Genomic DNA, 72,089 nt, shown 5'->3' with positions numbered 1-72,089 from the left:
AAGATGTGGCAGAGGTAAAGTAATTGTGTGAATAACGCTAGGCAGTACGGCTTCTTTGGATGCCTTTACCACATTGTGAAATTCTCTGTGAATGCTTCTCAAGATCACATATGATACAGTCAAATCCTCAACTAAATATTTTAAACTACTTGTATGATTTCACCTTATACAGTTTAACTTTATTAATGCAACTGGTATTTATTGAGTCCTTACTGTGTTCCAGGTTTGGGTTGAGATAACCTGAGGGAACAAAACAGACAGAATGCCTATCCTCATTGGGATAGGCTGAGAAATGCCCACCAAAGAAGTTGACATAGTCCCAGGAAGCTGTGAATATGTTAATTTCTGTGGCAAAGGGATTTTGCTGGTAGGATTAGGTTAAGGACCTTGAGACAAGAGGTTAGCCTGGATTATCCCTGTGAGCCCTAAATGTGATTACAAGTGTCTTTACAAGAGGGAGGCAGAGAGAGATTTTCCTTCAGGAGAGGGGAAGGTGGAGATTGGAGTGATGTGCTATGAAGGTATAGGAAGGGCCCACAAGCCACGAAATGAGGGTGGCTTCTAAAAGTTGAAAAAGAGAAAGAGATGGATCCTCTTATCAGAGCCTCCCTCCTGATACCTTGGTGTTAGCCCAGTGAAACTGGCTTTGGACTTCTGAGCTCCAGAACCATAAGAGAACACATTTACGTTGTTTAAGCCACCGAGTCTGAAGTAGTTTGTTATTGCAGCCATGGGGTACTAAGGCATTCACAGAGGTGTCATCCTAGAGGGGGAGAGAGCAAATAATAGTTACAATAAAGAAAGAAATCATATTATGTTAGAAGTTAATAAGTACTATGGAAAAGAGGGAAAATAGTGCATGGTAAGAGGGATGGAGAGGGTCTGATCCATGCAGGGGTGCTGTTGAGGCATGGGGGGAACCGTTTACAGTATAACTAGGAATAGAACTCATTGAGAAGGGGAGATTTCAACAAAGACATGAAGTTGGTAAAGGAGTTGGCTAAGCGGATATCTGTGGGAAAATTATTCTAGTCGGAGAGAACAACAGTACACATGCCCTAAGGTAGGAAAAAAAAGCCAGGGTGATTAAGATGACGAGGTAGAGAAGGATGATCAGAGAGGTAGTTGCAAGCTGAGCGTGGAAGCCACCGTAAAGTCTACTGTTAGGAAAATGAAACCATTTTGCAGATTTGCTAGAAGGTATTTTCTAGAAGATAATAAATATCTGGTCAGTTAAGTTAAATAGGCTTCAATTGAAAAAAATTATTGATAGGGTAAACTAGGGGATAACCCTAGACCCAGAGACATCTTCTAAATTAGTTTCAAAACACCAGTTTGGAAGAGTGAAATCAATTAACTGATGATGTGTGTGAGACAATAGTTTTCCATTGCTTTTGAGTGTAAATACATGAGGACTGTACTTAAACTGAATTTCAGTGGATATCACTGCCTGTTTTTGTTTTATAAAGTTTTGATTGATTATTTTAAGGTCAAACTTCACAATACTGATGAAATAATTTCTTCTTAATTTTTTTCTTCTTCTAGCATATGGTTTTGGATTACAGTGTGCAGTTTTGGTATAGTCTATATCTGGATTTAATGTACCTGAAACTGACAGATTCCACATGTGAGGCAGGGGTAACTATCAATACATTTTAGTTGGATGGGTCAGCCTCAGGCCCTCATGGCCGAACAGCCTGGACTGACCAATTTGAGCAGATATCTTGGTAAATTGAAGGCACAATGACACAGTGATTGCCAACCTAATCCTGGCCCAGTGGTTCATTTCATATTCCAAGTACCTTCAGGCTTTCCGAGGCAGCCTGGTTTACCCAAAGTATTTTCCATACCACACCCTGATGTGGTTAAGTTCTAAAATCACCTGTAGATGTGGTGTGGTTATGAGCTCAACTCCTCTTTCTTCTTCACATGTTATATTTGGGTGATGTCTACCATGCCAATTCTATCAAAGGCCTCTTGCCCACTTAAGTTTTAGCTGTATAACTTGATGGCAAACTTACTCCAGGAAGTCTGGAATCATTGTATCCAGAATTTTGTTCAAGCTAAACCCATAAACATTTGTTGAATAAATTAGTAAACCAGTGGTAGAATTAGCAGGGAGTGCCTGTCTTTGTTAGAATCTTCTCTAGCAGATTCCTGGGCTTGTTCTGATGGAGCAGTCAGTGGACTCAGACCACAAGCAAAGGGGAACTGGAGTGGACTTTGCCCATGGGGTACGTGGGAAGAGTCCTAGGCACTTGCATGTCCGGTGGGCTGACTTACACTCATTCCACTTCATTCACCCACTCTTTACAAACAGGCTTTTCCTTTGGTTTTTTATTCTGTCCTCTAGTTCCTTGTGTGACTGGTTCTCTGTATGGAATGCTATCTAACTGCTGGTGCCCTGACCACCCACATGATGTATGGGAGGGTCGTTTTCATGTAGAGACCAAGCAGTAGGATTAGGATTTTGTATCGGGGTTCTCCAGAGAAACAGAGCCACTAAGTTGTGTGTGTATATGTATATACACTGAACACCTGATTAGAACAAAAAGGCAGGCATCCCCAAGTGAGAGGGAATTCTCCAGTGGTCTGCCTTTAGACTGGAACTGGAGCATGGTCCTTCTGGGTCTCTGCCTGTGGGCTGAACACTCATGTAGTATATTACATATATATGTATATAATATATACTTTATATATAATTTATATATATATAATATGTGTAATATATATATGTAGTGTATATATGCACACACACATGCATACACAAGCACACACACACACACCTTATTGATTCTGTTTTTCTGGAGAACTAATACAGAATCCTAAAGAGCATTCTAGCCTAGTCATTTCTCTTTTCTGTTCCATTGCCTGCTGTTCTCCAGTGTGTAGATGAGACGTCTGAAGATCAGAGGAGTCCAGCGACTTGTCCAAGATGATCAGCTAATTAGTGACTGAGTTGGTATGTTGAGCTATCGGTGGGGTAGGGAGAGAGGGGGCATCAAAGATGACTAATATATTGACCTGCTGGATACCTGGGATTGTCTAAAGGAACAGAGGTGTCAGGAGAGTGTTCACATTTTGAGACAAAGTTTGACCCTCATTCAATTGTGTTTAAACCATCAGCTGTGGCAGAGACACAGAAGGTAGTCAATGTGCAAGAGAGGTGTTCTGGAAAGGGAGACATCTCTGTCTGATGATTGTCCTGTTGAGAATAGAGATTTATTCTCAGTTATGATGATGTGAAAGAACAAACTCTCAGCATGTGTGAAAAGAGCCAAGTTTCTATTTGTCAAGGCTGCGGCATTCTAACAGCAGCATTGTTCCCTCTGATTAGTGAAAAATGCCTCTGGCTGACACTTTCACAAGATGAGAGCCTCTTACAGTCAGAGAAGTCACACTCTGAAAGCCAAATTTTTTTTGAATTAAAAAAAAGTCATGACCATACAGAGCTTTCAACTTTCAATTTGATTAAAAAAATTTTCACGATAGAAGAAGAAACAATGTCAACCACATTAGAATAAGTTCTAACTGGCCTTTTTGAAAATGAGATGTGTTGCCTCAGCTCTGCCTGGGTAGGAAACATGTTGTGGAGAACGTGGCTAATAAGTTGCACAATTCAGTCTGAGAACGACTTTTCCTCTCAATTTTTTTTTCTGCCTTGTGTGTTGGATAACTTGAGAGTATTTTTTGTTTTAAATTTATTCAGCCTATAATTTTGATCTCCACTTCACATTGTCTAGAGAGATATGGTTACTGAGACAAGGGAAAACACAAATGTATGTGGTGATTCAATACACTCTAATGATCATCAACAAAGGAAATGTGCTAAGTTTTAGGGAAGATACAAAAATATAGATGTCACAGCCTCTCTGTCAGTTTAGCAGGTAGAAAGCTTTTAGTGCCGTAAGGGAAAAGTTGTTACAGGAATTTATTCATTCACTTACCAAATGTTTATTGATTGTATGTTATAGCCTAGAGGTTCCCAGATAACTAGGATCCAGTGTTCAATGTGTGTAAGCTGAGAAAGAAATGCAAAAAGCAGAAAAAAGGGCAAAGGTACTAAAATATAAAGCTTTTCCTTCCTTTGTGGTCTGTCTCTGGCCTTGTCTTGGTGTTGTTTATTTGCTAGTTGATGTTCTAAGAAAATAGATACTAAAATAATACATTACTAGCATGAATTTTATTGTTCTCTATATGGTGCAATACCAATTCAAATGCAAATATCACATTTCACTTTGGGGTGGAGTCACCGAAATTACACAATTTGTATTTTGTGGCTTGTCCTTCAAGGGTGCCTCTAGCTGGTCAGAGACAAACTCAAGACTGAATGAGGAAGGTTGGAAGGAAGAAGAGAAAATCCGGCAGCCTGGAGCTGGCTGAGGGAGCCCTCGGGGCATAGGGGCCAGTGCAAAACCCTCACAGATACCCAAGGGTCCCGTTCTGTGATTTGAGGTGTGTATGCATTTGCTGGGGCCTGATGGCTACTGGGTTCCTCCTCCCCTCAAACAAGGGACCCATGTGCAGTGTCCCGGTAGAGGACTTGGGCCAAGGGAGTCTAGCCAGGTGGCTCTCTGTTTCCACGGGCCCATTGCCCCAACCCACGGTAGATGGGAGACCCCTCAAGATCTTAAACCTCTGTGCCAGGATGTGCTCAGTACCTGGTTGAGGGGGTGAGAGGCTTGTCCTGTCCTGGCCCAGACAAGTCTCACCCGGAGTGGGAATGGCAGCAGCCATGTTTGGCCCAGAGATACCAGAGTGTGTGCCTGATCTCCACCCTACCAAAGCTCGTGGCCAGGCCCCTTCTCAGGTAAAGGGAGGCAGCAGTCACCTGCTGGGGGTGTCAGAGGAGACTGGCTGAGGTCTGGGACAGGGGAATGGGTGGCCAAGAACCCATCCCAGGTAGGCCCATCCCAGGGAGGTGGGATTGTGCAGGAGTTGGAGGTCTAAGCCCTTGGTGCAGGCTCCATTGTCCCACTGCACTTCACTTAAATACACCAGTTCAAAGATAAAATGATTAAGAAATTTCAAGGTGGCACTGGCTGCCTGCCCAAGAAGGCAGTCCTACTCTGGAGTTCGCTTGTGGCTCTTGTTTCCACAGCTGAGATGGCTCCATCTTTCAAGAAAAGCAGTTTCCCTTTTGTGCTGAGCTGGAGGAGCAGTGAACCTATCACTATTTTCTTCTTCAAGCTCTCTTTACTTAAATTGCAGTTCAAGGGACTCATTTTTAATGTTTTTTTAAGGGGAGGTTTTCTTGACTTTAGCAAGGATGGTCTCATCATCTTTCATGGTGGTTTCAGATTTGCTCTGGATTTGGGTGCGGGTGTTTTGAAACGTCACTGAAGCGACATTCACGTGAAAACCCGGGACAAACACTGAATGCAGATGAGGAATCAAGATGACCCCTGATAACTGCTTAGCCACAAAAGGACATTCCGTGACAGCTGCCAATACTGGGAAAACCCTGCGTGTCCAACCACAGCGTGCGGGGGTGTCTTGACTGCTTATCATTTTCAGGGAGGCGGTTGGGCCAGGGGTTAGGGTCAAGGAGTTGAACAGACCTGGTACTGAGTTCCTCCTCTACCGTTAAGCAATTTAACCCCTTAATCTTTCTGTGCCTCAGTTGCCTCTGTGCAAAACGAAGATCATGATTTTGCCTCTTTTAATAGAGTTCTAGGGTAAGTTAATTGAATACATATGTAAAGTGTTTAGCATTGAGACATAGCCAATTCTCAACAGATGTAAATTCTATATCTTTTCATATGCAAGCATGCAAAAAATAGTGAAGGAGACAAAGTTTCTTTGCATAACACTGTCTTCCTTTTTGGCCCCTGTGGGGTCCCCAGTGCCTTCAGGCATTTCTGTGATGCTGCATCTGGTCCATTCTCTCCCCTGATGCAAACTCTTGCTTGCCACTTTCACTTTTGTCAAACACTGTATGTCTTGTGTCTCACCTGCTCAGGGCCACTTAAAAATGATAGTTTACTGGGTGGATTAAATTTGCTTCTTAGTTGGATCCTAGCTATCTATATGAAATATTGAAGTCAAATAAATCAGGAAGAAAAGTATCAAAAGGGCAAATGGGAGCCAGGAAAAGGATGAAGGTGAAATGGAAAGAAAAGTAAAAAATCGGTCATTAACAAGAACTAGCATACTAATCTAGATTTTAAGTTTCTTGAAGGCAGAAGCTGGGGCTACATGATCCCTGCATCTGAAAAGTCCTTAGCATAACACCTTGCTCACTTTGAGTCTAATAAACTTGTAGAATAAATAGTGAATGGTGATAGGCATCCAGGGCTCCAGAGGGACTAGCCAGGGACAGGGTCCAGGCTGATGGGGAGGTGTGGGAATAGACAGGAGTTTTAAGAGGATCTGCATGGCCCCCTGTCCCTGAACGAAGCAGAAATTGCTGAGCACCTCATGGTTTGGGTTGCATCTCACTTTCATCATAGCTGTGTGATCTTGGACAAAGAATTTATGTTTTTTGGGCTTCGGTTTCTTCCTTTCTCCTCTGTGTAGTGAGGATAAAATGACCATCTGATGGTGTTGATGTGTGCATTTAAAGAGCCTGTCACAGTGCTGGGCACAGGGCAGGAAGTCAATAAATATTATCTTGCTATTCTGCTTCCTTCCAACCTTTCCCATCTTTTCACCTCATAGGCTTTCCATTCTGCCTGTCTTGAAGAGTTAACAAAAACATCAGTGCTAAAAAAGTGGCATTGTGGGTCTTGGATCTTGTGAAAGGACGTAGATGGATTATTGAAAAACTTCTTGCACCAAAAGAAAAACAATACAGGCATTTGTCCTTCTTGTGGTAGGCTTAGCAGCAACAAACCCTGTGCATAAAGGACAGCACTTTATGTTTTATTAAACCCAGAGGCAATACGAAGAGTTGGTAAGAGTATGGGTTTTGTGGTCAGATAGACTTGGTTTTGTCACATGTACTTGCCACTCTAATCAGGGAAGTTACTTCTTTGTGCTTGGGTTTCCACTTCTGTAGTATGTCTACTTCATTCATTCATTCATTCACTCATTCATGAGCACTTCCACAGCATGTGCAAGGTGCTGGAAATACAATGGCAATGATAGACATGCAGTTAGCATGATGTACAGAAACCACAATAACTTTTGAGCACTGAAGCCTGAATAGGGATCAGGCAACGTGTGAGGGGTTGGAGGAAGATTGCTAAAGATAGAGGTGGCAGAAGGCCAAGGGACAGGTTGTAGGAGTTGAGGATGTCAGTGTTGCTGAGGCAAAGAGTTCGAGCAGTGAGGAATGAGAGTTAAACCTCGGGGCAGAAGTAGGGGCATAGATTAGGAAGAGCCTTGAAAACCACCCTTAAAGAATTCAGAGTTTATCCTAAGGATGACAATAGCACTTCCCAAATAGTACTTCCGAGGGGGACCAGAGTCCAGTGGGAACCACTGAGCATGGTAGGTCTGTCAATGAATAATAATTTCCCTATGCATATATGGAAACTCGGTCCGTGAGAGATATATGTTTCAGATTAGTGGGGAAGGGAGGATGTACAAATTTGATAGGGCTGCCATAACAAAGTACCACAAACTGGGTGACTTAAACAACTGAAATGTATTGTCTCACAGCTCTGGAGGCTAGAAGTCCAAAATCAAGGTGTTGGCAGCATTGGTTCGTTCTGAGGGTTATGAGGGCTATGATTCTCTTCCAGGCCTCTTTCCATGGCATGTAATTGGGTCATCTTCATGTTCACATGGTGTTCTCCTTGTGTGTCTGTCTCCAAATTTCCCCTTTTTATAAGGACACCAATCAGATTGAATTAGGGCCCACTCTGATGGCCTCATTTTAACTTGATTACCTCTGTAAAGATCTTATCTCCAAATAAGGTCACTTTCTGAGGTGCTGGGGGTTAGGACTTCAATATTTGCATTTTGGGGGACGCAATTCAACCCATAATAGTGGGATCCTTTAATAATGGCATCACAAATGTTGGTTATCCATATGGAGAAAAACCCTGGATTCCTACTTCACAAATACTCAAAAATAATTATCTGAAGGATTAAAGACTCAAATGTGGAAGACAAAAATGTTAGAACATTTAGAAAATATATAGTAGAATATCTTTATAATCCAGGTTCTGGAAGGCGTTTTAAAATGTGACACAAAAAATGTTAGAGTACAGCGTAAAATGTGAGATTAAAAATATTTAAATTTTACACCATTAAATTAAGCACTGCTTGTAAAAAAAATGATAGCAAAGAAATGATAGTAAAGAAAATGAAAAGGCAAGCTGTGATTTGGAAAAAGATGTTTTCTCTACAACTGATAGAGGATTAGTATCTGGAACACATAAAAAATTAATAAGAAGATAAATAACCCAGTAATAATTTGGACAAAAGAGACAAACATATTTCACAGAAGAAGAAACAGGAATGCAAAGAGACATATAATTTAGTTTCCCAATGTGATATCACTTTACAACCATCTGGTTGGTAATAATTAAACAGATAGACAATTGCAAGTGTTATCACAAATGTAAAGGAAATCTCTTAGGCACAGCCTTATCTTGGCAAGTTAGACATTTTCATATGCTATGACCCAGTAATTTCACTCTAGGTATATATCCTAGAGAAACTCCTACACAAAGTGATAAATACAAGATTATTCATAGTAGATTATTTCCTAAGAACAAAAAACTGGAAATACTCCCAATGGTTATTAATAGGATGATATTCTAAAAATTTGGATATCCAAACATTGACTATAGAATTTTGTAAATGAATAACTATTACTGTATACAATATGTGTGAATCTTATAAATCTTGCATTAAAGAAACAAGTTACAGAAGGTTAAGTTACAAAACAAGGAAAATTAAATTACATATTGGTTCATCTGGTTATTTATGTGATAAAACAATAAAAGGCAAGGGAATGATGACAGTTCCAGATAGGGGTTATCTCTGGGGGATGGATACAGAGGAATGAAATGGAGGCAGAAATATGCAGATAGATGTAACGATATTAGTAATGTTCTAGTCTAGCCCTTGTTATGGATGGAATTACTCCCCGCCCTCCCCTCAAGTATGTTGAAGTCCCAGCCTCGGGTATCTCAGAGTGTGACTGTATTAGGAAATAGAGTTGTTGCAGATGAAATCAACTAAGATCAGGTCGTACTGGAGTAGGGTGGATCCCGAATCCAATATGACTGGGCTCCTTATAAGAAGATGGCCATGTGAGGACAAAGAGAGAGAATGGCACGTGAAGATGAACGGCAGAGATTGGAGTGAGGCATCTACAAGCCAAGCAACAATAAAGATTGCCAGAAATTCATCAGAAGCTAAGCCAGGGTTATGGAGCAGATTCTCCCTCACAGCCCTCAGAAGGAATTAACCAACACCTTGATTTTGGACTCTAACCTCCAAACTATAAGACAATACATTTCTGTTGTTTAAGCCACTCAGTTTGTGGTGCTTTGTAACAGCAGTCCTAGGAAATTAATGCCGTCCTTAAACTAGATAGTAGGTGCATGGGTGTTTATTTTATAATTCACAACTTACAAATGCATTATGTATGTTACTTTTCGTGTTTCAAAGAGTTACATAATAAAAATAAAAAGACAAAAGAAGTTGTTATTAGTTTCATTACTACCAAACTGGGCGTAGTTTCTAGTATTAATGTCAATGGCAAGTTCCAGAAAAGTTTTCCTAGACAGTTTTATTAAAACTATAAAAATCAACTTCCAACACTTCCTTTGATTTTTATGAAGTTTTAATTTCAGCCTCAGTGTCACTGAGTCCCAGTTTCTCTGACTTTAATTATAATGTGCACACTCTTCTGAGCAAAGTGATCTGCATCTAATCCTGAATGAAGATGATTGCCAGGTACACACCTGTCATGGTATGTTATCTCCTTGCAGACAGGCTGACATCAGCTTTGCCTCCATTAAAGGGAAGCCACCAAATCACATCAGGGTTTTGGACACATGCTCCACAAAAGTAAGTACCCTCCCCGAGCCTAGAAGCCATACCAGAGCAGGGGCTTGGATTCTTTGTCCACACAGCTGTACCTCTGCCTCTTAGAAACAGTGCCTGACACAAAGTAGGTGCTCAAGAAATTTGTTGAATGAATGTATAAATTAAGAGTTTTATGTGCGCCCACTTAGCAGTAGCAATACCAACTACCACTTTTCAGAAGTGTATCAGCCATCCCCTCCCCCCACACACAATTTTTGATCTGTTTGTTTCTCATCTGCTGATTGGCCAGCTAGTCTTCCTTATATAAGCAGTCAGAGGCTGCCATTGGGAATTTGGAATAGGGGATCAGATTTGGGTGTGATAAGGCCAGACATATATTTTTTTCTTTTAAGAGTAGTTAGTTAGCTGTTTAATCTTCCATATAAATTAGTAGCCTTCTCTACTGATACTAATATATTCTTTCTGTCTTGAGAAGAGATGTAGATGCTTTAGAATCTTTTATTGAGACTCAGGTGAAATGTGTCGATTAAGGAATGGATTCTAAAAAAGGAACTCCAAGAATACATGTGAAGTGGATGCTTTTTTTTGGCGGGCCTCTCATTGTTGTGGCCTCTTCCGTTGCGGAGCACAGGCTCCGGACGCGCAGGCTCAGCGGCCATGGCTCACGGGCCCAGCCGCTCTGCGGCATGTGGGATCTTCTCGGACCGGGGCACGAACCCATGTCCCCTGCATCGCCAGGCGGACTCTCAACCACTGTGCCACCAGGGAAGCCCTGTTGGAAGATTTTTAATCACAGTCTCCACTTCAGTGCTTGTGATTGGTCTACTTACATTTTCTATTTCTATTTCTGTTTTCTATTTCTTCCTGTTTCTGTATTGGAAAGTTTTTTTTAATAGGATTTATCTAGTACTTTGAAAACTAAATTAATAATGTTTTAAATATATTACATAATAAATATTATGACTTGAAATTGCATTAACGAGGATTTTCTCTTTTTTTACCCAGTAGATTGAGCAGCTGTTGTTAGTGAGATGTGTCAGTGAGAGATGGGGACTGTTCAAGATTTTGAAGTGTGATACTGGAAATGTCGGTTATAACATTGATGAATTCAGACAGCGTTGGATAAGTGACCAGGCATAGTCCTGGGTGAGGATGGAGAGATGAATGAGACTTCTGCAGGAATTCAATTCAGTGGGAGAGACATAAGTAAATAGGTAATTGCATCTAATGTGATTAAGTGCTGTTAATCACTAAAGGAAAGAATAGTTCTCTGTGTCATGCACATTTTCCATGTGGTTTATTACATAGTTGTTTTTTGGACACTGGTCATCCAGATGTAATATTTCTCTACTAACCAGAATATTTGGTTAACCAAATTTTTCAATTCCCTGACCATACCTGAGTAACAGTTTATTTTACAAGTTATGATCATATCATTAAAAAAAACTCTCAATATTTACCACAGGGGAAAGCTGTGCAGTCATTCTTTTCTATAGTTAATGGCTAATTTATTTTATCTCACTGTAGCACTTTATGATCCTTTCCAATTTCTAGGAATTTAGAGGCCCTTTCTGATTTTAGAATGGAGAAAAGAGAGTTTATTTCCATGTGGCATTGGTTTTTCACAAAAGCTGTGGCAATATTTTACTGATAAAAGAGCAAAGGTCAGTAATAGATTTCCATAAGTGATTAGCTATAAAAATGAGATAGTTAATAGGTACAGATCAAAACAATATTAGCAAAAAGTGGTTACAGCATTAAAATGGCTCAAATTATAATTCCTAATGAAGTAGTGGATTTTTCTTTACTTGATCATAAAAATAATCTCCACAAAATTTAAGAGTCACATCTCTTTGGGTAAACATACCACTAGAAATTCTCTCACCATTGGGCTTTTTTGATCATTAAAATGTTACTAATGCTTTATCTGCATGTGTCCTGTGAGAATACTGCTTATCCCTTTCCCTTCTCACATTCTTTAGAAAGCTAGGAACAGTCCAGTCCTCTAAGTGACAGTGAATCCTAAGGCAGTGACTTTCCATTGACAATACGTGGCCCGAATACCTGTTTTTAACTTCCTGGGGATGTCGGTCCCTAAGCCCAAATACACCATCTCTTTCCTTCTACCTGGTTTCTTTATCCTTTTTGAGCTGGATTTGGGATGAACTGTCTGCAATCTGCAATCTGACAGTTCAAGACGCTGTCACGACGGCTTTCTGCAGGCTTTCCTCAGCTCTCCTGGTTCCTATTTTACAGCCGTAGAGATGGCGCCTTTAGCTGGAGAATGAGTTTAAAACAAAACTTTTCCTTAAGTGGTCGGGCAGCTGAGGGGGCCGCTCTGATGCTGAGGAGGGGGACGTAGCATCCGAGCGCGGTTCTCAAGTCCCTCCGGGTCCGGCTCTGGACTCCAAGCAAAAGGGGCGGAGAGGAAGGGGCGGAGGTCAACCGCGCCCTCCACCCCGCCCAGGCGGTTAGCGCCGCTAGGTGCTAAAGGATCGGAGGAGCCCAGCGCACCGGCAGGTTCCGCGCTGGGAGAGCGCGCAGAAGCACGCGCGGCGAGACAGAGTCGGAGCCCGGGCCGGAGCTGGAGCGAGAGCGCGGCGCAGAGCCCCAGGAACCGGCGGAAGCGACGGAGCGAAGCCGGGCGCGGGATGGCCCACGGACCCGCGCGCTCTTCTGCTCCACCTAGAGCCCTGCCCGCGGCCCGGGATGCCAAGGTAAACACCCCTTCAGCGGCTGGATTCCCACGCGTTGGCCACCCGACTGAGGTTTAGCCACCCCACCTCGGATGCCCGGCGGCAGCAGCAGCCGGCGGCACCGGAGGGCACCTTAGCCTGAGCTGGCCAACAAGTTTGGACCAGATGCCCCAAGCTGGGGAGACCCGCAGAGCAATGTCTGATCCGTCTGGAGCCTGAGGTGCGCGCCTGGGGACCGGGTAGAACGGATCTCAGAGGAGGGAAACGGGTAAAGGAAAAGATCCCCTTCCCTCTCCTTGCTTCCCCGCCCGCGGCACTTCGACTCCGGCATCCTGGCCAGCGCAGGCCTTTGGCGCCCCCCGGGGTGGGAGGGAAATCGGCCTCTGGCGTTTGAGCAATCGCAGAAAGTTTCAGGCAGCTAAGAGGTTTGGGAAGGATGTTGCAAGCAGAGGCCTGGGGGCGGTGGGGTAGTAGTGATCGAAAGTCGAGCTGTGAGTAAGACCGGAGGAGGCGGCCGCCCTCCGGGCAGTCCCGGGCGGCCCCACTTGAGCAGGTCCCAGGAAAGGCTGGCTCCGGAATTCCTAGCCTCCCAGAAAGCTGCTGGGGAAACGCCGGTGGAAATAGCTCGGGGCGGGATGGCAGTGGTGGCGGGTATAGAGGGTCTGTGACTCAGGCCTCAACTCACTAGAGAAAGAGCGACAAATAAATAATTCGCCTGGGATGTAGCTACCCTGAAGCTATAACTTAGATCAATAGCATCTAGGCAGATGCGCCCACAGTGAGGGCGGCCCGCCTTCTATGCTCTCATCAGCCAACATTTCTGCACAGGTGGTAGCTGGACCGGAAAATCTTCCTAGACACTCAACACTGAGCCTTCCAGGGGTCACTGATGTGTGTGGTTTGCTGTTATTTGACCTAAATCAAATAGTTTTAGAACTTATTCAGAGAAGCCCCATGCAGCATCAGTGAGCTGTGGCTCCACTTTGCACCCTCCCAAAGTTTGGAGAAGATGATTTTGTCTGCCTGAGAGTCATAGGTCTCAAAGAAATAATCTGCACTTTGGGGACAAAGCTCATCAGAGAAAAAAGCAGAAACTTTAGAAAGTCACCTAGTTATTAAAATAGACTATTATACTTTAAAAGCTCAACTGGGTTTAAATCTAGCCTTGTTAAGCGACTTCGTAAACCTTAGGAGTTTTAAGGTGTCAGTGAATTGTCAGGAGGCAGTTTAGGAGGTGCCCAGTGGCAGAGTAGCCATAGAGGTTAACCAAGGGGTCTCAATTCTGGTAGCTTCTTTACCCTGAAAATGAAATGTGGAACTGCAGGCAGATGTGTGCTGTTTTCAGTATGATGCAACCTTGCTCATGACAGGCCAGATAAATCTGATTCCCACCACAGGGTGCTGGGGTGCTTTGGCCTTCAATGTCAGATGAACAGTTATCCAGGGCTCATAATTTCTCTGTCTTTATGCTACAGATCTCTGGACCGCAAGCCTGCACTGTTTTGAGAGGAAGATGACTTGAGTGGCCAGCTCTTATCTCCACAACAATGTCCACGAACAATTCCAAACAGCCAGTGTCCCCTGCAGCTGGGCTCCTTTCAAATACAACTTGCCAAATGGAAGAAGAGCTTTCAATATCTTTTTCGATAACCTTCATGACAGTGGGAATCTTATCAAACAGCCTTGCTATTGCTATTCTCATGAAGGCATACCAGAGATTTAGACAGAAGTACAAGTCATCGTTTTTGCTTTTAGCTAGTGCTCTGGTAATCACAGATTTCTTTGGGCACCTCATCAATGGAGCTATAGCAGTCTTTGTATATGCTTCTGATAAAGACTGGATCCATTTTGACAAATCAAACGTCCTTTGCAGTATTTTTGGTATCTGCATGGTATTCTCTGGTCTGTGCCCACTTTTTCTAGGCAGTGTGATGGCCATTGAGCGATGTATTGGAGTCACCCAACCAATATTTCACTCTACGAAAATTACATCCAAACATGTTAAAATGATGTTGAGTGGAGTGTGCTTTTTTGCTGTTTTTGTAGCTTTGCTGCCCATCCTTGGGCATCGTGACTATAAAATTCAAGCGTCGAAGACCTGGTGTTTCTACAAAACAGATCACATCAAAGACTGGGAAGATAGGTTTTATCTTTTACTTTTTTCATTTCTGGGGCTCCTAGCCCTTGGTATTTCATTTTTTTGCAATGCCATCACAGGAATTTCACTTTTAAGAGTTAAATTTAAAAGTCAGCAGCACAGACAAGGCAGGTCTCATCATTTTGAAATGGTCATCCAGCTCCTGGGTATAATGTGTGTCTCCTGCGTTTGCTGGAGTCCGTTTCTGGTAAGGACCTATGGTTTTGACAATTTTTGCTTTGTTCAGTTAATCGATATTCAGTACAAGGTTTCTTGTCTTTTCAAAGTTGGTAGTCTTGATGGGCAATGCTGTTTCATCTTTTAAATGCTGGAACTTACTTCTACTCAGAACTTCCTTTAGTTCTCAGCTCTGGCTTATAATTAAGCTATTTATGGCATAGATGGTTATTTCCCCACAAGCCCAGAATTAAAAGAAATATCTCCCTAAACAATTCTAACCATAGTGTTACCTGTTGCAGTGTGGTATAAAGTAATTTTCACAAAAGTAACATAGTTTTAATATACTGAATATGATTAGTTTCTAAAATGTGAAAAAAAAGGCTATAAAACAATATTAGAATGGACTCCAGTAAGTCTTGATAGAAAACCACACGGACTTGTAATTTATAGACTAGCTGCTTCTCAGCACACAATGACCAGGTCTCAGCTTGCAAAGGGAGGTGATGGGTTGAGACAGTTGGATAGTGTAGGTGAACTAGATGGGTAGATAAGGTAAAGAATCACTAGTTCACTAACCCAGGATGATAGTAATGCAGGGAGGGGTATGATTGGCAGGAGAGCCAGGGATTCTTCTCTTATCATTTCATTCCTTCCTCTTTTTCAATTTAGCCAGCAGCTATATTTAACATCTTGGTATTTTTATTTGGAAATGATGGCTAAGTTTAAAGAATTAGCAACAAACATAAATCATTTATATGACTTTCTAGGTAGGAGACAAAATACTTATGATTGATAAGTATGACCATAACTGTCTCCAACAGTTTACTTTATGATGGAAAAAGTGATAACATACAACGAAAGAGAAAACATCCTTCTGTATGTAGCTCCTGATGGCAGTAAAGATTATTTTGATCCCTTTTTTTGTACCAGTGGGGAAACAGATTGGTATCCAAAGATAGTAATACAGGTGATACCCAGGTAGAGGTAAAGCAAAAGAGTGAGACAAAGGTAGACATAACACAAAGGTCATGGTCATACCTTGCATCGTGTTATGCAGGTGCTTGTTAATAATGCAGTTCTTCTAGGCCCCCTTAGGTCCATTGTCCAAGAACTGTTGCCAGTAGGGTTTTAATAAACAATCCTGATGGTCCTGGTGAACAGAAAAGTCTTTGAGAGCTGTTGCTGCAGACAGATCCTATGGTAGTTGATTTTATTCTGCAAAAAGATTTCTACTTTTAAAATATTTCTTGGGCTTCCCTGGTGGTGCAGTGGTTGGGAGTCCGCCTGCCGATGCAGGGGACGCGGGTTCGTGCCCCGATCCGGGAGGATCCCACATGCCGCGGAGCGGCTAGGCCCGTGAGCCATGGCCGCTGAGCCTGCGCGTCCGGAGCCTGTGCTCCGCAATGGGAGAGGCCACAGCAGTGAGGGGCCCGCGTACCGCAAAAAAAAAAAAAAAAAAAAAATTCTTTGTTTCTATCTCTGTTATTTCCTCACAATTTGAATTTGGCTTCTGAAATTTTTGTATCATTTAAATATTTTTTTCGTGATATTCCAGAACTGTCCTAGGGGCCCAACCGAGGAGAGGATAGGCTACATCTGTCAATGGCAAGTCAACGTTTTGAGGCTGGCTTATTGTCAATTTAGGAGGCCTTGGGTGACCCCAGTTAGGGGTCTCATCTGAGCTCATAGTTCAGTTGTTTGAATCTGAATAGCAGAGACGAGTTCTATCAACACATCGAGTCATTTCAGTGTTCATTCTTAGAGAGTTTAATTTATGCTACTTGACAAAGGAAATTCCCTTAGAGTAATGCTCCTCTTCTTCTTAAACTTTTAAATAAAGTAGCTTTTTAAAATAAACAGTGAGTCTGAGCAAAAACGGAATTAATTTGAGGGTTGGAAAGGGAATAATAAGAAAGGGAGAAAAGAGGTAGCTGAAAATCTTTAAAGAAAATGTAAAAATGAAGGTCCTAGCTCTGGAGAAAACCCGAAAACCATGAAATAGTGAACTTATTGAGAGACAGATAATCTGGATAACTGGGCTAATCACTGGTGTTTTGGTTTTTGCTTGTTCTGAGTCACCTTTAAAATTCTACTTAGTTCTGGCTTTTGACTTTGAGAAATAGGAGTTATAGGTTAACTACTGTAAGGGAATGGAAAGTAACAAAATTTCATCCTCACCATGGATATTTTGAATTTATGTTTTTCTCTAATTTCTTTTCCTGAATTTTTGGTTTTCTTTACTGTTAAAATAGATATTACAATTTAATTCATATTTTGAACATATTTCCTAGTGGAATATAATTTTATTTTTGTGAAACATTTTCTGAGGTCTGCGTTCTATTTAACTGTGAATTATTGCTACACATATGACACCAATGTATCAATACTTCTAAAATGCTTTTTAGTGTGGAAAATTATTTCTGCATTAGATGTATAGTAGGTCTACCACAGATACCCCTTGCTGGATTGATGTTTTAAGTTGTTTCAAGCATTATTTTCAGTTTCTCTTGTGGAGTCTTGGGTCTTCATGGCAAGTTCTGTCTGAAGGATTTATAACTTGTGGCCTGGACATAAGTGCCTTGCACATTACATTAAGACCACCAGACAGCTCTAAATGGAACCTGAGTGAAAAACCCAGGCTTGGGAATGCCAAAATAACACCTAACACTGATTCCTCTGTTGAACCATTTCTCCTTTACTACGTAAGTGCCCAGGTGGAACTGCATAGGTATTAATGACTGAGCCATTATTCTCCACCCTATGTTTTAAAAGCTTCTTAGTTTAAAAAATATCTCTGAAACCAAGCTTCTAAATTCCCATAGATGCACTATAGTTGTGACATCTTCCATGTCAATGGCCTACTTTACACCATGTGCCTTCTCTCTATGATTGATGAGGATGAAATGTTGGATTTGTCATTTGAATGAACATCTGAAGACACTCTTTGACCTGTGTTCACTGTCATTTTCAAGCCTCAAACTGGAATGGGGTACAGGTGCACACACTAAAAGGAGGAAGTGAGGAATGCGGATGATGGTGTCTGGGTTTGGCAGGATTTACTGCATCAAAACATCAATAGTGGCATAATTTCTAAAACTTTTAAAATTTGTAGCTGATGAAAAGGGGGATACTTTATTAAGTTTGATGATTGACTTTAATACAAAGGTAAGATGATCATGATGTTTGTTAGAAATCTCTCTTTTAATAGACTTAATTTTTCTTGAGTAGTTTTAGGTTTACAGAAAAATGAGTGGAAAACACAGAGTTCACATATAGCTTCTCATGTCTCCACCCCTCCACCCCACAGTCATCCTTCTTATTAACATCTTGCACTGATGTAGTACATTCGTTACAATCGATGAGCCAATACTTGTACATTATTATTGACTAAAGTCTGTAGTTTACATTAGGGTTCTCCTTATGTTGTACAGTGTGTGGGTTTTGACAAACGTATATTGACATGTGTCCACCATTGTAGTATCATATAGAATAGTTTCACCACCCTAAAAATCCCCTATGGCTTTTTTTTTAAATTTAATGTTTGTTCTTTTTTTCCCACAAAGGGGAAAATGTGTGTGTGTGTGTGTGTGTGTGTGTGTGTGTGTGTATTTTCAGGAACTGAAGTTTAGAAATGTAGTACAATTGTAATATTAGTTTAAAATATAACTTGTTAATGACTTAAAAAATTTTCAATATCTGAATTTTATAGTTTTAAACATGGTTAACTCATATAAATTCATTTAATTACAATCCCAACTGAAAAATCCAGGAAAATACAATAGATACTTATTAGCTTACATTTCCATTTAGCAACAAGTTAATACAAAAATCTTTGAGAGTCAAATGGCAATTACAAAATTGTCTTGCATGCATTCTAGGTAAATCACTTTTTCCAAATAAATCTTGAAGATTTTTTCTGATGTTTCTAGAGTGACGGGGAAAAAGAAGACATTTAACAGCACTTCTAAGTAACATTTCCTTAATAGTCTTTGCTTCTGTCTTTCTACAGGTACTGATTCTTTTTAATGTTCCATTTCTAGAATATGTAGTCCTAAAAGGAATTTATTATTATTGCTATGCTTATTTCACTAGTTTGGCAGAGCATTAAATACTTGTTGACTGCTTGACTGTAACTTAAGTAGTATGAATGTCAAGAGATTGGAAATGATTGACCAGAATGTGGATTCTGAGTTCTGTAGGTGAGCGTTAATTAAGCAAATATTGAAACCAAATGGTAATTTTTAATCTGTTCCTTAAGTCAGCAACTGTCGAGTTATGACACAATTAAACTTCAGGGATCTTTTCTGGAAGGCTGTTTGGTTTGTTTACCTTCTCTTCAAGGGTAGAGTTTCATTTTGAATTGGGAAAATAAATATAAAGTATATGAAGAGAAAATGATATCTTATGTAGGTGAGTTTACCCAAGAAATGTGTTTTCTTGTGTAGGTAGAGTTTGAATTTGATTTTTCTAAGGTTGTTACTCTTCTGCTAGTATTTCTAGTCATATAGTTAAACATTTGGTCACTAAGATGTTTGTCAGATATAAATCAAAAAATGAATGGTTAATTGAATTCTACTGAATTACTAAAGGTATTGGCATCATAATGACCAGGTCTTACAGGGCTAGTGGCAAATGATGGAACAACACAACAGAATAGAACATTTTGACTACTAGTGAAGATTGCTTTCTTTGAGAGGCTGGCTCTCATTATCATATGTAAGACCTGTGTAATGGAAATCTGTGTATGTGTCTTGTGCACCTGCCTCTACACTGAAAGGATGGTGAACAGATGTATAGTTACATGCTTCAAGTGAAAAGAAAAATACGGAAAATGTATAAATATGTATATACATAATGTGTACATGTTTGAATTATTTCCCAACCTAAAAAAATAACTAATCCATCATTGGATCTAATTGTACCAAATAAAAAGGGCTTTGAATGGGTTTCATTCTAAAATTAAAAACAAAATGGACCCTCACTCTCATATAGTTTTATGTCAGATCTTTTTGGTTATTCTTGCATTGCTGCTGATCTTAGAGGCGATTTGTCGGAAATTGTTTTAGCTGGTTTCCTTTGTGAAGTGGGAGTGCTCCCCGGTTTGGAATGTGGAAGCAGCAATCATGATGTCTGGAGAAAGGACTGGTAAGACTTAGGTTCTACTTTTAGGAAATTCGTAAACAACTCAGACTCATACAGCTTAAAATTCATATCCAGACGAAAAGGTATGTTTTAGAGATACATTAAATATAGTTTCTATGATGGGAATTCAGGCTGCTCTTGTGTTTGGGTGGACGTGGAGTACGTGGTGTGAGGTCAGTGACAGGAGCTGGCAGAGGAGCAGTTCTGAGAGATTTGGGAACATATTCCTGTCCCTGAAGCCTTGGTGTTCTCTTGCCTGGAGTACTCTCCTCCTGACATCCATGTGGCTCTCCCCCGACTCCTCTCTTAAATATCATGTTGTCTAGGTAGTCTATCTTAAAAAGTACCCTTTCTCTTCTCTCCTCCATTGCTCTGCCTTATTTACTCTCATAGCACTTAGCAGCATCGGATAACATGGGGTACATTTCTCTGTTTATTTGGTTGTTTTTTGGCTTCTGCCTCTAGCATGTAAGCTCCTTGAAGGAAGGGACCTCGATTATTGCTGCGTCCTCAGTTCTGAGGCCAGTGCCTGGCACAGAGTTGAGCTCAGTAAGTATTTGCTAAATGAATCTCACATAAAGGAGGGCTCAGTGGGTAATGGCTCTCATTTCCACTTTGGACCCAGTCTGCTGATGAGGTCAGGACTTAATTGGTCGGCCTCGGGAATACTTCCAATACTTTGAATTGGAATTTGGATTGGAGAAGTCCAAGAGGGGAACGTGTGTTCAGAGGTTCCCCAGGAGTATTAGTTGGAAATGGTGTCCTGGAGGATCCTGAACATTCTACAAATTGCATCTGGTGCTAGAATTTAGGAATTTTGTCAGCATCATGGATAAACTAGGAATGATATTATTTTGTTATGATGTTTACATGCCCGTTTCCTCTGTCAGTCTCAATGGTCCTTGGTAGCTAGGAGCTATATTACTGGTTTGTGCTTTAGTTTCTACAAGTAGTAGGTCATAAACTGATGTTTATTGAATGAATGAACTAAGGAACCAAGTATTAAATACAAAGTATTGAAGGCAAAGGAAACAATTAGGTGATATAACTTATTCATAGTTATTTTTGCACCATTATTATCTTTAGCACCACCTTTTTCTCTACATGCACACATTTTTTCTCCCAAAATGTATGTATTTTTTATTGGTGTTTTATCTTTGAGGGGGTCACTTCAGGAGACAGAAGGAAAAACTTTCTTTGAGTAAAGACCTGCAGATACTGGTTGTACATTGTCATAAATAAAATCTCCAGAGTAATTGTTGAAATTTCTCTATAAAATGGGCTTGCTTACCTCAAGCCTTTGCCAGCTGATTGAGTGACTACATGGCTCAATTTGTATTGCTAATCAGACTAAAAGATTGAGTAGGTCTTTTATTCATGGAGGATTAATTCTCAGAGAACTCCAACAGACCTGCTTAGTAGACATGGTGCCCCACCCAGATCCCCTTTGGGGTGAGTTTTGCCCCTGGAGAAAGTACCCTCAGCCAAGGGAGCTGCCTTGCCCGTGGTTGTGCCCCCCTCTCTTTGGTCATTCTGTGTACAGTGACAGGTGGGTGTGGGGATCCAAAGCACTTACCCCCTTGCCTCATTTGGGACATTTCTGAAGGGTCATATGTGCTTCAGAGCTTGTAGCTCCATTCCAGCTCTGCTTCTCCCTGTGCCAAGTCCTGCTTTCCTCATCACCTCACTGTGCTCAGAAAAATGCCTGCATGTAGATCTCTGTCTCAAAGTCTGCTTCCTGCAGAATCTGGTTTAGGACCATTTTCTAGAAGTCCATTTGTTCACACATTATCTAAATATAAAGTATATTACACATAGGTTTACAGTGTGATTTGGTAAATATATTGAGTTATGCATAGGCCTTTGGAATTGAACTCATTTGAGTATATGATCTCTCTTCATGGAAAAGTATGGTGCAAAATTGGACCAAAAGTCAATCAATTAAAAAAAGACACTGCTAGGTTGAGAATTTACACAATAGTCTGTTGATTTAGTTGTGCACGGTTGTCTGGAATACTTAGGTATTTTAAGTTTATTTACTCTTGGCAAAATATGGCTTCCTGTTTTTAAGGAGAGAGACATAAAAACGCCCAAAGATGTCAGACATTGAGACGGCACTTACAAAACATTACTTGAATGATTCAAGTGTAAATGAATCAGAAACATGTGGATTAAGTTTATACCCTCATGGATCTAAAACTCTTCTGGCTTAATGTGTTTTGGGGTTTTAAATTAAGCCCCCAAACATTTCAAGAACAATTCAAGATGTTGATTTGCCCCAAATCTCTCTGGGTTGCCAGTTTTAACTTTATTTGCTTAGTCTCATCCTTACAGGAGGTATATAAAATGCATTTGCATTTATGTTTGCTTCGGAAATCATTTACAGCCACACCAGATTTTAACTGTTATTTCAATGCCATTTATCTGTATTTAGAGAGGATTTCATTCAATAGGAGAATTTTGTCTTTTGATATTTGCAAATATTACCTTTCAAAGCTTGTGTAAATTTGTCATTCTGTCAGTCCTCCGTCCTGGGCGTCAGGATGGTAATGCCACAGAGGAGTGGGTACAGTTGTGGCTTTATACAGACAGGGAGATGGTTTTTCTCACTCCTTCTAAGCTATTGAATCCCCAAATTAAATTCAGATTGTGAAATGCCAAAACAGAGTATGGCTGCGGTGTGATGGCAAAGGAGACAGAGACAACTGGATTGTGTAAAAGATTCCCTTTAGCTTTTAGTGCACAGTCCCAAGTCAAGCATATCTTTTAGAATGCTCTAGTTATTTAAGCACAGGCAGTGGGGGGGGGGGGCAGGGTCCCAGCCCCACCATCTCTTAGCTGTGACCTGGAGTTACTCGAAGCCAATTTTGTACATCCGTGAACTGATTATAAAACTGGATCTTACTTAAAAGTACCACTGGAAAATATGATTTGTCCTCCTTACAATCTCATAACATAGTGATTGGCATACAGTAAATGCTCAACACAATCCCCAGATCCTCAAGCATCTATTGCTGTTATTGCCACCTGCCATCTCAATTAGAAATAGTCATCTGTGTTTAGTCCAGATGTTTTCCATTTCTCCTGTCTTGAGAAGGTTTGGTCATGCTGGGATCAGAAAAGGTTCCTGAACAATGTCCCTCGAAGGTTCAGATTATTGTGCCTCATTTCACTGTCTCACCAGAAGTAAAGATGTTTCGTGCTAATCTTTCACATCTTATTTGAATTCAAATAATCTAATAATGTAGTATTATAATTATAATAATGTATTAGATATTAACTTATACATTATTGAACCAAGCTAAAATTAGCAAAAAACTATTGAGACTGTTATGTATAAAGTACTACTATTGGGGCTGTGCCCATTCCAGGAGTTAAAAGATAAAGCTTTTTCCTCGAAGAGCTGACAACTTAGTTGGAGTAAAAGATATACTCGAGGAGCTAAAATATTAGCTCAGTGTCATGTAGTAGTTAAGAGCCTGGGTTCACGTCCTGTTTCTTCTGGTTCCTGTGTGTCCCTAACCACTCTGTGCTTCAATTTCCTCACATGTAAAATAGGTAGAGTAATAGTATCGCTTCATTGGGTTGTTGTGAGGACTAAATAAATGAATAGTTGTAAGTTAAAATAGTGCCTGACATAGTACCATATGCTTCAGTTATTATACTATTATCGTTATGTTGCTATTACTGGCAAATATTAATGCTGTCGACCAATAAAAGCCAACAAAACATCATCTGTCAACAGGCTGATCAAAGGCACTTTTTAATTAGTTATTAAATGAATAAGGGTGCTACAGTAGGAAGCCGTTACTTCCAATTTGGTGGTCCACAAGGAATTATTTGTCTACTTATTTGACAAACGTTTATTGAGCACCTGCCAGGTGCCAGGCAGTGTTCTAGATGCAGAATAACAATCTCTGTGATTTAATTGGTCACTATATCTATGGCCTTAATTAACAGTATTTATAGAAAAGGAAAAAGGAAGACATATATAGAAAATTGAAATATGAAGATATTTGATTATAATTTATGTTAGAATAAAATAGCAGGTACATGTCAATCCCAAACTCCCCAACTATCCCTCTGCTATGTTTAAAATGGATAACCAAATAAATGCTTTTGCTTGCCAAAAATACAATAAAATAGCTATGGCAAAAAAAAAAGAAAAAAAAAGAGTAGCAGGCATACTGTTATGAATGTAGTGGATGAGATTATTTTTGATAACTTATAAATATCTATAGCACATCATTTAAAATGAAATATTACTGGAAAAAATTGTGATCCAAAGTCAAGTAATGTAAATTGTAAGGTAAAACAAGGAGAAAAGAGATAATAATGTATATAATTTCTAGAGATATAAAAATGTAAGAATAACAAACTCTTTAGTATTTGCGACAGGCTTGAACAAGATTAGAATACAGCAGGTTGTAATAAATTAATATTAAAAGCTAGATTTTTTAAGTAATGAAATATGAGTAGTAGAAAAATTAAATCAGATAATAAAAATTTCATAATTCAAAGTAGTATTTTATACTATCTTTTGACAAGGGAATTGACTCAGGATATAGAAGAGAAATAAATGTTGGTGAAATGAAGCATCACAAAACCCAATAATTCCTTCCAAGAATTTAGGTTAAGAAAGTGTTAGCAAGGACTGAAGATAAAGAAAAACAAGTTGCTATGAACATTAATAATATAAATTAAGAAAATTAAAAAATCATTTATTCTTTAATCTACTTGTTAATTTACTCACTGATATATTCTTTGAGCAGGTTTTTACTGAACAAAAGGCTGGGTGTCTCTCCAGGTGGAGTGTAAAGCATAGAAACAGAGACACGACCTGGGAAAATTTTCCTGAGCCAAATCCTAGGAATCATATTTTCTAGCTCCTTCAATTTACCCACAACCTTTGTGCTCGCTCCTCCAATCCCTCTTATCTGCGTCCTCCTTTTCCTTTTCTTTCTTCTTTTAGTATGACATAAATAAAACTATTTGTATTTTTCTGACCTTGCCTGGGAGCAGGGTAGAGGGTTAATTGCTTTAGTAATAGTGGAGGAACCTCTGGGCCCAAAGGTGTATTAGTATTAAATAATAAATAATAACATTGCTGTAGCAGCAGCAGCAACAGTCATTGTTGTTATTACTTTGATTACATCTTCCCCTATTTTGCTTCTCGCATTTTTGTTCACGGCAGAGGACCAGAAAACAAGGAAAATAAAAACCACACAACAGACAGAGAGACAGAATGCAGGATGGGGAGCGAAGCAGGGATGAAGCAGTGAAGGCAGCAGAAAGCTGGCATATATAGATGTGAGGGTGGAGAGGCGCTGTCATGTTATAGGAACTCTGTTGGAAAGGAAAGACCTCGCTTTATTTCCACGGGCATCTTACCCTTATTAAGGAATATTAAATTTCATGTGTTATATTCCCTCAAGCTACTTGCAATGTTTTCTTTAACTGTAAAATTTTATTGTAAGAAAGTACAGCAAGCTACAAATTAAAATTTTAAAAAATCTTCCAAATCTGACTACCCAGAGATAAACACTATTAACATACTGGGTGCATCCTTTTACTCATCTGATACAGAATACACTTTGATTAACGGAGTGAAATTTTTTTCTTATATTATTGGGCATTATCTCCTTTCTTTTGTGAATGTGTGGGTATCTGTAAATGATTTTCAAGAACTTTTTGGATAACAAAAACCAGATACTGCTAATATATAAAAATAATTATAAAATCAATTGTTATAAAAGCAATTGTTTTTCCATATTCATTGTTCGCCTTTTAACTTAGTATTTTAATTATACAAGTAGTGAATGAATCAATAATTTCTTTTGTAGTTACTGCTTTCTGTTTCATGTTAAGAAATACTTTTTCAGGCTAAGATGACATTGGTATTCATTTCTTTTTTCTTCTAGCACTTTTGCTTTTTCATTTTTTTGTATTTATGTTTTTAATACATTCATAGTTTATGTTGGTTTAATTTGCAAGTTAATAACATGAATTTTCTTTTGAATGGTTAGTTAGTTATCCCAAATCTTTTATTAAATGGTCTTTCTGCAGCTGTTCTAAATTCCTACCTTTATTATATATGAAATTCTTAAATGTGTTTGGATCTCTCTATACTCTTTATTTCATCCTATTGATCTAAATTTAACTTTAAGTACAACTACCATTTTCTTCACATTTTATTTAGACTTGTGTTCAGTTTATCAATTACAATATAGAGTGTCCCCTTTCATGATCATAAGCATATTTTGAATAATAATTTTGTAGTTTTGTCATAACACAAAATTTGAAATTTTTCTTTTAAAATTAGTCTTTCCAGAGGGCTGTTTAGTTTAACAGTTTAAAAGTGCCTTATATCCTTTGTCAGTTGCTTCACCACGGTAAAGCAATTATACTCCAATGAAGATGTTAAAAAAAAAAAAATGCCTTACATCAAATTACAAATCTTACTGTTTTCAAGTTAGTTAACTTCTTGGTTTTTTTCTTTCTTTCTTTTTTTTTAGTTAACTTCTTATTATCAGATTTTGTAAATATCCCATGGGCATTTGAAAAGAATTTACACTCTTTTTTAAGTTACAAAGTTCAATACATAGGTATTAAATCAAGATTATTGGTAATAGAATATTATTTTCTTATTATTCTTTCTAATTGTTCTGTCAAATAATGTGTATGAGGGCTTCCCTGGTGGCGCAATGGTTGAGAGTCCGCCTGCCGATGCAGGGGACACGGGTTCATGCCCCGGTCCGGGAAGATCCCACATGCCACGGAGCGGCTAGGCCCGTGAGCCATGGCCGCTGAGCCTGCGCGTCCGGAACCTGTGCTCCGCAACGGGAGAGGCCACAGCAGTGAGATGCCCGCGTACCGCCAAAAAAAAAAAAAAAATGTGTATGAGAACTTGGAATTTTATTATATTTGTGTTTTGTTAGTTTATATTTGTATTTCTAATGGTTTTCATTGGATTTCGATGATTTAGATTTCAACATAATGTCATCGGGGTTAATTCATGTCTGTTATATCTTTGTTGTAAATTATTCCTTTTATAAACATAAAGCAACCTTCCCTCTCACTTTTAAAATAGTTCGCCTTAAATTCTTCTTTATCTTATACTGAAGGTGAGCATTATTAGTGCAATGAAAGCAATAGACTTTTCGGGTATTTTGCATTTTGTTTGTGCGTTTACTATTATTGGGATAGTCTAAGAATCTGTTTGTGCCATTCTTATTAATGGAATACAGCAGCATCATAACATTCAAACAGAACAAGAAGAGCTTTTCTCTCCCTCTCTGTCATGCCCCCAATACCTCTTGGCTGAGCTCTAGAATTCTGACATTGAAGAAAATACAACACGGGGAGTAAATTTTCTGATATTCTGTAGTATGTACTCTGGTGGATGCTTTAGTTCTGCTAATTTGGGAAGCATGAAGTTGAATCAGAAAGGGGGTCGGTGAAGGGAAGAGCATGGCTAATTTCCAGTTTAGAAAGTATGTCAGTTCTACCTGTTCCCACGAATTTGTTACAGACCACAGTGGACCTCAGCACCTGTAACTGGCCTGTCCCTGCTCCAGGTTGTAGTTTGGAATTGCCCAAGACCTATGCACTAGGAAGAAACTTCTGAGAATATTTCTCCAACCCAGCATATCCCGTGGATAGGCTTAAATTAGAAATGCAGTCTTTTTGGGGAAAAGCCAGATTAGAATTGCATATAGAAAGAAAAAACTGTGTGAATGCCTTCTTTCTCCTCATTTCCTAATATGAAAGCTTATTCCAAATTGCAACACAGAAGTAACAACACATATCTCTATCATTATGCTTGTGTTCAGTGCAGTGAACAGAAAATTAGTTTCTGATACAGTTTAATATTTATATGCTTCTATAATGACATTTTTGTGACTCACCATTTCAGTGTTTCTCTCATATACTATTTCTGAATCAAAAAACGACCTGACATACAAAAGAGCTAAAAAAGAAATTTCATAGTCTTTATAATCTTTGCTAGCATGAGGTGGTTTTGAAGCTATTATAGGATGTGTGGTGATTGTTTTTTCCATTGAAAGTCCAAAGACAGCTAAGGCAGACTGTTTCTTATTTCAAGGGAATATAAAGGATTGCTGTTTTCAATCAAGAAAAAAAAATACTAAGCAGTTCTAAATGCATGACATTTAGAGGACTTCTTTGCCTTTCTAGTTCATCTCTCTAAGCTTGTATCAGGCTCATCTGTGGATACGGATGCCAGGGCCAGCTTGCTAAAAGCACTCCTGGATGATGGAGAAGACAACAGTATGTCTTAGAGTAATTTCCATTGCGTGCTATTGACCTCCTGATTGCGCACTTTAGGTTTGTCTGTCTAAGATAAATGGTAGTAATACAAAAGCTAGCCTGCTTATTTCGAGGGTTTTAGATTGACGTGGATTTCACGGTTGATTTGGCAAGCCATTTTATATTTGGCTGTTATGATGAATGAATAACCAGCTTTACATATATCGGTGCCCTTGTCTCGAATACCTGCTTTGAGTATGAATTGACTTAATCTATAACCACAGCATTGGAGTCACCTTTCTCTTGGACTTCTTGGTTTGTTTTACGTGGTTGCTGAAAGCTCAAGTTCATGTCAATTCAACTCGCCCAGAGCTTATTTATTTGCTAAACAGGATAGTGAGACAAGTAAGCAATCAGTTAAAAATCACACATCACAGTGATTTCTGAAGGATGCCCTGTATATTCAGGTACTGAGCAGAGTAACAAAGCCCTGTGAGTCCTGAGGAGTTTCTTTGTTACCTCCACCCCACTACCCACCCTTCTCCAACAGCCAAAACCAAAACGTTTCAGCTTGAAGGATGAAGGTGTGTATTCTGGAATTAAGCTCATTTTTCCTGTCCACTGAATGCCACTGGCATCTGTGGGAAACAGGAGCCTTCTTTGTGGTAGGTAGAGGGAGAAGTTTGGCCTCCCTATTCAGTGACAGATTACCACCCAGCCTGAGGAGGGGATGGAGGAATTAATGTGCTAGCATGACTTTAAGTACAGGTGAATACAGTTCCTTAAATAATGCTTTTATAATTAAAATCAGAACACTCATATATGAATGTTGCTTAAGTAACTTAAGTATTTTTCCTTCCAAAATTTCTTGAAGAAAGTCTAACGTTTCATAAATGAAATGCCAAAATTGCATGGTTTAGCATGAAGTATAGTCAAATGTATATACGGCTGGTGGCTAAAGATCATCTCTCTAGGAGAATATGTCGCTATGGCATGTTACACTGATGCAAATCTGATTTTCTTTTTATTAGAGAAATTACAATTCTGGAAGTCTTGATTTGTTTTTATTTATATCTAATGATTTTCTTCATGAAACCTGTTCTGATTATTCTAACCCACATTTATCTCTCTTTCTATGGATAAAGTATAGCATCAAATTCTATATAGTCATAAATTTGCACTACTTGTCTTGTGACTGTCTAATATCTCAAATGGACAGGGAGCCCCTAATGACAGAGTCAAGGCCATATGTTTCTACTCTATTTCTTGTGGTGCGTGGTACACTACTTGGAGAGGTTCAAGGAAAATGCAGCTCATCCATTAGAATCCTTTCATTACAAAAGAAATTAGTGAATGAAGCAACATCCTTATAATGATGGTTATTAAATGCATATGATGTCACATAGGGATTTTATTTTTAAATGTTAGTTTTGGAAAAAAGCAGTAAAGTTCTTGAAATGTAACTAGAAACTATAACTGTGGTGATCATTTTAAACGTAAAGTTTTTGCCTAGAAATTTCATTTTGTAGTGTGAGAATTAATTAAAACCCCTCATCTATATAGCTCCTGCTATATGCCAGACAATGCCTCAGCACTTTACAGATGTTAACTCACTGAATCCCTATTACCTTTTCAATTGTATATTTCTTCAGACATGGAAACTATTTACGATTCTGTATGTTCAGAAGGTTTACCCAAAGAATACAATCGTATTCTTGGACATTATTTGCAGTTAGCATCATGAGCAGTTGTAACATCACTGGCCATGTGTTACAATGCAAATTTTATGTAGTTAAAATTAAGATACCTTCAGATTTCAGTCAAGATTCACAGAGAAGAGCTCTGACAGCTTTGATAGCTCAAAGACATTGAGACGGTTGTAATTTGTGAAGAAAGATGAACAGGATTAAAAGGAGGATTATTTTTGTACTCTACTATTTTTCTGACATAGGCCTGACTGGGAGTAAGTCCTTGAACAAATTTGCTTAAAAAATCTGCCTTCAATAAATTAAAAAAAAACATTTGCTTCTCTTCTTCCTATTGATAATATCCTTAGTCTCCTACCTTTTCCTGCTGTCCCCAAGCTAAATGGGTCCTAATTTATCTGGGTAAATTACAAAAATGATAATAGCAGCTCTGTTAGTTGCTATTGAATATCAAGAATAGCGTGCCATGAAGAGCCAGTTTCAGAATTTTGATTACAGCAAAACAAACTTTTATCCTGAAAATGTGTTTATCTCTCAGTGAACAGCCTCTTTGTTCCAAATGTCTTGCAGTCATAACCAGGCATGTTTGCAGCTGGAAGAAGCCATCGTCCTTGATTTTTAGAGAGAGCTGAAGATATGGCCTTAGTGAAAATTCACTCTAAAAAAAAACCTAAAATGCATCCATAAATATAATATGTTTAGAAATGTTCATTTATTCAATAAATATTTTTCTTAGAGCCTTTCATGTGTCAGAGACTGTTCTGTGTTCTAGGAGCATGGTGCTGGATAAGACAGGCAATATTCCCTCTTTCATGGAGGGTGGTGGTAGCCAGGGGTAGGGACTATTTGGTGGGAGAGAGAGAGAGAGAGAGAGAGAGAGAGGAAGAAGAAGTAAACAAAGAAATTAACAGAATGACTTCGTATAGCTGTATGTGCTATGACAGAGGGTGGGCTGGGGCTCTTTTAGATTGGATGGTCAGGGAAGGCTTCATGATGAGGTTAGCCCTGGATGACAAAAAGGAGTCAGCCACAGGAAGATATATGGGCAGGGTGGTCGGGTAGAGGGAGCAACCAGCACAAAAAACTCAGTGGTGGGTATAAGCTTCTTGTAATGAGAAGCAAAACCATTTGTTTTGGTTTACCTAACCACAGGTAAGGGTGGTAGGATTTGAGGATGGAGAGGAAGGCAAGGGTCAGATTTTCGAGGACGTTTTAGGTCACTGTGAGTTTGGATTAAATTAGGTTGAAATGCTTTCTTAACAAGAGAAAGATATGATCTGACGTATGGCTTTAAAAGATCATTTTGGCTTCTACATAGAGAATGGATTACAGCAGAGCAGGAATATGGCAGAAAGTTGTTTGAAAAATTTCATTTGAAATATAAGTAATGTATACATTGCTTTTCTAGAACTTATATTGGGAAGTAAGGCAAATAATAAATCACTGTTAAATAAAGATTAGCTTGTGAGTAACAAAGGAAACACTTTCAAAACAATTCTCCTTAAGGCTTAAAATACAATTATATTGTGTGGCAAAAGTTTTAAAGGAAACATTTAGTTTCATCTTATCTATTCTACTTGGTTTATAATCTCAGTACATCTTCTTTGCTGTCTTAGCAAAGGGCATTTTGATGAACATTCATTTGGCTGAAATATGCAATTATCCATCCTATTTTGCTCTTGAGATGAGGTTATTTGGCTCTCTTTTAATTCTCTTATTTTTTTTTTTTTTTTTTGCGGTACGCGGGTCTCTCACTGTTGTGGCCTCTCCCGTTGCAGAGCACAGGCTCCAGACGCGCAGGCACAGTGGCCATGGCTCACGCGCCCAGCCGCTCCACGGCATGTGGGATCTTCCTGGACCGGGGCACGAACCCATGTCCCCTGCATAGGCAGGCGGACTCTCAACCACTGCGTCACCAGGGAAGCCCTAATTCTCTTTATTATTGTAATCTTTTTTGGTTTTGGTTTTGCACAGTCACACACACACACTCACACTCACAAATTTGATAAGTCCATGCTTTAGTTACAAATGGTTTTCTGTTTCTTGACCCTAGAACAGGGATCCCCAACCCTTGGGCTGAGGACCGGTACCAGTCCGTGGCATTTTAGGAACCGGGCCACACACAGGAGTGAAGCTTCATCTGCCACTCCCCAGCGCTCCCCATTGCTTGCATTACTGCCTGAACCATCCCCCCTGGCATCTATGGAAAAATTGTCTTCCACGAAACCAGTCGCTGGTTCCAAAAAGGTTGGGAACCGCTGCTCTAGAGAAATCAGCTTTGAAATGCCCTAATAATTATTTTACAACAAAAGAAAAATGTTCAACCATTATTGTGTCTATGATAACAGTATGAAGGACACACATGTACATGCATTTCTAGGAGAGTGTGTTTTACATGTCAGATGGACCATGGGCCAGGAGTTTATATATCCCTTGTTTGGGGTTTTTAGGTTTTGACTCTGGAATTAAAAACATTTTTTTTTTTACTATTGATTTTAATACTATAGTTCCCATTGTTTAAACTGTATAAAGCAGGAATGGGGCATATCCTTTTATTTTACAGAGCTTTTCTACAGGGCCTTAAAGTATTTAAGGGCAGAGAAAGAGAGCAAGCCCCACCATAACAAGCCTCAGCAAATTCTGACTTGAGAAGAGGCTGTGTTTTCTGAGTCAAGATGTTTAACTATTCTCTAGGTTCTGTTGCTGGGAAGAAAGGATCAGTATTCATTCCCTGTTGAATGGCATAGTTAGGACCTCAGTACAATTCTTTGACTTGGAAAAATTGTTGTTTCCCACTTTAGCTCTGCATTCACTTACCAAATATTTAGCAGGCACCTACTATAGTCAAAGATGTCTTGATTTTTTATGTTGTCTACATCAATGAGCATCTTCATCAGTGTTGACTCCACAATGTAATGACTATACTGTCTCTGTAGCCTATTCTTGAATCTCTACTTCTAATTAGGTGAGTTCCCATAGCCTATTGTAGTGTGCAGAAATTTCTTTTTCAAAAATTTTTAAATTTTATTGAAGTATAGTTGATTTACAATGTTGTGTTAATTTCTGCTGTACAGCAAAATGATTCAGTTATATATATATATATATATATATATATATATATATATATACGTTCTTTTGCAGAAATTTCTCACTACCCAAGTTTGGATATGCTAGCCACATCTCCTTTGACAAATTATTAAGGGTTTTTGTAGGCTTAAATTTTAACTTCTGTAAAATATGGTTTACAGTACTGATTATATCTATATACTGATTTAATCAAGTAACCTGTGAATTTTCCCATGACATCTGGTAAGCACCCAGCGAAAGGTGCTGTGTGATTGTTTTGATTATTATTATGACCATTATTCCAAATTGTACTCTAGTAAAACTCAGTGGTAATTTGAAAAACATTCACTAAGTGCCGTCCATGGGCATTTATTTGCACATGTGCTACATGGGTATATAAACATGAATAAAATGAGATCCTAACTTCAAAGGAATTTGTAGTTTATCTGGGGAGGCAGGAGCAGAACTGGCTCTATTACAAGAGAACCCTGTGAGCAAGTGCCCATGACCTTCCAAGGAGCAGCTTTGCTGGAAAGCTAGTCTACACCAAACAATGGAGTGTAGAGAGTTCTTGACCAAAGCCCCCTTGACTTCAGGCTTATGTGGTCTCTGGTGGTCTTTGGGTTTAGTGAAATAGGCACTTAACTACCAATCATGAGACAGAGTTCTCTTCTAGAATTGCAATTCTTGTCTTTTGATTCAATCATTGATTTATAAACTTTCTGTTTTCTTTTCTTCCTTGGACTAAATGGTCTCATCTTTTCCTTACACTGATTTCTTTTCCATAAACTTGTAGTAAACACCATTTTCGGTTTGTACCGCCTCCTTTCTTTTCATGATGTGCTTCTTAATACGAATGTGTTTAATAAAGTCAATTCTTCTCGAAGATGCCAACCTGACATCGTTTCACCTTTTGGGATTTTGGACCTTTGCAATTCAGGGTTTTGGATCTTGTATCTTTCACTGGTTAACCCAACCAGGGAAATCTGGAGGCTAGTTCAGCTCTTCTTTATCAAAACACTTACCTGGATGCAAAGCCTAATTTCTTGTTGATTACATATGTTTATCTCCTCTTGTTTACTTCTGGGAAAAATCATGTTCTTTTAAGCAAGCCCATTTTTGTGGTATTATTTGCAAAACCGCTTAGGAATCCAGTGTCTTCTATATTACCACAGAAGAAGGGCTTGGCTTTCTGGCATTGCAAATAATACCACAAAACTTGGTAGCTTGATGGAAAAAATAGCAGAGAATTTATATACTGGAAAGAATGGAGTGGCATTGGAACCAGTTTGACAGTACTGCAAGGATGAAATTTCCTGAGCATTTTCTGAGAGTCTCCTAAGGGAAGAACAGTCTTGATACCTTTGATGGTCATTTTCAGACCTACTAGACCTTTCTTAGTGATATGAATGAATCATTAGTGCAATCTGGCAACAAACTGCCTTCAGCTTGGGATCAATCATGATTAATGTATACAGAGGGTGTCTCTATTGCCTTCCTTGAATGTGTTTATAAAGTGAAAACAACTTGACCTCTTTGGTTATCTATTTTAAATATAGTAGTGTGTACATGTCAATCCCAAACTCCCAATCTATCAATCCCCCCACCCTGCCCCCCAAGTAAGCATAAGTCCATTCCCTATGTCTGTGAGTCTGTTTCTGTTTTGTAAAGTGGATCTTTCCATTTCCTCAGTTTTAAATATTTTATGGCTTTGTGCAATGCCAACTATTGTTAGTTAGGCACCATTGATGTTGTCATAGTGAACTAGCTGCACAAATAATATTTCAAAAATTATCCAAAGATGGAAAGGAATAAGTGCAAAATTCTGAGATAGTATTTTTTAGAAGTCATTTCTTGACATTTCTAAAACAATTCTATGTTAAGAGGAGAAGCAAATTATCTGTTGGGAAGACCAGGACTGTGATTAAAAAAAAACCCCCACCAATTTGACCTCCTAAGCTGCTTTTTATGTTAAATTTACTTACCAATCTGGTGGATTTTGTAAAAGTACTTATTTAGTATGTTGACATGCTTTAATTACTATTTTTGATTGCCCCTGGGGTCTGAAAATCAAGCTCCAAGGATTATTACCCTAGTCATTTCATAATTTGAAGGCAGGTAATGGCAAGGTCCCCAGCATTTGCATTCTCTGAAGACTGAGTTCATGTGGGGAGATGTAATTTGAGCTACACGTTTTTACTCTGTCCCCTCAGGCAGGATAGGATGGTCAGCCTGCTGGTCATGTGCAGGCCACATGGGTTGGTTTTGATTTCTTTTTTGTTTTTTGGCTGAGCTGTGCAGCTTGTGGGATCTTAGCTCCCCAACCAGTGATTGAACCTGGGCCACCGCAATGAAAGTGCTGAGTGCTAATCACTGGACTGCCAGGGAATTTCCTGGTTTTGTTTTCTTACTTTCCCATTTGCCATCCCTGTAGACATGTCTTTCTCCCTTCTATGCCAGTTCTGTTTTTTGCTTCATGCATTTTTTAAGTAAGCCAGCTTGCCTTGTTGATCTAATTGCACTCTCTTACCTTTCTTTGTAAGTGCAGGAAAAAATAGTTAATTGACAGAAATTCTTCAAAGACAGTGGAAGGCTGAAGTTTGTTCTTCCCAGCCAATTCAGGGAGAGAAATATAATGATTACTTAATTAATAATTATAAGTCGTGAAGCTCTTCTTCACCTGGCATATACCTGTATGGCTGAACTACTTCTTTATTGCCCGTGCCATTCTAATTGATTGGTAGCAATGTTCTAAACATTTTGAATACCATATTGATATGGCATATTTTTATTAACAAAGTAATATGTGTTCATTAATTATGGTTTAGAAAATACAGAAAAAGGAGAATTGAAAAATGTAAGCCCCTGGCTTCCCTGGTGGCGCAGTGGTTGAGAGTCCGCCTGCCGATGCAGAGGACACGGGTTCATGCCCCGGTCCGGGAAGATCCCACATGCCGTGGAGCGGCTGGGCCCCGTGAGCCATGGCCGCTGAGCCTGCGCGTCCGAAGCCTGTGCTCTGCAACGGGAGAGGCCACAACAGTGAGAGGCCCACGTACCGCAAAAAAAATAAAAAAATAAGTAAAAGAAAAAGAAAAATGTAAGCCCCTTTAAAGGGCTTGTTTATTTCTTGATTAAGTAAATTCCTAGATAGTTTATAATTTCTATGCTATTTTGAATGTTTTTTTCGTTTTCTTATATTCTGTGGTTGCTAATGTTAGTGAGGAGAAGTGTTTTTAATTTTTCTGAGTTGGTCATGTATTCAGCAACTTGCTGAACTCTTTTATTGGTTTCAGTCATTTATTGATTCTAATCATTTCTAGACAACAAAGCTTGATCCCTTTTCTTCTAATTCTTATATACCTCATTTTTAAAATAGCATTGGCCAGGAATTATAATACTAAGTTAGGCAATGGTAGTAATAATAGATGTTCTTATTTTATTCCAGATCTTAAAATGCATCTATATTTTCTCCATCAAGTATAATGCTGTTGTAGGTTTTTAATACACAAATTTTAGTTTCCTAATTCTAAGTCCCTCATAAGTACTGTATTAGTTTTCTATTGCTAGATAACAAAGTCCTACAAACTTAGCAGCGTGAAATTGCCCACTTTATTATCTCACAGTTCTGTAGGTCAGAAGTCTGGGTGGGTTCAACTGGGTTCTCTGCTCAGGGAATTGAAATCAAGGTAAGAGTGAGGTTCGGCTCCAACCTAGAGGCTTGGGGGAAGAATTCTCTGCAAAGCTGATTAGGTTGTTGTCAGAATCCAGTTCCTTGTAGCTATAGATCTGAGGTCCCCATTTCCTGGCTGGCTGTCAGCTGGGGGCTGCTCTCTGGTCCTAGAGGCAGCTGAACTCCCTTCTCATGTGGTCCACTCCATCAACAAAGCAGAAATGGTGTACTGAATCCTCCTTACACTTGGAATCTTCACTGGCTTCTCGCGCTACCTGCTGAAGAAAATTCTCGGCTTTTAGAGGAGCTCCTGTGGTTAGATTAGGTCCACCTGTGATAGTTGCACTGTGTTAAGGTCCACTGTGCCTTTTAATATAATCATGGGAGACATATCTCATTGTATTCAGGGATTGGGTTGGGACATCTTTAGGGAGTCATTCTACTGTAAAAATTTTGCTTACGACAGGTACATACCCAACCTCTCTTAAGTACTGTTGATATTCTTCCATGCTTTCCTCAAAGCATATACACAGGTATTAGAGAGGCTGTATTAAGGGTGTGATTTTGGGAGCCAGATTATCTTTACTAACCATTTGACCTTGGGCACGTTAATTAATTTTGTCTCTTTTTCCTTATAATTAAAATGGGAATATTAGTAGTACCTATTTCAGAAGGTATGTAGTAATTATGCAATAAGTTTCAGCTATTATAATTATTATAGTAATCAAACTAAAATGCTACTATTTTGTAATCTTTATTTGCTTAACTACAATATAAATGTTTTATCTTATCTGTAAGCATTCTTAGGCAACATCATTTTAATGGCTACAAACTGTTCCATTGTGTAGTATCCTATAACCTATTTTACAAATCCCTGCTTATTGGAGGCTGCTTCTGCTTTCCTGTTTTATAAACAACATTGAGGTGTGCATCCTGTAGATTTTTGCACACTAATTCTATTTACTTCCTTAAAATAAATTCATAGACATGGAATTGATAGTTTCAAGGGGAAATATGAAGATGTATGGGGTATTTTGCCAAGTTGTCCTACAGAAAGATTGAACTAGTTTGTACATTTCCCTCTCCTTTCTCCCAGAAGTCTGACTTACTTTTTAAAAAACTTAAAATTATGGAATAATATCTTTAGGGAGTGAGCAGTGGTGGTCAGTACCTTGAAGCAGTGGAAGGAGGAGAATTAGTACAATTCAGAGCTCATGGGGAAGTGGTCAGGAATAGAAGTCTGTGTTGGAGAATAGCATCTGGGGAAAAGGAGAATGTGAAAGACAAGTGTAAGTACCTTTGGACTACCTAGGAAATTGGCAATCTAGGGGTCAGAACCCTACATAGCTTTCAGATATGACATAAAGTTCCATTTAGAAAATAACTCTTTTTGTGTGTGTGTGAGGATTACTAACATTGCAACAGAATTTTATTTTAGTTATTTTTTTGTGTGTCAATGGCACAATATTTTAAACAAGCTTATATAGCAAGTAGATTCTACATTGTTATGTGAGCTGTATTCTGTGCTCTAAAAAGTAACTGATAAATGAATGCTATTTCAAAAGTTTGTAAATCAGGGACTGTCTATGGTTCGTTGTTTAAAGAAGTGATCCAGAGGGTTTTTAAAGTACTCAGGTCACTCATTAGTTCAAATGTTGTACTGATACACTGCTAACTCTTGGGAACCGTATTCCTAGCATGTATAAAAGTGGCCTCCAATTCAGCAAAAATATCAATACCAGATTTCTGGAAACAAAATCTCAACAGCTCTTTGGAACACAAAGATCTGGTTGTAATTGATAGCATAAAACAGTGTATGGATTCCTTAATCTTGCTGGTGCCTTTTAGGCAGCTGGTGTAGTAGCTTATTGAGTATAATCATCTATTCATTGAAAAAGAATGATATAACTTGATGAGGGCACTGTTAGAGGCTGGTGAAACCTTCTCCATCTCTGTACTTGCCCTCTTCAACCTCCACACTCAGCACACTCAGCAACTGCACATACCCAGGCTTGATGAGTTAGTTTACCCCAGAAGGCATTACAGCCAGTTTACTCCATCTGACTCCAACAGAATGAGGAAGAGAGTAAATCCATGCTATCTATAGTATTACTGCATTTTTATTAGTTCTTGAAGTGACTTCAGAACCAGAAAATCCTAATAATATCAACAATAATAATGACATCTTTAATAATTATGCTAATGCTCATAAGCAAATACTAGATGTACCTTTTCAGGAATTTGTTATGTACCTGACGTAATACTGTTTAAATATTTCATTTAACCTTATTCACTTATAAACTTGTTTTTTTTTTGCGGTACACGGGCCTCTCACGTTGCGGAGCACAGGCTCTGGACGCGCAGGCTCAGCGGCCATGGCTCACGGGCCTAGCCGCTCCGTGGCATGTGGGATCATTCCGGACCAGGGCACGAACCCGTGTCCCCTGCATCGGCAGATGGACTCTCAACCACTGCGCCACCAGGGAAGCCCTAAACTTGCTTTTATTATTCCCATTTTACTGATGAGGAAAGTAAAGCACAGAGAGATTAAGGAAGTTGCCCAAGGCTACATTGCTAGTAAGAAATAGAACTATGTTTTAAACCCAAGACTCTGACTCTAAAACCTATATTTCTTAAAACAACAACAACAACAAAAACAAACCAAAAAAAACTATACAAGCTTTCTTTTTTTAATTTAGATTTACTAAATAGTTGCAAAGATGTTAAGGAGAGTTTATATCTATCTATCTATCTATCCCCTTCACCCAGCTCCCCCTAATGTTAACATCTTGCTTTACCATAGAACAATTATCAAAACTAAGAAAATCACATTGGTATAAGATAATTAACTTAAATATAGACTCTATTTGGATCACTGGTTTTTCTATTATGCCCTTTTTCTGTTCCAGGGTCCAATCCAAGATCCAGCATTACATTGTTGTGACTCATTAGTCATGTCTCCTTAGTCTCTGTGACAATTTCTTAGTCTTTCCTTGTCTTTTTTGACCTTGACACTTTTGATGTATTCTTGTCTTTATTTTGTAGGATGCCCCTCAATTTGGCTTTGCCTCTGGATAGTAAACTGATAGTCTTAATTGCTAGTTCTCTTAACAAAGATTGAATTCATTTTTTTGAATAATTAATTTATACTTGTGTGTTTGTTTTGATGGACTGTATCACTTTTCATCCCTGGAATCCTGAGAAGCTACCCAAGGATTACATAAGCGGCAACATGCCTCCCACTGTTTCTTATAGAACTGGAGAACTCCATGCTGGAAGGACTCCTGCAGCCAGAAATATTTTACTTGTGTTTCTCCCCAGACAGTGCCTCAGTGACTCAGTGGGCTGGAGGTCTGTGAGGGACCTCAGATGTGCTTACACGCTCAAGTGGGTGCCTGATTCCTTTACTATCTGCCTCAAATTTCTTCGTGGCCCTCACTTGAGCCAGGAATTACAGAACTGAGTTTTAACTGTTCATACAAGGAATTGGTTATACCTTCTTTATCATAAGACTTCTATAATAGGGGCTGAACAATACTAAGTTAGAGTGTATCTGGCCATCTTCACAGTTTTGGCAAAACCATTGTGGTTGCTGAGGCATGTAGAAAGAAAAGCAACAAGATAAGGAAGCATTTCTATTGAGATATTCAAGCAAGTTGGCAAGGTCATGTCCCATGTATGCCTTAGGGGAGGTTTTTTTTTTTTTTCTGTTTTTTGTTTTGTTTTGCTTAAAACCCTTTAATGGCTTGTCATGCCTACAGAATAATGGCCAAATTCCTTAGTCAGCCAGAAAAGACCCACCCATGATATCCCCAGCTTTCTTTTCTGTGCTCTCTCTCTGAGGCCTTGATCACAGGACTTATACAGCTGTGTTTATTTTTTAATGAAGGATGAAGTTCTCACTAGAAAAGAGGGGCTTAATAATTAATCTTGATATCTCTAAGTACCTAGTACTGATTTATAATAGATGCTTTATAGATGCTTTATAGATGCTTATGAAATGAGTGAATATCTGCATTGGCTACCTCTTTTGTTAGGTAAGTCAGCAGAAATGTAAGGAAGACATGGAAAGGGCTACTTTAATGATCAATAGAAGAAAGGCAAAACATGTGATTGTATCCTGCATGCTAATTTTTGCTCTCTCTCCCACTGGCAAGACAACTAGACTAAAATAGATCTGCCTCAGTAACTGAATATGTTTTGCCACAAGGAGCTTTGGAATCACAGTATGATTTGAGATGTTGCAGATCTAGTCCCAGCTCTGACACTAAATAGCTATTGGGCAAATCCCTTATCTCCTTGGCCTCAGTTATTTTCTTCCCTGTGAAACGAACAACTTAAGCTACATGATTTTTAAGGTTCTTTCCAATTCTAACCTTTTATACTTTTCTATAATAAAGTATTTGTCTTATGTCAATCAGAAGGGGATCATAATAACTTTATCTAAAACTCTATACTTTGAACAAATGCAAGAATTTTTTTTTGCTACTAGTTATGCCTAGGGTATCCACCATGGCTTAATTGAAAAGTTCATTTATATCCTCCGACTGCTTTTTAATGGTATGAAAATGGTATCCCAATCACCAGTTCCAACATGTAAGATCAATATCAGGGTGCCTAAAATGAAGCAGTCCATGGCTATTATAATATTTCCAGGCTTACTTAACCTTTATCACACTTACGTGCTTGAAGATGTAACAAGGGACCTGCAATGCAATTCTGATGCTGACTGGCCAGAGTTAGTTCAGATTTTACAGATTAAGGGCACAGTCCCCTGCAAGACTGCCCTTACTTCAGACACTAACTGAAAGCTTGGGGATTCTCAGGCCACCTACATTTCTGACCAACTGGAAATAAATTCAGGCATTCCTACTACCTCCTCAGGTTTGATAATTCTCTAGAATGACTCATAGAACTCAGGAAAGTGTTATGTTTAATGTTTTACTGTAGAGGATATAAATCAGGCTAGCCAAAGGAAGAGACCCATAGGGCAGGATCAGGGAGGGTCCTAAACACCAAGTTTACATGTCTTCAGGGTGCTTCACCCTCCCAATACCTCAAGGTGCAGCACCAACCAGGAAAGCTCACCCAGGCTTTCGATGTCCAGAGGTTTTATTGGATTTCATTACTTAGTAATAATTGATTGAATCATTGGCCCTGTCAGTCTCCAGGAGGTCAGGCTGATCTCATGTGGTTCAAAGCTCCAACCCACTAATTACATGGTCTTTCCAGCATGGCCTGACCCCATCCTGAAATTATTTATGGGTCCACCATGAGTCACTTCATTAGCATAACTCAGGCCTGATTCCAGGGGCCCATCATGAATAAAAAAGACAAATCTATCATTTGGGAAATTCTAAGGGCTTAGAGGCTCCTGCCTAGGAACCAGGGGACAATGGCCACCCAAATTCTTTTTTATATTACAGGACCAAAGGTGGTATTACAATATTTTGTTTGCTGTTTTGAAATCTTAGAAACTATTTCAATTCGCTAGTTATAAATTGTAAGCAATCTTCTCAAATTAGTGATAGGCTTATGTAATAAATCTACATAATGATCATACCAAGGAGTACTATTGTTGATTTTGGTCTATTACTGAGACTTATTTATATTAGATTGGCAATATGCCTTTAAAAGCAAAAACATACAAACAAAAAATCCCAGGTCCTGCCCCATACTGCAAGAACTATACACAATTTAAATTATTCACTGGAACTAAAAGCTTATTGCTAGATCTTTATTTCAAAGTGGTGTCCTATTCAGTGACAAACAATTGAAGACAACCAATACATTTTTCCAAGAGGCCGCTTAAGTGTAGGGTTGACGTAGCATCAAGTTTAACACCACACTGAGAGTGGAGAAGGCAGGAACATTCCTGAACCGCCATTATAGGCATGATTCATTTCTACAGAGAGTCTTAAATGAGGTGACTGAATCCTGCTAGGCATGTCTTAGTGCTCTTGCCTTTTGCTTTGTTTGACGTCATTTGTCAGCAAAGAATGATAGAAATGTGTGGTGTGAGTGGACAGAGTAGAGGTAGCCTGGATAGCGCTAACATCCAGTTTGCCACAGACATCCAGGGTCCCAAACAGTTTCACCTATAGGTCCTCCTGAACACTGAGGGCAGTGACAAGAACACCAGTGATTTTATTGGGAATGAAGCCAGGTCACCAGCATTTTCATATACTCTTTATGATGTAGATCCTCATTTGGGACAAATAGAAAGAATGGGGTCACCACCTATGTCATTCTTTGGCAAGCTACCAGTGAGGCAGTAAGCAATACCTCAGTCAGTAGCATGGCAAGGAAATGCTCATAACAAACACTGTGATTCGTGAGAGTAATGTTAGTGAAGTGTCTTTGGTGGAGCAAAAGTTTGGGGTCAGTAGTGAGTCAAGGAGATGTTTCATGGATGGGTTGCCGTCACCCATTAAAAGGGATAGAATGCACTTGTGCTCATTGTAGAGGTAACCAGGACTTACCCATAAAATAGGTGGAGGACGCAATCTGCTTCATAAAAGGCAGATCCCACAAGGCCGTGTAGCTCTTGTTAAGGATTAATGATAGCATGGCTCATGTTTCTTTTCTAGTAGAACACTTTGGCAAATTCTCAAAGTCTTCTTATACTTACCAAAAGCCATACACTTCAGCCACAAAGGAAGCTGATATAATTCACATTATCAACTATGAATTTTAAGGTAAGATAAAATGCTTTATAAAACACAGAAATGTTGCAGTCAGTACTTTTTTTTTTTACATCTTATTGGAGTATAATTGCTTTACAATGGTATGCTAGTTTCTGCTTTATAACAAAGTGAATCAGCTATACATATATCCTCATATCTCCTCCCTCCTGTGTCTCCCTCCCACCCTCCCTATCCCACCCCTGTAGGTGGTCACAAAGCAACAAAAGGATCCCCCTGTGCTATGCAGCTGCTTCCCACTAGCTATCTATTTTATATTTGGTAGTGTATATATATCCATGTCACTCTCACACTTCATACTAGCTTACCCTTCCCCCTCCCTATGTCCTCAAGTCCATTCTCTACATTTGCATCCTTATTCCTGTCCTGCCCATAGGATCTTAATAACCATTTTTTTTCTTAGATTCCATATATATGTGTTAGCATACGATATTTGCTTTTTGTCTTTCTGACTTCACTCTGTATGACAGACTCTAGGTCCATCCACCTCACTACAAATAAGTCAATTTTGTTTCTTTTATGGCTGAGTACGATTCCATTGCGTATCTGTGCCACATCTTCTTTATCCATTCATCCAATGATGGACACTTAGGTTGCTTCCGTGTCCTGGCTATTGTAAATAGAGCTGCAAAGAACATGGTGGTACATGACTCTTTTTGAATTATGGTTTTCTCAGGGTATATGCCCAGGAGTGGGATTCCTGGGTCATATGGTAGTGTTATTTTTAGTTTTTTAGGGAACCTCCATACTGTTCTCCATAGTGGCTATATCAATTTACATTCCCACCAACAGTACAAGAAGGTTCCCTTTTCTCCACACCTTTTCCAGAATTTATTGTTGGTAGATTTTTTGATGATGGCCATTCTGATTGGTGTGAGGTGATACCTCATTGTAGTTTTGATTTGCATTTCTCTAATGATTTGTGATGCTGAGCATTCTTTCATGTGTTTGTTGGCAATCTGTATATCTCCTCTGGAGTAATGTCTATTTAGGTCTTCTGCCCATTTTTGGATTGGGTTGTTTGTTTTTTTGATATTGAGCTTGATGACGTGCTTATAAATTTTGGAGATTAATTCTTTGTCAGTTGCTTCATTTGCAAATATTTTCTCCCATTCTGAGGGTTGTCTTATCATCTATTTATAGTTTCCTTTGCTGTGCAAAAGCTTTGAAGTTTCATTAGGTCCCATTTGTTTATTTTTGTTTTTATTTCCATTACTATAGGAGGTGGGTCAAAAAGGATCTTGTTGTGATTTATGTCATAGAGTGTTCTGCCTATGTTTTCCTCTAAGAGTTTGATAGTGTCTGGCCTTATATTTAGGTCTTTAATATATTTTGAGTTTATTTTTGTGTATGGTTTTATGGAGTGTTCTAATTTCATTCTTTTACATGTAGCTGTCCAGTTTTCCCAGCACAACTTATTTAAGAGGCTGTCTTTTCTCCACTGTATATTCTTGCCTCCTTTATCAAAGATAAGGTGACCATATGTGCATGGGTTTATCTCTGGGTTTTCTACCCTGTTCTATTGATCCATATTTCTGTTTATGTGCCAGTACCATACTGTCTTCATTACTGTAGCTTTGTAGTATAGTCTGAAGAACAGGAGCCTGATTCCTCCAGCTCCGTGTTTCTTTCTCAAGATAGCTTTGGCTATTCAGGGTCTTTTGTCTTTCCATAAATATTGAGAAATTTTTTGTTGTAGTCTGTGAAAAATGCCATTGGTAGTTTGATACGGATTGCATTGAATCTGTAGATTGCTTTGGGTAGTATAGTCGTTTTCACAATGTTGATTCCTCCAATCCAAGAGCATGGTATATCTCTTCATCTGTTTGTGTCATCTTTAATTTCTTTCATCAGTGTCTTATAGTTTTCTGCATACAGGTCTTCTGTCTCCTTAGGTAGGTTTATTCCTAGGTATTTTATTCTTTTTGTTGAAATGGTAAATGGGAGTGTTTCCTTAATTTCTCTTTCAGATTTTTCATCATTAGTGTATAGGAATGCAAGAGATTTTAGCGCATTAATTTTGTACCTTGGTGGTTTACCAAATTCATTGATTAGCTCTAGTAGCTTTCTGGTGGCATCTTTAGGATTCTCTATGTATACTATCATGTCATCTGCAAATAGTGACAGCTTTACTCCTTCTTTTCCGATTTGGATTCCTTTTATTTATTTTTCTCATCTGACTGCTGTGGCTAAAACTTCCAAAACTATGTTGAAAAATAGTGGTAAGAGTGGGCAACCTTGTCTTGTTCTTGATCTTAGTGGAAATGGTTTCAGGTTTTCACCATTGAGCATGATGTTGGCTGTGGGTTTGTCATTTATGGCCTTTATTATGTTGAGGTAAGTTCCCTCTATGCCTACTTTCTGGAAGATTTTTCTCATAAATGGGTGTTGAATTTTGTCAAAAGCTTTTTCTGCATCTATTGAGATGATCATACGTTTTTTCTCCTACAATTTGTTAATATGGTTTATCTCATTGATTGATTTGTGTATACTGAAGAACCCTTGCATTCCTGGGAAAAACCCCACTTGATCACGGCGCATGATCATTTTAATGTGCTGTTGGATTCTGTTTGCTAGCATTTTGTTGAGGATTTTTGCATCTATGTTCATCAGTGATATTGGCCTGTAGTTTTCTTTCTTTGTGACATCTTTGTCTGGGTTTTGTATCAGGGTGGTGGTGGCCTCGTAGAATGAGTTTGGGAGTGTTCCTCCCTCTGCTATATTTTGGAAGATTCTCAGAAGGATATGCGTTAGCTCTTCTCTAAATGTGTGACAGAATTCGCCTGTGAAGCAATCTGGTCCTAGGCTTGTGTTTGTTGGAAGATTTTTAATCATACCCTCAATTTCAGTGCTTGTGATTGGTCTGCTTATACTTTCTATTTCTTCCTGGTTCAGTCTTGGAAAGTCATGCATTTCTAAGATTTGTCCATTTCTTCTGGGTTGTCCATTTTATTGGCATATTGTTGCTTGGAGTAACCTCTCATAATCCTTTGTATTTCTGCAGTGTCCGTTGTTACTTCTTTTGCATTTCTAATTCTGTTGATTTGAGTCTTCTCCCTATTTTTCTTGAAGAGTCTGGCAAATGGTTTATAAATTTTGTTTATCTTCTCAAAGAACCAGTTTTTAGTTTTATTGGTCTTTGGTATCGTTTCCTTCAATTCTTTTTCATTTATTTCTGATCTGATCTTTATGATTTCTTCCCTTCTGCTAACTTTGGGGATCTTTTGTCCTTCTTTCTCCAATTGCTTTAGATGTAAGGTTAGGCTGTTTATTTGAGATGTTTCTTGTTTCTTGAGGTAGGAATGTTTTGCTATAAACTTCCCTCTTAGAACTGCTTTTGCTGCATCCCATAGGTTTTGGGTTGTAGTGTTTTCATTGTCATATTTTTCTAGGTATTTCTTGAATTCCTCTTTGATTTTTTCAGTGATCTCTTGGTTAGTAAGTAATGTATAGTTTAGCCTCCATTTGTTTGTATTTTTTTACAGTTTTTTTCCTGTAATTGATATGTAGTCTCATAGCATTGTTGGAAAAGATACTTGATACGATTTCAATTTTCTTAATTTTACCAATGCTTGATTTGTGACCAAATATATGATCTATCCTGGAGAATGTTCTACGAGCACTTGAGAAGAAAGTGTATTCTGTTGTTTTGGGATGGAATGTCCTATGAATATCAATTAAGTCCATCTTGTTTCATGTGTCATTTAAAGCTTGTGTTTCCTTATTTATTTTCATTTTGGATGATTTGTTCATTGGTGAAAGTGGGGTGTTAAATTCCCCCACTATGATTGTGTTACTGTCGATTTCCCCTTTTATGGCTGTTAGCAGTTGCCTTATGTATTGAGGTGCTCCTATGTTGGGTGCATAAATATTTACAGTTGTTATATGTTCTTCTTGGATTGATCCCTTGATCATTATGTAGTGTCCTTCTTTGTCTCTTGTAGTAGTCATTGTTTTAAAGTCTATTTTATCTGATATGAGAATTTCTACTCCAGCATTCTTTTGATTTCCATTTGCATGTAATATCCTTTTCCATCCCCTCACTTTCAGTCTGTATGTGTCCCTAGGTCTGAAGTGGGTCTCTTGTAGACAGCATATATACGGGTTTTGTTTTTGTATCCATTCAGCCGGTCTGTGTCTTTTGGTTGGAGCATTTAATCCATTTACATTTAAGGTAATTATCAATATGTATGTTCCTATTACCATTTTCTTAATTGTTTTGGGTTTGTTATAGGTCTTTTCCTTCTCTTATATTTCCTGCCTAGAGAAGTTCCTTTAGCATTTGTTGTAAAGCTGGTTTGGTGGTGCTGAATTCCCTTAGCTTTTGCTTCTCTGTAAAGGTTTTAATTTCTCCATCGAATCTGAATGACATCCTGGGTAGAGTAATCTTGGTTGTAGGTATTTCCCTTTCATCACTTTAAATATGTCCTGCCACTCCCTTCCGGCTTGCAGAGTTTCTGATGAAAGGTCAGCTGTTAACCTTATGGGGATTCCCTTGTATGTTATTTGTTGTTTTTCCCTTACTGCTTTTAATACTTTTTCTTTGTATTGAATTTTTGGTAATTTAATTATTATGTGTCTTGGCATGTTTCTTCTTGGATTTATCCTGAATGGGGCTCTCTGCACTTCCTGGACTTGATTAACTATTTCCTTTCCCATATTAGGGGAGTTTTCCACTATAATCTCTTCAAATATTTTCTCAGTCCCTTTCTTTTTCTCTTCTTCTTCTGGGACCCCTATAATTCGAATGTTGGTGTGTTTATTGTTGTCCCAGAGGTCTCTGAGACTGTCCTCAATTCTTTTCATTCTTTTTTCTTTAGTCTGCTCTGCAGTAATTATTTCCACTATTTTATCTTCCAGGTCTCTTATCCGTTTTTCTGCCTCAGTTATTCTTCTATTGATTCCTTCCAGAGAATTTTTAATTTCATTTATTGTGTTGTTCATCATTGTTTGTTTGCTGTTTAGTTCTTCTATGTCCTTGTTAAACATTTCTCATGTTTTCTCCATTCTATTTCCATGATTTTGGATCATCTTTCCTCTCATTACTCTGAATTCTTTTTCAGGTAGACTGCTTATTTCCTCTTCATTTGTTTGGTCTGGTGGGTTTTTACTTTGCTCCTTCACCTGCTGCATATCTCTCTGTCTTTTCGTTTTGTTTAACTTACTGTGTTTGTGGTCTCCATTTTGCAGGCTGCAGGTTCATAGTTCCTGTTGTTTTTGGTGTCTGCCCCTAGTGGCTAAGGTTTGTTCAGTGGGTTGTGTAGGCTTCCTGGTGGAAGGGACTGGTGCCTGTGTTTTGGTGGATGAGGCTGGATCTTGTCTTTCTGGTGGGCAGGATCGTGTCTGGTGGTGAGTTTTGGGGTGTCTGTGACCTTATTATGATTTTAGGCAGCCTCTCTGCTGATGGGTGGGGTTGTGTTCCTCTCTTGCTAGTTGTTCAGCATAGGGTGTCCAACACTATAGCTTGCTGGTCATTGAGTGGAGCTGGGTCTTAGTGTTGAGATGGAGATCTCTGGAAGAGCTTTTCCCGTTTGATATTATGTGGAGCTGGGAGGTCTCTGGTGGACCAATGTCCTGAACTCAGCTCTCCCACCTCAGAGGCTTAGGCCTGACACTGGTCGGAGCACCAAGACACTGTCAGCCACATGGCTCAGAAAAAAAGGGAGAAAGAAAGAAAGAAAGGAAGGAAGGAAGGAAGAAAGGAAGGAAGGAAGGAAGGAAGGAAGGAAGGAAGGAAGGAAGGGAGGAAGGGAGGAAGGAAGGAAGGAAAAAATAATTAAAATAAAAAATAATTATTAAAAATTAAAAAAAATAAAAATTAATTAAAGAAAAGAAAGAACAAACAAACCAGAAAACAAATCCAGCAATGATAACAAGTGCTAAAAACTATACTTAAAAATAAAAATAAAAAGGGACAGACACAACCCTAGGACAAATGTTAAAAGTGAAGCTATACAGATAAAATCACACAAAGCATACACATACACACAAAAAGAGAAAAAGGAAAAATATATATCGTTGCTCCCAAAGTCCACTGTCTCACTTTTGGGATGTTTCGTTGTCTATTCAGGTATTCCAGAGATGCAGGGTACATCAAGTTGATTGTGGAGATTTAATCCGCTGCTCCTGAGGCTGCTGGGAGAAATTTCCCTTTCTCTTCTTTGCTTGCATGGCTCCTCAGCTTCAGCTTTGGATTAGCCCCCTCCTCTGTGTGTAGGTTGCCCGAGGGCGTCTATTCCTTGCTCAGACAGGACGGGGTTAAAGTAGTTGATTCAGGGGCTCTGGCTCACTCAGGTCGGGGGGAGGGAGGGGTACGGATGCTGGGCGAGCCTGCGGCAGCAGAGGCCAGTGTGACGTTGCACCAGCCTGAGGCGTGCCATGTGTTCTCCGGCGGAAGTTCTCCCTGGATCGCGGGACCCTGGCAGCGGCGGGCTGCACAGGCTCCCGGGAGGGGAGGTTTGGAGAGTGACCTGTGCTTGCACACAGGCTTCTTGGTGGCTGCAGCAGCAGCCTTAGTGTCTCATGCCCGTCTCTGGGGTCCGCACTGATAGCCGCGGCTCGCACCCGTCTCTGGAGCTCATTTAGGCGGTGCACTGAATCCCCTCTCCTCGCGCACCAGGAAACAAAGAGACAAGAAAAAGTCGTCTCTTGTCTCTTCGGCAGCTCCAGACTTTTTCCCGGACACACTCCCGGCTAGCTGTGACGCACTAGTGCCCTTCAGGCTGTGTTCACCCAGCCAACCACAGTCCTCTCCCTGGGATCCGACCGAAGCCCGAGTCTCAGCTCCCAGCCCCGCCTGTCCCGGTGGTTGAGCAGACAAGCCTCTCGGGCTGGTGAGTGCTGGTCGGCACCGATCCTCTGTGTGGGAATCTCTCCGCTTTGCCCTCCGCACCCCTCTTGCTGTGCTCTCCTCCGCAGCTCCGAAGCCTCCCCGCTCCGCCACCCGCAGTCTCCGCCTGCGAAGGGGCTTCTAGTGTGTGGAAACCTTTCCTCCTTCACAGCTCCCTCCCACTGGTGCAGGTCCCGTCCCCATTCTTTTGTCTCTGTTTATTCTTTTTTCTTTTGCCCTACCCAGGTACGTGGGGAGCTTCTTGCCTTTTGGGAGATCTGAGGTCTTCTGCCAGCGTTCAGTAGGTGTTTTGTAGGAGCTGTTCCACATGTAGATGTATTTCTGATGTATTTGTGGGGACGAAGGTGATCTCCGCGTCTTACTCCTCTGCCATCTTGAAGGTCCCCCAGTCAGTACTTTATTTCAGAAAGAACATCAACTCAACCTAATAACTGTATATACTGCATTGAAGAGTTTTGGTTTTATTTAAAAGTTGAATTCTTATGACTTTTTAAAAAGCTATGGGATTAAATGTTTCAATGGTATAAATGCAGTAATTTTTCATATTGTCGTAAAATGGTTTAGTTTTTAGACAATGATTGCTGGCCTCTGAGTCTTAACTGTATCTTAAACTAACAAAAGAATTTATTGTAATTTTTGATGATGATGATGCTGATGCTAATACACCAGTAAATGACAGCCTTTCTGAGGTCTTAAGTGATGATTAATGGAATGCAGAAATGTCATTTTAATTGCATTCCCAAAATCATGTCAAACAGACACATCAATGACATGCTTATGCCAAACTTTTAAGGTCTAAATTTACCACTTCAAATAACTGAGTCTCTTACCTAAAATAAAATAAAATAAAATAATAAATTTAAAAAGATCCCCTTTCCCCCAAACCCTACAACCCATTAATTCTGCTTCTATTGGATGTTGAACATAAAAGTATCATGAACTTGATGAGTGTTGGCTATTCATTTATTTATGATATGATGTGGCCATTGCAGCAAATTGGGATGGTTTTCTGCATTACTGAGAAGACTGTATACCAATTCACAGTGAGGCACTCACTCTGTGCCCAGTGCAGTGTAAAATAAGAGTCATGGTTTGTGACCTCCATGGACTATAAAGTTTCTTCTCATTCATTCTTTCATTTGGTATTTATTGAGCACCTGTTATATACCGCACATTGAACAAGGCACTTGGGATAAAGGAGTCCACAAGACAAAGTCTTTCTTTTGATAGAATTTACTGTTTAGTGGAATGGTATGTGCTTCTGAAACAGTTGAAAATTGGGTAATACATAACAAAGTGTGATGAGAAAGAACCATGTGGAGTATAATGATTGCACTAGATTGTTTCATAGAGGAAACAGATTTGGAACAGAGCTTTATGGCTAAGTGTTGAAAATCACATGGGAGTGAATTTGTTTGGATTTAGGCCAGTAGACTGTTGTCTAGAGAATGCTAGTGTATACACTGATTTGCAACTAAGGAAGACGAATTTCAGTTTGCTGCTTAGATACCCCAAAGAAAAATTAAAAGTGTAACTACATCTCTCCAGAGAATTAAGTTCAGAACGTAAAAAAAGAAATCTCAATGATTAACAAGTTGTCTTATCCTGGTGGCCAAACAACCAGACTGACTCAAGTGTTGCCAGGAAATGGAATTATTAATTAAATTGACTGGATAATCTGCGAGGCCTGATTTTTTTTCCTGACCAGAAGTATATGTTGATTTCATTTTGAACTATACTCATATTATGCTTTAGATTTAAATAGACATTGGTTATAATCCTGACCCAGACTCTACCTAGTTATGTGTTCTGTGTCTCAATTTGTTCATTTGTAAAGAGTTTGTAACAAACTTACCCATAAGGTTGCTGAGAGCCTTTGCATTTGGTCTGTGGGCTTAGGTTGCCTTTTTCAATGACTGATTTTCTCTTAAAAATGGTGGATGTTTTTTCTCTTTAAAGGGACACTCATTTCATTAAAAATTCCCATTACATAATAAATTATTGTGCTAGAGCCTAGAGAAGGCTTTAGAAAATCCTTCCGAACTTCTGTAGTAATAAACCGACTTTGCCTGTAGGAAATTTCTCTTTGGAAAAACATAATGTGTTTCAGGGCAGATGTTTTACTGAAACACCTTAACATCTGTCCTGAAACACCTTACTGCTACAGTCTGCTTTTGCTATTAAAACAGTGTTGCCACTAAGTGTCCATCGACAGATGAATGGATAAAGAAGATGTGGCACATATACACAATGGAATATTACTCAGCCATAAAAAGAAATGAAATTGAGTTATTTGTAGTGAAGTGGATGGACCTAGAGTCTGTCAAGCAGAGCAAGTAAGTCAGAAAGAGAAAAACAAATACCGTATGCTAATATATTCCATATATATGGAATCTAAAAAAACAAATACCATATGCTAATATATTCCATATATATATATTCCATATATATGGAATCTAAAAAAAAAAAAAAGGTTCTGAAGAACCTAGGGGCAGGACAGGAATAAAGACACAGACGTACAGAATGGATTTGAAGACAAGGGGAGGGGGAAGGGTAATCTGGGACGAAGTGAGAGAGTGGCATGGACATATATACACTACCAAATGTAAAATAGACAGCTAGTGGGAAGCAGCCACATAGCACAGGGAGATCGGTGCTTTGTGACCACCTAGAAGGGTGGGATAGGGAGGGTGGGAGGGAGGAGATATGGGGATATATGTATATGTATAGCTGATTCACTTTGTTATAAAGCAGAAACTAACACACCATTGTGAAGCAATTATACCCCAATAAAGATGTAAAAAAAAACAACAACAGTGTTACCAGCAGTCAAACAAAATAGTTTTTTATTCCCAAAACAGTGCACCTCCAATACTACAACTGATTTCCAACCAGTTGTTCTCTCTTTAAATCATAGGTGAGTTGTTAATAATTATCTTAGTCATGACATTTTAGATAAACATTTTTTGATTAGGGTGAAAATATCTTATGCATCTCTTGTTGCTAATGTTTAGAGCATAACCAATATTTCTTTAGCCTAACTATGGGTTTAAGGTAGATAATCATAGCTAGAAAAAAACCAGAGTTTACAATACTGCTAAAAGCATAATTCAAAGTAAAATGCCTCAAATCATTTTTATAACAAGGTAGGACATATAAAGAAACATACATATTTTCATACACGTTTTCTTTTTCTAAGACCTAAAATATTTTCCTACCCATTTTTTATTTTCAATGTTGCCTAAGAACAGAAATGATCGACTAAGGATAACAATTAGAAGTGTGGATTAAAAAGTAATTTTAAAAAAAGATTCAAAAGGGTATTTGAAGACCAGTCAAAAGGATGAGAGGAAAGAGACTAATAAAATGATAATCATGCCATTTATCATGGGGTAGATAAGAAGAAGAAGAAAAAAAAATGATGCTGAGCTTTGTCTATTCTATCACTTTACATCTATTAGTTAATATTAAAAAAAATACCTTTCCCTTCTGGATAAGTAGCTCTCCTCTGCCCTTGCAGCTTTTTGACAACCGTCCTTCTGAGCCTAAGTTGGTACCCAACTCATATGACTTACCTGTCAGTTGCATCTGTTGTTATGGCACAAGAGATTTGGAGCAATACATTTATAAGCATATGTTCACGATTTAAATAAAAGTTACTAGTGAAAGTATATTAATAGAAATACCGGGTGAGAGAGTGCTAGAATCAGACAGAAAGACAATTAGACATAGGCAGACAGAGATAGAAACCTAGAGATTTAAAAATGAGACCTACCAATGCCAGGGAGACCAGTACATGAATCTTTATTCACCATCTCCCACTCCTCAAATCCTGACTCCACCACATTTTAGTTGGGTGACCTGGGGCAAACCGCCTAACTTCTCAGTGCTTCAGTTCCTTCATCTTAATATAGGGATAATACTGCTTTCCTCAAAGAGTTAACAGGTTTAAAAATGATATTAGGTATAAAGTGTTAAAACAGTGCTTGGAACATAGTGACTACTCACTAAATGTTAATTGTTATTTTCTTTTTATCTTCTCGTTCATGAATGTAACATAGCACTACTGGTCTCATTACTGGGAATGGTAAAGATCACAGGCTTTGAAGCCAGATAGACTTGGATTTAAATCCTGCCTCTGCCATTTACCAGCAGTGCAAACTTGGGCAAGTTAATGTCTTTGTGATTTAGTTTTCTTATCTACAGTATCAGAAAAATAGTGACTACCGTTGGGAGTTTTGTTAATATATATCTAGTGCCAACATGACTTTTCCTTTCCCTTTCTACCCTCCATTGAAGACAGATTGGGATTCCATTATTCCTACTATGCCCAAGCCACCTTAGGTGGGCCTAGTCTTCCTGTACCACTCTTGTGACTGGAGGTGTCAGACACTGAAAGGAATATCCAATGGCTAGCAGTAGGTGGCTTCTCTAAAATTAAATCAAACTGATTACCAGTGAGTTTGATTTAACAGTGGTTGAATCTAACAACTTATTATGTAGAAAGTGCGAGAATGGCACAAGCTCGCTCTTTTTTTTTTAAATGGTAGTAAACATTACATTCTTGTTCAAAGAATGAGATAAATTTTTAGACAATTTTTGAAATCTTTTCTTTGAGTTATACTTGATGTACAATATTATGTAAGTTACAGGTGTACAATACAGTGATTCACGATTTTTAAAGATTAGACAACTTATCTGAATGAAGGTAAAAATTATTTTATCAGTGTTCCAAAAAAGTTTTTCATTTTGACTTTTTCAGTTTTGTTTTGTCTCCTTTGGAATTACTGTTTGCATTATGTTTTGATTTGGTTCAAATTCAAAAACTTTAAAAAGGTAAGTCTCTTTCACTCTTGTCCCATCCCTGACAGGCAACCACTTATATTAGTTTCTTATTTATTCTTCCAAAGACATTTCATGAATAGTCAGGTAAACATAAATATATGTATAAATTATTTTCCCCCTCATACAAAATGTAATATGTGCTTTCCTGCACCTTGCTTTTTCACCCTTAACAATGTGCCATAGAGACAGCCCTATTAGAATATATCAAGAGTGTCTCACATCTTTTTTTTTTTTCTTACAGTACTTTCTTGTATAGATATACAACGTTTCTTTTTTGTTTGTATTTTTGGCGTTTATTTATTGATTTAAATTGAAGTATAGTCGATTTACAATATTTCAGGTGTACAGCAAAGTGATTCAGTTATATACTCTTATATATATTCTTTTTTCAGATTCTTCTCTATTATAGGTTGTTACGAGATGTTGAATATAGCTCCTTGTGCTATACAGTAGGTCCTTGTTGTTTACCTATTTTATGTATAGTAGTGTGCATCTGTCAATCCTAAATTCTCTATTTATCCCTCTCCCCCTTTCCCCTTTAATAACTATGTTTGTTTTCTATGTCTGTGATTCTATTTCTGTTTTGTAAATAAGTTCTTTTGTATCATCTTTTTACATACATATAAGTGCTATCATATGATATTTGTCTTTCTCTGTCTGACTTACTTCACTTAGTATGATAATCGGTACAAGCTTTTTAACCTCTAAGACAGAGAAGTCTCTGTTGTAGCACCTTGAATGCACCCATTCCCCCTGCCTCCCATTTCCAAGCTCCCAAGTCCTTCTGGGATCTGGCCAGTGGAAATCTCTGCATCTGCATCTGTCCTCTTCACCCTCCCATATCAGTCTCAGTTTTGACCAGAGACTATGACCCTTCCCTAAGGACAGGAAAGATTTCTGGGGAGATGTTTGATTTCTAACCTTAAAAAAGTTAAATATTTAAAACTCAGTGTAATTAACCAGGTCTCTTTAAGTAAATAAGCACTTTTGGGCAGACTAAAACTTAATGGTCTGAAATATCTGAGGCGTTCGTTGAAACACATGTCCACATAAGCTTTCTTTTATGTCTGTTGTTTTTCACTTTGAATCCTTGACTTGGATCTGGGGTTGTCAGGCCTGCTTTCTGCTTAAATCTCTGAACTTCTGTTCTTGAAATTGCTTGTTTCTTCTTGTCTTTCTCACCTAAGCTGTGGGAGTCTTTTCCCTATTGTCCTGTGTAAGGTGGAGGAGAAGGATTTGAGAAAGTGAAAGACATAATTCCTATCCTCAAGACACTTACAATATAACTGAAGGACTACTATACATATACTGACATTATCTCATTATATTTTTCGTATTACACTGATACTATGTCTGTCAATGCTCATGAAGTGGTGCCAAACATGATGGGAATGTATTTAGAATGAGAGATTACCAAGCTATAGAGAGCTTAGGGAAGGCTTCCTGGAGAAGATGGGGTAGGAAGGATAGAAGGATAGGTCATTCCCATGAGGGAAGGACAGGAAAATGACATGTTTTTGGCATTTATGAAATACTTGATAAAAGAATAAAGAAGTTGAAATAAGATAAATGAATAAGTAAAAAAGTTGAGTCTGGAAGACCAGTTAGGAGCCTGTAATATAATGTTCTGGTTTTTAAGTGATAAGACACTGAAGAGGGAACAGGATGTGGGTTTGAGGGACATCGTCAAAGAGCGTATGCATTGGTGCTGCCTCAGGTTTGACATATGAGGCTCTGGAACTGGATGTTTATACCATGAAGTAAATCCACTGACAGAGTCATAAATCTGTGACTCTAACTCTGCATATATTTAGATGTATGAATATATTGATGTGTATTTATACATTCATACATCTAAGTGTGAATAATTTGGAAACAAGCAGGGAAAAGTGAAGGTTATCTTACTCTACATATTCACTAAGAGTACAATTAATAAGAAGCTTATTTCCTATAATGTGCTAGAAGTTAGGATCCATTCATAGGCTGCATGCCAAGGAGAAACTAGCTGACATACTCCTGGAAGCACAAATAGGTAGTTTGTCCAGATCACAGGAAATAATTGTTCCATTGAGCTTTGTACTTACTGGACCATTTGTAGAATGTTAATTTTATTTCTGACCAGTGCAATTTTTAAAAGGAAGAATGAAACTAGGGTATAAGAGGTAGACAGCCAGGAGTTTGCAAACTGTGTTGTATGGGGAGCAGTTGAAGAAATGAAGAAAATATAAGACCAGCGTTATCTTTAAAGTATGTGAAAGGCTGACATTAAACAAGTGCATTTATTCCATGATGCTCCGGAGAGGAAAAATTAAGATACATAGAATAAATTTTAGCTTGTGATAATAGAGAATGTTCAACAACTCACACAGTTAAAATGGCAGAGATTCTTTCATGAGTAGTGCTGAGTCTTTCCTACTAGTTACTTAAGGACACCTGCAAGGAATTTGTGCTTTGTGGAGAAGACTGGACTAGATAAAGGAAACTTTCCTGTGTTCACTAAGATTTTGTGATTCTGTCTTCTCAGGTGACGTGATGTAGACAGGTACATGTGTACATAATAAATGAAGCACATTTTGTTTTCCCTTCTCTCAGGATTAAATTATATTTTTGCTTTCTTTGAAACATGAACGTAGGTCTTAGTGGTAGTGATCACAAAATCACATAATCATTTACTGTAGCTCATGATTAGATTTGGGCCGAGAAACTTTAGCATAGTTCCTCGGACCCCTCTGACTCAGAGACATCAATCCTAAACCTTGTTTTATGGCCTCTGCCTTATTCTTGGCCTCTCATAGGGGCAAGTTGGATATATCTGTGTTAATCTGAAGGGAAAAAGAGAAGGGCTTCTTCAGGCATTTTTACAACTGGAGCAGGGCTTCAATCCTGCCCTGCTTTCTTCTTCCATCCCCACCACTGCCTCAGGGTGGACGGAGAGGTCGGCTGGAGCAGAAGATTCCCGGCCCCTTCTCTAGGCCTGGTTGCCGTGAGAGCTCTGTTCCCTCAGGCAAGTGTCTCTCTCAGTGTCTCCCACTCCCTAGGAAGCTTTGTTTACTCTCCTGAGTGAAGTTTGGTAAGAATATTGAGCAAGTAAATTGCAGGGCCCTTAGGCAGTCTGGTGTAGTAATTAGAAGGACAAGCCCTGGACATGCTTTCATTCAGGCCCTGACATTAACATGGACTGGTCCTTTATCTTATAGAACCATAGTTCCCTTATCTGTAAAGTGTAGATAACAATAGTACATATGTCATAAGGTCATTGTGAGGTTTATTTGACCTAATACATAAAAAGAGCTTTCCTAGCACAGGGCAGTACTCAGTTCTAATTTTAGTTGTTATTATTTGTGGCTGTAACTCTTACTCATAGGTGGCATAGCATGTTGCTCTGGTTTACAGGAGACTTTCTGCCTTTCCCATGATTTAGGATCCCATAACTGCCAGGATGACCAGTTCTTATGGTCTGATGCTGGCCTGTGTTTTGTGTTTTTGGTTTTTTTTTGCGGTACGCGGGCCTCTCACTGCTGTGGCCTCTCCTGTTGCGGAGCACAGGCTCCGGACACGCAGGCTCAGCGGCCATGGCTCACGGGCCCAGCTGCTTCGCGGCATGTGGGATCCTCCCGGACCGGGGCACGAACCCGTGTCCCCTGCATCGGCAGGCGGACTCTCAACCACTGTGCCACCAGGGAAGCCCTGGCCTGTGTTTTGATGGTGGTCCAGTTCTATGATAGAGTCTGCAGTTGTAGTAAAGATGTTCTCTTAACTGTATAGTTTGTTCTCATTCATTTATGAGTAAGTTTCTCTCATTGTAGCTCAATACCATCTCTATTTGGTTTGTAGAACATATCTTTTGATTGTATTCATTTCACATTTCCTATATTTTTTTCCTTAAAGAAATCACATGTGATATATATGTATATGTGTGTGTGTGTATGTGTATATAAACATTTTATTTATTTAAAATTTTTGTTATATTTTGTATTCTGGGATAAATGTATTTTATTCCTTTGAAAAGTGTCAGAAAAAAATATACAACTTGTTTTTTTTTTGTAATGCTTAGCAGCAGGGGACTATGTGAACGATTATTCCTAGGAGGTCTGGCATAAATTTTCCCTCTAAACAGACTCAAAAAAAGTGCAGGCCTGGGAGGAGATACTGGAATAGAAAATGAAAATACACGGATTCTACAAATGAACCTTCTCTAGAAAGATTAATATTTTGTTCTTTCAAGTATTATACTTTTTTTCTTCTCTATGCACTGTTCAGTTGAAAATTTTTCCCGCTCTTCATTTTGCACCTGATTTCCTCAGCCGGCATGAAGCAGCAAAGATGCATACAAAATATTATGGTTTAGGACAGTCCCATTCTAGGGGGAGTTATCTTGATATAGCATGCCCTGTTTTCTCACTTCTTTGTAACTGTCAATGTCTTTAGGCAGAGACAAAAATGTGCTGTCAATCGGACCATTGGTTAATCCTCTATCAACAAATCAAACAGAAAAAAAAAATTTATTGTACAAGTGTTTGTATTTTGCAGCACTGATGTATACTTTAGGGGTAGACAACATTTCACAGCTATTCTAGAGTTGTGGTATAAGAAATACCACGTGTTTTTGTCCGTTTCTCCCCGCGCTATAATATTTCTGTCTTACTTATCTCTGAATCATTCACCATGTGCAAATACTGTCTTAATTTTAATGAGTATTCAATAAATAGGAAATGAGTGAAATATTACCTTCTATATTCAACAATGTAGAAATTTATAAAATTCATGTATGGGAAAAGTTCATAGTTGAAAGATATATCCTGTTAGAGCCTCTACATTTCAATTTGTTACTTAAAAAAAAAATCTATTATTTGGGAGTTACACTAGAGTAAGTTTTTTTCTCAAGGTTCTTGTAGTTACTGATGCAGAGATAAAATATTCTATTTTAAGAATAAATGCTAGAGTTAAATCACCACAAATATATTCAACTCTAAAAGTTACCTGTTGTATTGAGATGGATTCAGTGATTTATATAATGTATCTTTTCCAAAATTGCCATTAAGGCAACTTAAATGAAAATGAAATGAAATGAAATGAAATTTCTAATTTGCAATACTCATAGGTGCTGTGACATTTAAAAATCATTCATCTATATCTGGTTCTTTACTCACTAGTTATCCAAATTAACACATAGATTGAACTTCTCAAACTTGGAGGTGTAATGAAATGCTTCCTTGGTAAAGCTTCCAGATGGACCATTGTCATCATCTGGTAAGACTGGATTGTAATCGCATAATCACAGTTAGCCCCCATCTCTGTGGTTATTCAAGTGCCAACCCTAAAGATCAGTCTCTGGATGATTATGCTATAAGGGACAATAATTTGCAAATCAGTGAACTGTACTTCTGTGTATGCTTTCAGTCCCCAAAGAAAGTGTCCCTGAACTAAGTGTTTTATGATGACAGAAAGGAGGAAAGGAATGGTCTGCTTCTTGGAATAAGAAAGCTATGTGTGAGGGGCTTCCCTGGTGGCACAGTGGTTGAGAGTCCACCTGCCGATGCAGGGGACACGGGTTCGTGCCCCGGTCTGGGAAGATCCCACATGCTGCGGAGCGGCTGGGCCCGTGAGCCATGGCCGCTGAGCCTGCGCGTCCGGAGCCTGTGCTCCGCAACAGAAGAGGCCACAACAGTGAGAGGCCTGCGTACAGAAAAAGAGAGAAAGCTATGTGTGAAAATACCTGCTTTAGTGACTAGATGAGAACCATGTATAGTTGTCATAGACATTGTTCATGTGAAAATAGATGTTAATAAAATGCTAGAAAATAGCTTGGCATCTAAAGAAGTTGGATATTCTATCAGAAATGGTTTTTTGATTATGTACTCATTTAAATTTCCTTAAAAAATGGTGCCAAGGAGAAATACAAACTCTAGCAGAAACAAAATTCAAAATTAGTGAAGTCTGAGTAAATGAAGTTTTGATGTACTAGAAAAATTGCAAAAACTCATTAATTACTGCATCTGTGATCATGTACCAGCAAATAGCTCTGCCTATGGTACCTTTTATATGTCTTTATTATATTACTTACAAATTATAACTGTTTGCTTTCTTGTCAGTCTCTCATCATAGGGACTTCATTCATTTAATTCATTCAACAAATGTTGACCTGCCCTACTCTATGCCAGGTGCTGGGGATACAGCAGAGAGCCAGATAAAAATACATGCCTCAAAGATGATATTTTAGTGGCAGAGACAGAAGTAAAAACTAGATAAAGAAGCGAAACTTTGGGGAACTAAGATGCCGCACATGCCATAGGGCGAAGTTTGGTAACTTGCTTTAAAACAAATTAAGACTGAAACACAAACATCAATGCTTTCATTTTTTCCCATTACATGAAATTACCATAATTTATCCTTTGTTGCATACTTGGTTGTCCTGAATTTTCAATAATATACTATTGTCAACAATATACTATGATCTTTCTTTTACATGAATACTCCACCCACATCTTTACTGGTGGGTAAGTGGTTGGTGCTTCTCCCAAGCTAGGCCCTAAAGCAACCTGTCTTCCAGGTTGGGGCTGGGGGTCAAGGGAGGGAGAGAGAGGGAGTGCCTGGCCACTGCCCTGGTGTTCTGGAGAGAAGCCTGGGTACTGGCTGCCCTCAGCAGAGGACTCAATGGCTTTTCACGGCTGGTGACCACAATGCTGCTTGCAGGAAGGGAGGAGAGTCAAGTCAGAGGAGTGTGTGTCATGTAATTCAGGCGTTTTTTTTTTTTAATTTTTATTTTATATTGGAGTATAGTTGATTAACAATGTTGTGTTAGTTTCAGGTTGTTTCTAAACTAGGCCCAGCTGTTCCATGCAATTGCACCAAGCATCTTTGTTCCTGACTACACAGAGCCATGTCTTGGCTGGGCTCTGAGATCTCCAGGAACACACCTAGTCATAAATAGGAAATGCATTCACTTAATATTCATGAGGCAAGAGGAAGATTGATTCCTTCATTCTTGAACCAAAAAAACCCTCCCAAAACTCAGCAAATAGATTTTAAGTTCTATAAGGGCAGGAAATGTCTGCTTTGTTTGCCACTGTGTCCTCAGTGCCTAGCACATTTCCTGGCACATAGCAGATAATCAACACATATTTGATGGGTAAAGAAAAAACAAGAAGTGAAAATATTGGGTTGGCCAAAAAGTTTGTTCAGGTTTTCTTGTAAGATGTTATGGAGAACCTGAACGAACTTTTGGCCAACCCAATATCTCAATCCGATAGCCAATTGGGGCTTGGCTCTGCTTTCTTCTGAGAGAAACAGGGCTCATATAGGCTTACTTCTTCAATCCTGCTGGCTAACTTGGGGAGCAGGGATATAGGACTCTGGACCTGACCCAGGTACTGTTGTATGGGGACTAATTTTCTCTGTGTTTGATACATTTTTGATACTTTGATACATTTTTCCCCTACAAAAGGACCCATAAAGGAAAGAACCATTTCCCAAAGGATCTGTGTGGACTGCAAGATCTTGTTCCTTTTAGTGGCAACAAACCACCTTGGAATCCTTTACTAGTGGATGGTGTTGTGTTAAAACTTTTAGAAGCATTCTAAGCCTCAAAGTATTAGACCTCTGTGATGGATGAGCAGATGTTTCTCTGATGACTAGTTGCTGTGCTTCTAGAAATAGCCTCAATGAATAAAAAATAATACAATTTTATTCATTTCAGCACTTACTAAGAACATCTTAGGTCTCAGCTTTGTACCAGATATTAGAAATAAAAATAAAAAGAAGAGATGATCATAGATATACAGGATAATACAGGCAGTGTGGCAAGTGATACAACTGGGTATAGACAGGGTGCTGGGGCAGCACAACTTGCCAATTCATCTCAGTGAAGTCGGGGAAAGTTTCATGGAGGTGAGCCCATTTTGACATGGGGTTTGAAGGATGGGTAGGAGTTTGTCAGGCAGAGAAAGGGGGAGTAGAAGTTCAAAATGAAGAGACTTACACAAGCCAAAGTTCAGAAGGGAATGGTGCATTTGGGACAGACGAGGCCTTTACAGCAGTTGGAGCAGAGGGTGTTGGCAGAAGAGATGAGGTTTAGAGGAGGATTTCAGATGCATCATCAAGAAGGCAATTAAGGAGTTTCTACTTTGTTATGTAGATAATGAAGGTTTTCGTAAGGGACATTTTTCCTTCAACCATTAGTATCACCAGGCCAAAATAAGATATTTCTTCTTGATAATGATCCATCAAGAAGACCAAGAAGACTTGATTTTCCTTTCATTTGGGTTTTAGGCTTTTACATCTTCTCTTAATCCTGGTGGCATAATAATCTAAGTCTCCCTTAAGTTTTCAGTTTTACCTTTTGTTCATTTATTTGTTACTTGTTTTTATATCCTAGGTGTTTTCAAAGATATCTTGTTTGCTCTGCAGTTGTTCATTTAGAAGTTAAAGCTGGGCTCAGTGATTAGACCAGTTCTAACCTATAGCTGGGATCATTTATGGAACTTATTCTACAAAATGATCTCTTTAACATCATGAGTGGTCAGGAAATAGACACATGAGACCAAAATCTACATTGTTATTGTTAAGTCTCAATGGTAATGAAGAGGGGAACCCACTTCCTCAAAGCCCTTAGGAAATCTCATTGCATTTTGGAATATTTTAGCCAAGTTAAGGCTAGGGTAAGAGATGAAGGAAAGGGAATATGAAAGAGAAGACATTAGTATCATTGTAGTTACCAAGCAGAAAATTTTAAAAGTAACATTCCAGAACAATATAACATACCATGTGCAAATTAGTATCAGATGCTCTAAATAATTTTTTTAAAACTCTATAGTTTATCCAAACTTTAGCTTATCTATACTTAATTTGCATAAATAAACTTTAGTTTTTTCATTGAAATTTACAAATGTGTGTTGGCTTTGAATTTTCTCTTCCCAGAAGTAAGAAAAGGTCTGTTGCTAGGATCAGTGTTTGTCCTCTCTTGGATCATTCTATTTGTGCACATTTGACTTGCCAGATAAGTTATTATTTTTGTAGTTCTGATGTCAGTTTGAATTCAAAGGATTCAGATGTCTACATCAATGTTTCTGTGACTGTTCATTTCTTTTTCTCAGTATTTTGCAAAATAACATCACTTTGTGGAAAGTGAAATGAATAGCATAAAGCAGTTTGTTCAGTTAAAAAACTATAGGACTGAGCTTTGTGACCACCTAGAGGGGTGGGATAGGGAGGGTGGGAGGGAGACGCAAGAGGGAGGGGATATGGGAATATATGTATACGTATAGCTGATTCACTGTTATACAGCAGCAACTAAAACAACAATGTAAAGCAATTATACTCTAATAAAGATGTTAAAAAACAAAACAAAACTATAGGACTGAGAAAATGTCTCTCAGCTGATTTCCGTATTTTGTTTTGCAGGTGACAATGGCCAGCATTGGAATGAATAGGCAAGATTTTATGGGTGCCTGTGAAAGAACCCTTTTTACTCTTCGAATGGCAACATGGAATCAAATCTTAGATCCCTGGGTGTATATTCTTCTACGGAAGGCTGTCCTTAAGAGTCTCTACACATTTACCAGACGCTGTTGTGGAGTGCATATCATCAGCTTACATGTTTGGGAGCTTAGCTCCATTAAAAATTCCTTAAAGGTTGCTGCTATTTCTGAGTCACCAGTTACAGAGAAAGTAACTCAGCAAACAAGCACCTAGTTCAGTAGGATGGTAAATCAGTGTAGGTCTAGGACCAAATTAAGGAAAGTTTTGGCGATATTTCAGTTAATGTATGAATATAGAAAGCCTAACTGGAAAAATCAACCCTCAGCCAGATAGTTTGGGGGGCACTTTTGTCAGATTTGGCTTTTGAAATTTGTTAAATTAACTGTATAATTGTGCATTTTCACATGTTTTTGTCAACTGGAGGTAAACATGATGAACTAATGCCACAGGAGTCAAATTGAAAACAATTTTGGGCTTATCTGTGTTATTGATGCTTTTGGAACAAGTGACTCTCTTGAAGGCTGTAGCATTTACTTGGCCTACTACCTGTGCAGTGAAATGGCTATTTGGGGGTGTCACTGCTCTATAGCAGTTCCTTATAGACTAGGCACAGTGAAGCGGAGCGCCCTCTTTTGATCTGGTCTGTTTTACCCCAGATTATGTGGCCTCAATTAGTGTGTTGTCATGTCACAGTGGATTTGTTGTGGCTTTTTATAATGACTTCCACGTACGTGACGTGTGGCTGTCAGTTTGCCTGATCTTGTGAGCCTGTTTAGAATGAGCCTATCCTTGTTATATTTGACAGATATGACTGCTTGCATTTATTATTATGGAGGTCAAGTGTTGTTTGAAGATATTCTTGTTAAGTCATAGTTTTCAAGTAATCACCATTTCCTCTGAAAATTCTAGTGTATAGTCAATACTTTTTAGAGAAACAAAGGCTCTGTGAGCACGTGTATAGGTGACATGCATTATAGCAGTTCCTAAGAAGCTCTGCCATGGATAATGCAAACCAGTAGAACTTAAACCCCAAGCGATGGGTGCAAAGAATATTGGCAAATGCGCTTTACCTTTAGAGTCATTGACACAGTGTCATTTCTATGTCAGGGAACAAAAGAAACACAACCTCTAGAGAATAATATTCAAAGACCATCTGCAGCTAGTGTGGTTCTTTCCACTTAGACACACACACATACACACACACACACACACTCACAAACACACAAAGAACATCAGAAATTTCAGTTGAAGAGGGCTCCTTAAATCTGTAATGTGGCATCTTCTAAAGCCTGTGCTACCAGTGCCAAGGAGAGGGTTGGCAATTAGCAGGCATTTTGAGACCCTTATAATGGCTAACCAAGAGATCAAGGGTTGAAATCTTTCCCCAAATTTCTCAGTGATATTTAAACTTTATTTTTGCTTGTTTGTATAACTTAACCCAAAGAATTTTAGTAATCATTCAAAATGTCGTGGGTCTATCACAGCATAGGGTAGCTAGTTCTGCTTTATAATAGGGAAATGCATTTCTGTAGAAAGTCCCTTCATTAACTGGGGTCTGTTTTAAAATTAATCTTCCCCATGAGACTGATTTTAGATTCTCTAGGAAATCTGTGCAGTTCAATTAGACTTAAATTATTATTTTCACAAATTTTTGCTTTTGACTGGTAATTTACATTGGAAGTTATTGTTAACTTTGGTCAATGTTGGTAAATTCTAATGAATACATTAAAAGAAACTGGGGCTTCCCTGGTGGTGCAGTGGTTAAGAATCCTCCTGCCAATGCAGCGGACATGGGTTCAAGCCCTGGTCCGGGAAGATCCCACATGCTGCGGAGCAACTAAGCCCGTGCGCCACAACTACTGAGCCTGCGTGCCACAACTGCTGAGGCCCGCAAGCCTAGAGCCCGTGCTCCGCAACAACAGAAGCCACCACAATCAGAAGCCCGTGCACTGCAATGAAGAGTAGCCCCCGCTCGCCACAACTAAAGAAGGCCCGTGCACAGCAACGAAGATCCAACGCAGCCAAAAATAAATAAAAAAATTTTTTTAAAAAAGAAAAAAATTAAGCAAATAGCCTCAGTGAAGATTTAAATACAACTATCTTTTTTTCCAATGAATTTAAAGTACGGCAACATACATATACACACTGGCATATGATATTCTTAGTTTATGACCAGTAAATGATGAATCATACAAATGCAGGTCATTCTCATATATAGAGTACTGAGTAGGTGCTTGATACTTGCCAAAACTGGAAAGAATTTCTTGGTGCAAATGAGCATGGATGTGCAAAGTTTTTGTGCATTTTTAAACTGGCAATTACATACTGGATATTTTAAGATATATATATATATATATATATATATATATATATCTTCAGTGTATATACTTAAAAAAAAACCATTGCAGTTTGTTATCGTTGTTGTATTACGTAAATGTTCTCATGTGATTTAGGAGCACTTAAAGACTAAAAGAATTTGTAGATGGTTTAGAGGAGATATGTATTTCCTACAGTTGCTTGAGAGAGCGTTGGCGTTTTGTGAGATGAGGCACAAGGAACCAAAGCTCCATCCTTTCTCCTCAGGCTGGGTAGCATGCTGCAGTGAACACTCCCATAGAGCCTGATCTGGGAGAGATGTGGAGGAGAAACCCTCATTCAGAGTTTTAGGCCTCTTCTCCTTGTGGCTTCTATTCAAATGACAGAATTGTTTATATCATGACCCTTGGCCATTATGTCATTCTGGCCATGTGTGTCTGCATTGAGGAGATATTGTGACATGCCCATGTGTGGGAGAGTATGAGCTTAGCATGAAAGATTTTGGGGAGTGACAGGGTGGTCATTCTCTGCATAACCTGGAAGGGTTATCTCTATTATCTGAGCATAGGTTTAGGGTAACTAAATTGGTTTTATGATGCTGTTAAACTCAAAAAATAAACACCAAAAATTGAAAAAAAAATTAGTCAAGGAATATGTGTGTTTACATTGTGTTAGGCTTTTTTTGTCCACAGAAAATGAAATAAAGTGAACACAACAATATGCATATCTGACTTCAGAATTTTATTTCTGTTATTATATGTATTTCAGTGTAGTTTGTCAATTTATTGTATAAGGAATAATAAATGGAGCATCTACCAATAACTTTCATATATTTGTTCAAAGTACTGGAAGTAAATAGAGTTCAGCACATTTACCAGTTTTGAAGTTTTACACTCTATTTTAAAATTTATCATTAGACCATCAGAGTAACTGAATTTCCCTTCTCATTGGATAAAGTAGTAGCTAGGCAACTTCACATGCAATTTGATCAAATTATTTCTGGGGAATTATACTACTCTAGGCAAATTACTTGAAAATACCAGACTTTTCTGATGTTAGTGAACTTTAAAAAAAATGAGACCAAAAAACCCCCAACAGCACATGGGTTTTTATGCTTGTGAATGCAGAGACAGATAACACTGATTCATAATTAGCTGTAAGTGTATCCCCAAAACATCAGATTTTTTGCTGATGGATTTTAACTAGGCGATAGAAATATGTTCTTTAAACATTTTTTCTAAAGGCAGAAAGTTGCTTCTAACTATCTGTATTGCTGAAGTGGAAAATATTTAAAAGTTACACACACACACACACACACATATATATACACAGATATATCTGTCTTGTAAAACAGATGGTCTTCTTTGATCATTTTCAGTCTTAAAATGAAAAACTTACTTTAGTTTTGTGCTAATCTGAGTTTAGAATCCAAATAAGATTATTTGTTAAATAAAGTGTGAACTTTTTGTGAAACTTATTGCTAGCATCACCTATATCACCATTATTGCTCTAAATTCATTGTCTAAGGTGAGAATATAAAGGATGGGAGTGTAAATTTTCCTGCTTCTTCATCTGGAGGTCAGAATATTTTACCACCTGGTAAAGAATAGTGTTGGACTTCAACTTGTTATTGACATATTTTAACAGTAGATGAAATGTGTTACGTGAATAAATGTATTTTGTTCTCTTCATACTTGTTGGATTGTATAAGAGAGTAAAGAGTGATATGTGTATTTTGTGGCTTCCATCAGTATGCAACTCATGTAATTTTAGTGCTTTGACTACTTTAAAACTTTAAACAAATGATTTTTAAAAAATAAACTTGGACTGGTGTTTATCAAGAGTGGTTATTTTTAGGAAGATCATATAAAACTTGGAACTCTTGAACCTACCTAAACTTCCATTTTCACCTGCTATTAGATGGGAAGAATTTCAGCTTGTTTTCCATTATTACCTTTTGCTATCCCTTTCCTGTCCACTCTTCTGCGACATCTGCTTTCTTTCTTTTACCTGTGCCTCATTTTATGTAGGTAGGTCATAATTCTGATGGGAATCTGATCATTTCCGAAACAGAGTGGCCCAAGTATACCTGTGATAACAAACAACCCACAAATCTCAGTGCCATAAACCCAGAAAGGTTTGTATCTCACCTGTGGATGCTGTCCACTCAGAAGGGGAGCTCTGCTTACCGTACCCACTCAGAGACCTCAGGGGACAAAGCAGCCATCATCTTATATGTTGCTGTCTGCAGTGCTAAAGGGAACAACAGCCTGGTGAATCATGCACTGGCTCTTAGAGCTTACACCTGGAGGTGATACATATTACTTTTGCTCACACATTTCTGGCCAAAGCAAGTAATATGGCCCCACTAACTTCAAGCAGGGCAGGTAAATGCAATACTATAAAATGTCCAGGAGGAGAACTGAAAATAATTGGTAGATAGCACTAGTGAGTTCCACATTAGGTAATTTTTTTTCATTATTGACTTTCTAATGGCATTCAAACTGGAACCAGGTTTAAAAAAATTCTTTTTTAATTTAGAAACGTCATGGGATTAAAAACATTTAGGTCTCATTCACCTAAGAATCTTGTAATCTATAAAGATAAGACAGAATGAATGCCATTATATATTCCACAAGCTTTTTGAAATTAATAGAAATTTTAGATGACAAAAAAAACAAAACAAAACACCATAGAATAAAAAGTGAAAAACTTGGTTCTTAAAAATGCAGGGAGTGGGACCTTTCTGTACAATGCCTAAGAATAGCTTAGTTGCAACACTGTCTGAAATAGTTGCTTTTTTAATAAATGGGGATATTTGAAATTTATTTTTGCCTTTGCATTTTCAGTCTCCTTATAATTGAATATCTTGATACCTTGATATACTCTTTGCCATTGAATTTTATTGAACTGTCAGAAAACCCAAAGTAGTATAATAGCACTAGAACAAGATTAAACTACATTCCTTTTCTTTTTCTCCAAGTCTCTTCATTTTGAACCCAAACATGACAGTATATGAAATGACTCAGAAACTTGGCTAAATTTAAACCTTAGGAATCTTGAGATGTAAGTTCATATACACCAAGTGTCCTGTTCAAAGATTCTGTAGGAAGTTATTGCAAAGAATTTCCGGCAGAGCTGTCTTTCTGCCCTGCAAAAATATCAACTGAAAGTAATATGATAAGGATATGATATGCAATTATGAAAAAGTAGTTGGAAGGTTTTTACATTATCAAAAATCTCATATTTGTTAAAGCATAGTTTTTAGTTAATAATCTAGTTTGTGAAAGAATAATGAAAATACTGTTTTATATACATCTTATTCATAAAAAGGTAGAATTATTGAAATCTAAAGGAACTATATTTTGGATTTGAAGTGCCCTTTACAATTTTACTTAGGATGTAAACTCAGTCTTAGAGTTTTGTATTTAATTTCATTTGAATTATTTTTAGTGTGTGATTGGTAAACTCCAAATTAACAAAGTGCATCCTGCCGTTACAGTGCTACCTTTCCCACGTTAAAGGAGGCAATTCAACACTAGTATACACCAACATCATCTTAGCTTTAAAAAATGAGATCATATGAGACATCTATTGTGTTCTGCACTTCTTAATTTCAATTGTCCATGTCAATATATTCAGAATACTCTTCTTTAAAAGCTAAATAGTATTATATAATATAAATGTGCCATAACTTAAAGAAACAATTTTCCTATTGAAGGAGAGTTGTTTTTGTTTCCAGTTATTTCCCTTTTTTAAATAATGCTATTTTGATATGCATACCTTTATACTTTGTGTGTATGTTGTGGAATTGCTGGCTTAAGACATGCTCATTTTCAATGTTCATATGCATTGCTAAATTGTGCAGTGTGTACAGCCATTCTCTTCTAAGAGAAGATGCCCTATTCCTGACATCACCACATCACCTACCATGTATTCCAGCAATCTTTTTTTTTTGCGATACGCGGGCCTCTCACTGCTGTGCCCTCTCCTGTTGCAGAGCACAGGCTCAGCGGCCATGGCTCACGGGCCCAGCCACTCCAAGGCATGTGGGATCTTCCCGGACTGGGGCACGAACCCGAGTCCCCTGCATCGGCAGGCGGCCTCTCAACCACTGTGCCACCAGAGAAGCCCTCCAGCAATCTTTTCATGACAATAAAGTCACCAATCTTATTGGCAAAAATAAAGCATATTTAAGTCATCCTTTAGGTTACTTGCATTTCACTTTGCTAATGAAGATGAGCATGTTTTCATACATTTATTAGTCATTTGTGCTTCCTCTATAAATTTCCTGTTCCTGACCTTTATCTATTTTTAATACACTCATTGTTTCCTCTTGACTTGCAGGAAGACTGTGTATATTAAGGATATTATCTTTGTCAGCTTGGGCTGCTCTAATGAAGTACCATGGACTGGATGACTTAAACAACAGAAATTTATTTCTCACAGTTCTGGAGGCTGAGAAGCCCAAGATTAAGGTGTCAGTCAGTTAGATAACTGGTGAGGGCTCTCTTCCTAGCCATCTTCTTTCTGTATCCTCACATGGCAGAGAGAGAGAGAGAGAGAGAGAGAGAGAGAGAGAGAGAGAGAACAAACTGTCTGGTCTCTTCTTATAAGGGTACTAATCCCATTATGAAGACCTTGCCTTCGTGACCTCATCAAAACCTAATTACCTCCCAAAGGCCCCATCTCCAAATACCATTACATTGGGGGATAGGGCTTAAACATAGGAATTTTGTGGGGTGGGCAGACACAATTCTGTCCATAGCAGGTATTAATACTTTTTGATATATGTTACAAATACTTTTGTACCAGGCTGCCATTTTCTTCTGCACTGAAGGTGTCTTTCACTATATAAGAATTTTACATTTTTACTTAGGTAGAACTAACCTTTTATGGATTCCTTCTTTTGTTTCTTGTTTAGAAAGTCTTTCTGTCCTCAAAGGTTATAAATATATCCCCCTATGTCATTTTCTACAATTCAAGTTTTGTTTTTTATCTTTAAATTGTGTAGTTTTCATGGAATTTATATTTTTATGTCATGTGAGATGGGTATCTAACTTTCCTTTTTAAATCCCAGA

The 72,089-nt window shown here is 38.6% G+C and overlaps 1 protein-coding gene across 1 annotated transcript; it reads left to right on the top strand.

Moving 5' to 3' along the window:
- The first annotated feature begins 12,530 nt into the window (after positions 1-12,530).
- On the top strand, positions 12,531-66,029 carry PTGFR (prostaglandin F receptor). The gene is made up of 3 exons (XM_029229635.1): positions 12,531-12,668; positions 14,123-14,992; positions 64,615-66,029. Exons 2-3 carry the CDS (start codon positions 14,195-14,197, stop codon positions 64,903-64,905), a joined length of 1,089 nt encoding a protein of 362 aa, XP_029085468.1. The 5' UTR covers positions 12,531-12,668; positions 14,123-14,194; the 3' UTR covers positions 64,906-66,029.
- The last annotated feature ends 6,060 nt before the right edge of the window (positions 66,030-72,089 follow it).

This window comes from Monodon monoceros, unplaced genomic scaffold, assembly GCF_005190385.1.
Source record: "Monodon monoceros isolate NGI ecotype Baffin Bay Population unplaced genomic scaffold, NGI_Narwhal_1 Super_Scaffold_18, whole genome shotgun sequence".
NCBI lineage: Eukaryota > Metazoa > Chordata > Mammalia > Artiodactyla > Monodontidae > Monodon > Monodon monoceros.
The sequence above is the reverse complement of the archived record's forward strand: the minus strand, read 5'-3'. Positions and strand labels throughout refer to the sequence as shown.

Coding starts and splice junctions, on each gene's coding strand:
- PTGFR (XM_029229635.1), top strand. CDS start 14,195: ATGTCCACGAACAATTCCAAACAGCCAGTGTCCCCTGCAGCTGGGCTC. Junction 14,993..64,614: donor TTTGCTGGAGTCCGTTTCTG/GTAAGGACCTAT, acceptor TTTGTTTTGCAG/GTGACAATGGCCAGCATTGG.